Raw genomic sequence first — 72,089 nt, 5'->3', positions numbered from 1 at the left:
TAGATACTGACATCCTATGCAATCTCTCCACCCCTTTCATGTATAATTGTGCCCATTTATTCACAGTGTATGTAGACTTTCCGGGTATGAAATGTGCTAACTTAGTGAGTCTATCTACTACTATCCAAATCACAGTAAATCCATTTGCTGTCTAGGGCAACCTACAATGAAGTCCATAGATACGTCCTCCCACTTCCATTCTACTATGCTTAAGGGTTGCAACAAGCCTGTTGGCTTCTATCTTGGAGCTTTCACTTACTGACACACCAAGCACTTACCGACAAATTCTACTATCTCTCTTTTCATGTGATTCCACCAATAGCAACGTTTCAAATCTTGGTAAATCTTGGTACTTCCAAGGTGTATCAAAAATGAAGAATTCTGAGCTTTTGAAAATAGTTCATTTTTAAGGTCACTATATGTACGTACGCATAAGTGTCCTTGACAAAGAAGACAATTATCAACGGACATTGAGAACTCTCCACACTGACCCGACTCAACCTTACAAAATTTCTCAACAAGGTAAGGCTCACCCTATTTAGCATCAATAATCTTTCGTCTTAAGTATGGTTACACCATCAACTGTGCCAAATATGCAGTTACATCTCCCGCAGCTAGTACAACTTAGCCCACTCAAGATCATTGCACATATGAGTTTATCTGGTAATCAAGGTTGCTGAGTAGGGCATCTGCCACTATATTCGCTTTTCCTGGGTGGTATAGAATCTCACAATCATAATCCTTCACCAACTCTAACCATCTATACTATCTCATGTTTAACTTCTTCTAGGTGAAGAAGTATTTCAAGCTCTTATAGTCTATGAAAATTTGTATCTTCTCTATGTACAAATAATGCCTCCAAATCTTTAAGACAAAAACCACTACTGTCGTCATGTGTATGATAGTTTCGCTCATGATTTTTCAATTGTCAAGAGGCATATGCAACTACTTTACCCTGCATCATCACGCACCACAAACCTTTCTTGGAGGCATCACTGTAAATAACAAAATTAACTTATGTATAAGATCTTGGCAACGGTCTTCACAAGCCATACTCCAATCAAAAGAAGCTCCCTTCCTAGTCAACTAAGTCAAATGAGTGGCTATGCAAGAAAAGTCCTTAACGAACCGATGGTAATATCCTGCTAACCCCAGAAAACTACGCACTTCCCTGACTGTCATAAGTCAAGGCTAACTTGTAACTACCTCAATCTTCACAGGATCTACTGATACCCCTTCCATTGACACCACAAAGGACACTTAAGTCTCCAAAACCTTTTATAGATTCCCCTCATGCTCTGCATCTGCCTCTGAGTAAATCAAGATATCGTCGATAATACCTATCACAAAGGTGTCAAGAAATTCATTGAACACCCTGTTCATTAGGTCCATAAACACTTCCAGGGCATTTTAAAGGCTAAAGGACATTACAATGAACTCATAATGTTTATATCTGGAATAGAATGCAGTCTTAGGAATATCACTGTCTTTTATTCTCAACTGGTGATATCTTGAATGAAGATCAAACTTAGAGGAAAACTGTAGCCCACTGTAACTGATGGAGCAAGTTGTCGATCTTGGGAAGAGAATACTTGTTCTTGATGGTTACTTTGTTCAACTCTCTATAGTCAATGTATAGGCGTAGTGACTCATCGTTCTTCTTCACAAATAATATTGGTGCACCCTAAGGTGATACACCTGGTCGTATGAAACCCTTATCAAGCAATTCTTGCAACTGAATCTTGAGCTCCTTCAACTCCGTCGGAGCCATTCTATATGGAGCCTTTAAGAGGAGTTGTGCCCATCTCCAACTTGATTGTAAAATCTATCTCCCGATACGACAACTGAAGGAACTATCAAGTTTCGTAGCGGAAGCAGGAATCGACCCAATTTTATTTTCACAGAATAAAAATTTTGTAGAACAAACAATTATGCATTAATGAGAAAAATTACAGGATGCTTTACAATAGAGAAATAAGAGTGTTTGCCCTTGAAGCCAAAGATCTTCACAAAACCCTCAAACCAATCACGAACCATTCGTAGAAACAAGAACGCCCAATGATGACACCACCACAAGTGTGTCCTCAATATTCTCTTTTGGGATGAGAATTCACAAGAGGTGTGGGCTCTATGTATTTTGGGAAGAGGGAATAATATTTTAGATAAGAGAAAAATTCATTTTACAAGGAGAGTTTACAGAATCCACATACAGAGGCATTCTCTGTGAAAAAACGATGAAGATAAAAAAAAATTTAAAAAAAAATCTTTAAAAAATTGTCTCAATCCAGTCTGATTGAGAGAATTAAAGGAGAGGAATTGTAACTCCCTCCCTTTAATTTTGAAATTTAAATTTAAAATAAAATAAAATAAATTTAAAGAGTGATTATATATATATATATATATATATCACTAAAATATTATGTGTATATATAACTATATGTTATATCAAATATAACACATAACCTATAGTTTTTATATTGTATTTAATATAATATAAACTATAGTTTTTAATTCTCTCAATCATTTGTGGTATTTACTATAAATCACATTTATATTAAATTTAATTATATGAATCCAATCCATATAATTAATATTTGAATCATATTCAAATATTTATTTCCTCTCGTAAACTTTATATTATAATGGATCGCAATATATTAATTATATCACATATAAAGCTAATTTAATTATAACACATATAATTAATTACCTAAATTAATTTGCAATTCAAAATTAATCGAAAATTGATTCTCATTAATCCCTGTTGAGCTACAGCGGAGATCTTATGGACCTACAAATTGAAGTTCCAATGATACTTGAATAATTAATTAAACTTCTTTAATTAAATTATTTAACATCTATTAATTGTTGGTCACTCTACTAAAGACCGACAATTGTACTCTTCGCACTACAAATATATTTCTATGTCCATTGGATATAACTTATCAACAGCGCAATGACCCTTCACAAATTTCCTACAAGTACAGCTGGGCCAAAATTACCGTTTTACCCCTATAGTTACATCTAACTTCTTAAGTATCACTAATCCCTCGATTGAACAATAAGTCATAGTCCAACTATGACCTAATCCCTCTGAGGCTAAAAGAAGGTGTTGCGCCACATTGTTCAAGCTCCGAAATCAGACTTTAAGAGAGCAACTTATCTACTTACCCAGACGTTAGGGAATGAGTGAATTTCGTCTTTTGTAGCTCTGTTCCCAACTCTCCAATCAGGCGAATCCCCAAAATGGTAGGCTTATTGAGTCGGCGATCTAACCACTCTAACCCATATAAATTAAAGGACCGGCTTCATAGGCAAGAGTTTACAACTCACTCAGGATTCAAACCATAGCACCTATGGTCATTCTGGTGAAATGTAAGTCTCTATTATGAACGATGGTAGATAATGAGACTAGTCATTTCGTGGTCCGATCTTATACAAACTCCTTTGTATAGAATACTCCCACTCGCATACCAGCATAAGGTACCCAACCTTATCCATTTACTATAGACCATTTAGGTTATCACATAAACATGATCCACTTGTATCTCTCTATATACATGTTTAAGCTACATAAGATAATTTTGGATGTTAATTTATTGGTTTTATAGGTTATTGTTACTAAATGTCGAATAAAATATCTCATATTTTATTAAATAAATAAAATATTTGTACATTACAATCATAAACTACAAGACCCACAGGATTTAAGGCATCAAACCCAACAAACCCCATGAGATCCTTTGGAAAAGAATCTGGATAATCTCTTACCACTAGCTCTGAAGTCAATGGCACCTCAGCTTCTCTGGTGTCAACCACACTGGTCAAGATACTTCAAGTACCTTGATTGAGCAATTTGCTGACTTTCATAGCTAAAATTATTTTGGACAAGACCATGGTCCCAACTCCTTTAAACTTAAAGTTAGCTCCCGTAAGAGGGTTAAAAATCACCTCCTTACGGGAATAGTCTATATTAGCATGGTTAGCACCCAACCAATCCATGCCCAATATCACATCGAAATCACACATATCCAAGACTATTAGAGTCACCTCTAACATACGATTCGCTAATTTAATCTGATATGCTTTTATTCTTTATTTCGCTAACATAATTTCTTCAAACGGAGTAGCTCTAACTCCATTATGACATGCTTAACAAATACTGATGATATGAATAAATGAGATGATCATAATCAAGACACATAAATACATAGTGTCCCAAGATTGGGAGCGTTCTTGTCACAAAAGTGACTAACTTCTCAACTGTCGGGTCGTTGAGTAAACAAACCTTGTTGTTAATAGTGTCTGCTCGAAGCCTTCTATCTATGACCAGCAAACTGGCTTCCATAACCAAGTGTGTTTTTATTAGAGCATTTATCAATCATGTGCCCCTCCTGCTTGCAATGAAAATAGATCCCAGAGCAAGCCAAACATCATCCCTAGTGACGTCTTCCATAAGAGTCATACACTAGCGGGCTTCTTTCTACCATTCCGGACTCGGTGGCCTGCTACTTATAGTGACGAAATGGTTTGTCTAAGTTCTGGCTCTTCTGATGGGAATTAGGCTTGAAAGTTTTCTGATATGGCTTCCTCTTCTGACTCGATGAAGGTTCTATGCCAAATGCCCTTAAGTTTTCGTTCCTCGACTGAGCGAAGTGTTTCAGCGTGAATTATCAGTTTAAAGGCTCGCATAATACCTCATATACCATCCTTAAAACCCTAAACGAACCTTTCTGCTCTTATAGCTTCTATAGCAACCAATTCTAGAGCAAAATGGGACAGTGTGTGAAACCCATGGTCATACTCCTCCACAGACATGTACCCCTACCTCAGATCCAAGAAATCTTTTTGCTTATTGTACCTCAAGTTGGCAAAGTACTTGTTGGGGTTGATGCCCTCAATCTCGTAGTGTCCTATAGTTTGTAAATATTTTGTACAAACTCATTGTTTATTTAATAAAATATATGATATTTTATTCCATATTTGTTGCATTAATCAAAAACCAATAAACTAACATCCAGCGTTATCTTGTAGCTTAAACATGTATGTAGAGACATACGGGTGGATCATGTTTAAGTGATAACCTAAATGGTCTGTAGTAGATGGATAAGGTTGGATATTTTATCCTGGTGACATTACCAGTATGGCCCGCTTTGTAGGTGTTACAATTGTTGTAAAGTACTACAAATGATCTGATCTTGATCATTCATGTGTAGACATGTGAGCGGGGATATTCTCTACAAAGAAGTTTGTATAAGATCGGACCACGAAATGTTTAGTCTCATTATATAACACCGTTCATAATGGAGACTTACATTTCACCAGGATGACCATATTGGGGTTGATGCCCTAAATCTCATAAGGTCTAGTAGTTTGTAAACACTTGTATGAACAAATATCTTGTGATCTATAATATATGATATTTTATTCACTTTTGTCTATGAAATATTTGATATTTTAGTTGCATTAACACAAACCAATAAACCAAAATCCATGCTTATCATTGAAACTTAAACATGTATGTGGAGACATACACGTGGATCATGTTTTAAGTGATAACCTAAATGGTCTGTAGTATATGGATAAGGTTGGATATCTTATCCTGGTGACATTGCGAGTATGGCTCGCTTTGTAGGTGTTACATATGTTGTAAACTACTATGAATGATCTGATCTTGATCATTCATGTATTAGACACGCATGCGGGGATATTCTATACAAAGGAGTTTGTATAAAACCGGACCACGAAATGCTTAGTCTCATTATATAACACCGTTCATAATTTAGACTTTTATTTCACTAGGATGACCATAGGTAACATGACCTTAATCCTAAGTGAGTTGTGAACTCCTACCTATGAGGGCAGTCCTTTGATTTTCATGGGTAAGAGTGGCAAGATCGCCGACTCAACAAGTCTATCATTTTGGGGATTCTGCTTGGGGAGCTGGAAACTCAGCTACACAAGATAGAATTCACTCCTTCCCCGAAGCAGGGGTAAGTAGATAAATTGCTCCTTTAAGGGCTGATTCCAAGTCTTGAACAATATGGCACCACGTCTTCTCTTGGCCTGAGAGGGGTTTAATCATAGTGGGACTATGATCTATTCTTCATTAGAGGAATTAGTGGTACTTAAGGAGTTAGATGTAATTACAGGGGCAAAACAGTAAATTGGCCCAATTGTACTTACGAGTGATTTGTGAAGGGTCATCGTAATATTGATTGGTTATATCCAATGGACACATAAATATATCTATACTGCGAAGAGTGCAGCTATCAGTCTTTAGTGGAGTATCCGGTAGTTAACGGATGGTGAATAATGTGACTAAAGAGTTTAGTCAACTATTCATGTACCGTTAGAGCTTCAAGCTACAAGTCCATAAGGTCCCTTTGGTAGCTCAACGGATTCAAGTTGAGAATCAGTTTTTGGGTTAATTTGAAATGTTCAAATTAATAAAAGGGGATTTGATAATATATGATATAATTGATATAATGTATTTGATGCATTATTGTTTGATAGAAGGAACTAATATTTGAATATGATTCAAATATAATTTCTATAAATTAGATTCATAGTCATTAAATTTAATATAGATGTGATTTATATTAAATTCTATAAAATAAAGAAAAAGACCTTTGGTTTATAAATTGTATATGATTCAATATTAAAACTATAGGTTATATAAATATAATATGATCAGTTAGTTATCATATTTATCTATATTTATTAATTATTTGATAATTAAAAATCTTTTTCACAATAACCACCCTTAGTAGCTAGTTGCACGATTTTATGGCATTTTTGGAATAAAATGAAATTTGATTTCAAAATCTCACACGTCTCATATTATTAACATTCGAGTTACTACACAATCGCATCGAGAGACTATACGATAGCTTTCTTATTTACACAATCGTGTATCCCGTCTATGTAATATCAAGGGCACTCTTGTAGCTGGGTACCCCACTTGTCATCAAGTATAGATCTCATTAAGAACTGAGTTCAACCTTTCTTACGCTTCAGGATATCATGCTCAGACTTTAAGTAATAGGAATGGAACTTTGTGTTTGGTTTAGAATGATTCTCTATATATCACTCGTGATCAGTTATTACCCGTTGAATCTGTTTCTTGGGACCTCCAGTCTACAGGTTGGGTTTTTCTCACTGTGATTCATTTTTCTATAGGTATGAGTCCCATCCTTTCTGAGGTTCTGAAAACCTTTTCTCTAGTCAGTCCTTTCGTCAAAGGATCTGCCAAATTTTCATCAGTCCATATGTGATCCACTCTAACTACACCAGTAGTGAGAAACTCTCTAATGATATTGTGCTTACGACGTATTTGACGTCTCTTTCCGTTGTAGTAACGGTTCTGAACTTTTGCGATTGCTGCAGTACTATCGCAATGGATCAATATGGTTGGTACTGGCTTTTCCTATAAGGGAATCTCTGATAACAGACTTCTAAGCCAACCTGCTTCTTCACTAGTTGTCGCTAGTGCTATCATTTCTGACTCCATCGTAGATTGGGCTAAAATATTCTGTTCCTTGGATTTCTAAGAGACAGCTCCGCTAGCTATATTAAAGATATCGCCACTTGTAGCCTTAGAATCATCCAAAAGAGAGTTCCAATCAGAATCACTGAACCCTTCCAGGACAGCAAGAAACTTTTGATAATGTAATCCTAAGTTTTGGGTTTTCTTTAAGTATCTCATGACCCTTCGTATAGCATTCCAATGCTCTTTACTAGGTCTGCTTGTAAACCTACAAAGTAGTCCTATAGCATAAGCTATGTCAGGTCTAGTGCAGTCGGCAGCGTATCTAAGACTGCCTATGGTGCTCGCATACTCAGATTGATTAACACTATCACCAGTGTTCTTAAACAACTTAACACTAGGGTCATAAGAAGTACAGGTTGGTTTACACTCAAGTAATTATATTTCTTTAGAATCTTTTCTATATGATGAGATTGATCTAAAGAAATTCCCTTTTCAGACCTATTTACTTTTATGCCTAAGATTACACTAGCTTCTCCTAAGTCTTTCATGTTGAAGTTCGCACTCAATATTGATTTTACATCATTTATGACGTGCAAGTTCGACCCAAAGATCAATAAATCATCTACATATAGACACAAGATAGTGCAGAGGTTATTATCAAACTTATGGTAAATGCATTTGTCATTTTCATTGATCTTGAAACCTTTAGATAGGATAAGGTAGTCAAATTTTTCATGTCATTGCTGAGGAGCTTGTTTTAGTCCATAAAGAGATTTGTCTAATTTACACACCTTATTTTCTTGACCATGGACAGCAAAACCCTCAGGTTGTTCCAATCTCTTCTTCAAGTTCACCATTTAGGAAAGTGGTTTTTACATCCATCTGATGTACTACGAGGTTATAAAGGGCAGGGAGAGAGAACAGGACACGAATAGAGGTAATTCTAGTGACAGGGGAGAAGGTGTCAAAGAAATCTACGTTTTCTCTCTATCTAAAGCCCTTCGCTACTAACCTGGCTTTAAATTTGTCGGCAGTCCCATCAGGTCTAAGTTTCCTCCTTAAGATCCATTTGCACCCTATTGCCTTACATTCTGGGGGTAGATCTACTAAGTGCCAAGTCCTATTTGACTCAAGTGAGTTTATCTCATCATTTATGGCTTATTCCCATAGGTTCGCATCTACTGAGGACCGGGCAGCTCTTAGATCTTTAGGGTCTTCTTCACATTGTAGGTCAGTAAGTCATTTTTGAAATCTTTGGTGGTTCTAGCTCTTTTGCTTCTTCTAGGTTCTGGGTCAATTTCCTCTCTAGGGTTAGGATTTCAAACTAGGGTTTTACCACTTGAACCAAAGCCCCTACTATTCCTTGATTTAAAAGGAAACCTATCTTCAAAGAACTCGGAATCATTTGACTCAATGATCACTTGGTTTACTAGATCATAGAACCTGCAGGCTTTACTATTTAAGGTATAACTTATAAAGACACATTCGTAAGCTCTACTAGCCAACTTTCTCCTTTTTGGGTCAGGAATCCATACAAAGGCTAGACAACCCCATGTTCTAAGTAGGACAAGTTTGGTTTCTTATTCTTGAGAATTTCGTAAGGTGAAGTTTTATTTTTATATTTCAAGATTCTATTTAGGACATAACACACAGTAAGGATGATTTCACCCCACCAATAAGACGCGACTCCTAAACTAAGTAAAATAGCAACTACTAGCTCAGCTAAAGTTCTATTTTTCCTTTCGGCTTTTCCGTTAATTTCAGGAGAATAAAGTGCGGTCTTTTCGTGTATTATTCCATGTGAGTTAAAGAATTCATTAAAACTGTCCAAGTCGTACTCGGTTCCCCTATCACTACGAAGTCTTTTAACTTTTCTATTAAACTGATTCTCTATTTTAGAAACAAAAAGTTTGAAGGCATCAAAAGCATCACTTTTTTTTCAACAGGTATACAAAAGTAAAATCAGAGCAGTCGTCAATAAAAGTAATAAAATATCTTTTACTGTTCCTAGTCAATATGCCATCAAATTCACAGACATCAGAATGAACCAAATCTAGAGGCTCAAAATTCCTAAGTACAGATTTATGTGGAGTTTTAGTAATTTTAGCCTGACTACAATACTCGCATTTATCAAAATCATTCGTGGATAACTTAGGTAACATTTCTAGCCTAATCATGTTACTAATTAAATTCTTATTCACATGACAGAGTCTAGCATGCCAAATATTCATTAAACACTGCATATACACAGAAGATTTCATTTTATAAAGGTCTAGATTTAATTTGAACATACCCTCAGTTGCATACCCTTTCCCTACAAATACATTATTTTTTGTAAGGGTATATAGGTCTGCCCCTAGAGTTTGAGTAAACCCGGCTTTGTTGAGCAAATAGCCCGAAACCAAATTCTTTCGTATTACCGAAGTGTGCAGAATGTTATTCAACGTGAAGGTCTTCCCAAAGGTAAACTTCAGTCTCGCCGGTTCCAGCAACTTTCGTGGAGTGATCATCTCCCAACAGAATATTCTTATCCTTAGTTTCAGTATAAGTTTTAAATAGACTAAGGTCATGACAGACATGGCGCGTCGCGCCAGTGTCTATCCACCACCCTTTACAACCACCGATCACATCTACTTCTGTGATCATGGTGACTAACGGTTCTTCTGTCAGGTTTGCCTGACCAATAGGATGACGCCTATTCCTACAATTTCTAGCCATGTGCCCAGGTTTATTACAATTAAAGCAAAGGAACTATACCGTTTCTCCTGAATAGGGCTTCTGTTTTTTTTTTTTTTTTTTTTTTGTTGGTTCTGATTGCTGGAGCCACGGTTTTCACCTTTCCACTTTGTCCCCTTAGGTTTTTGGTCAGGTTTTACCATAGAGGCGAGATTTCTAGGCACTGCGTTCACCTCTTCCCTCTGGTCCTGCTTTCGGGCTTCTTCCTCGATCTTTAGCCGGGTTATAAGACTCTCCAAGGAGAACTCCTTGGTATTATGCCTCAAAGTGTTCTTAAAGTCCTTCCACAAGAGGGGCAGTTTATCAATAATAACAACAACTTGGAATTGTTCGTCTAGAGGCATACCTTCAGTAATTATCTCGTGGGCTATCTTCTGGAGTTCATGGGATTGGGCCTCCACGGATTTTTCATCCGTCATCTGAAACTTAAGATAACGGCTAACCGCATTTCTTCGACCCAGCCTCCTCGGTTTCATACTTCTTTTGCAGGGCATCCCAGACCTCCTTCGTTGTCTTCATTATACTGTACTAGTCATACAGATCATTAATCAAACCATTTAAAATGAAATTCTTACATAGAACGTCTTTCTCCTCCCAATTAGCAGCTTCTTTTATATGTTGTTCAGTTGGTTCTTCTAAAGGGATGATCGGCTTAGCACTGGTAAAAGCTTCGGCAACTTTCTTGATGGTGAGGAAGAACAACATCTTTTGCTTCCACCACTTGAAGTTCGCTCCTTCGAATCGGAATGGACGGTTGAGGTCAAATATCTCATTGTTGCTACAGAGGGCCATTGATGATATCGAAACGTCTTTGAATTATTGGAAACGGCAGGGTCCTCTGAACGACGAACTGTAAACCGTCAAGGCACGACGGTCAAGTGAAGAGCAAAACCGGGAAAACAGAAACTCGTTATAGGCTGAGTTGCGAAGCTCGCTCTCTTTAAGACATTTCGTGGCTCTGTCCAAGTGTGCAAGGAGGTCTGAATATTGCCATTGCGTCCCCAGGATAAAACAACCAAACGAAAACCGATCGAAAATGTACCGTTACCGATTGAAACGACACCCTTTCTAAACTCACTGCTCGGAAAGCTAAGATGGAGGAGGAGAGGAAATTGAAGTGGAAATTTAGAAATATGAATTTTGTGTTTCACGAACTGCTGAAGGCCTCGCCTTTTATAGGCCTTCAGCATCGAAACATACTGTTTTAAAATTAATCAACGAGCCGTTTTAAAAATTAATCAACGGATCGTTTAAAAATTAATCAACGGACCGTTTTAAAAATAATCAATGGGTTGTTTTAAATATAATCAATAGACCGTTTTAAATATAATCAATGGACCGTTTTAAATATAAATTTGCACCCAACAAGTTATCTACCTACCAAAAATATTTGGGGCAAATTAACTAGGCTTGATCACGATTTGGATCAGCAAAAAGGCCAACTTCATCATTTGGGCTTTCATTCAAGAATTTCAAGTGTGCAGGCCCAACATAGTGGTATCAGAGCAAAATAGTTACAAGATTACAGTTTTTGAAGATTCAAGATTCAAGTTTTCACTCCAAGATATCAATAGCAAGATTCGAAATAAAGAAGTTCGATGGTAAAGGAGATTTTGGCCTACAGAAGGCCAAAATGAAAGCAGATCTCGGCCAACAAAAGGCTCACAGACTCTCCTTGATCCATCTACACTCCCAGCCTTAGTGACAGCTCAAGAAAAAGAAGATTGAGAGCTGGCAGCTTATGGTACGTTAGTCCTAAACCTTAGTGATAATGTTTTAAGGCAAGTTTTAGATCAAGAAACAGCCTATAGGATATGGACTAAATTGGAAGAATTATATGCTAAAAAAGATCTTCCTAGTAAAATGTACCTTAGGTAGAAATTCTTTACATTTGAAATGGATTCATCAAAATCCTTAACTGATAATCTAGATGAATTCAAGAAAATTGTTGCTGAATTCAAAACCTTAGGAGAGAAACTTGAGGATGAAAATGAGGCCTATGTGCTTCTTAATTCTCTGTCTGGACCCTATAGAGAGATTAAAAATACTCTAAAATATAGAAGGGATAATATAAGTATTGATACAATAATATCAGCCTTAAGAACTAGAGAGCTAGAGTTACAAACTGATAAAAAGAATCATCCTAGTGGTGAAGGATTATTTGCTAAAGGATATTTTAAACCAAATCACTCAAATGACAGAAAACCACATAATTCAGAAGAAAACAAGCCTAAACAGAAATTAAAATTTAAATACTGCAAAAAGAAAGGACATTTAATCAAAGATTATTTTATTCTTAAAAGGAAGAACCAAGAGAAAGAAAAGGACTCTAAAGGTAAACAGCCCAAAGCTTCTGTGGTAGAAGGTTCTTATCTCTACTCAAATGCTCTAGCTTCAAACTTAGATAAATCCAACCATGTAAATCCCCTGAGACAAAATGATTGGGTCCTAGATTCTGGATGCACCTATCACATGACCTCTATGAGACCATGGTTCAACACCTTTAAATAAATTGAAGGAGAAATGGTTTATATGGGAAACAACCAAGGCTGTAAAATAGAAGACGTTGGCTCTATTTCTATGAAACTTAAGGATGGAACTATTAAACTTCTTAGAAATGTGAGATATGTTCCACTTCTTAAGAGAAACCTAATTTCCTTAGGAATGCTTGATGCAATTGGGTGTGAATACAGGGGTAAAGGAGGAATCCTTGAGGTGCTAAAAGATTCTAAGGTAATACTAGTTGGGGAAAAGGTAAATGACTTATTTGAGGTTAAAGGAGTTGAAATGGTGACAGGGGCATATGTCGCCACCATAAATGAGATCACAGAGGCTGATGTTTAGCACAAGAGATTGTCTCACGTTAGTGCTAAAGGCCTAAAAGTCCTATCTAAGCAAGGGATTCTACCTAAAGGTCTCTCAGAAAATCTAACTTTTTGTGAACATTATGTTTTAGGAAAGGCCACAAGGCAAAGTTTCACTAAAGCACAATACACCACAAAGGTTATCCTAGATTATATTCACTCAGACCTATGGGGTCCAGCTCCTATACATAGCCTAAGTGGCTCAAGGTATTTACTCACTTTCACTAATGACTTCTCTAGAAAAAGCTGGGTTTACTTCCTTAAAACTAAAGACCAAGTGTTTGATAGATTTAAGGAATGGAAACTCCTGATAGAGAAGCAAACTTCTAAAGAAATTAAATACCTAAGAACTGATAATGGACTGAAATTCTATAGTGAAGAGTTTAATAAGTTCTGTAAAGAAACATGCATAACTAGGCATAGGACTGTTAGATTTACTCCTCAACAGAATGGAGTTGCTGAAAGACTTAATAGAACAATCATGGAAAGGGTTAAATGTCTTCTTTCAAATGCAATTCTTAGTGAAAGGTGTTGAGCTGAGGCAGCAAGCTACACTGTTTTCACCTTAAATAGGTGTCCTCATTCCTCCCTAAACTTCCTAACTCCTGAAGAAAAATAGACAAAACATCCTCCTGACCTAGAAAATCTAAAGGTATTTGGATGTGTTGGCTATATTCACCAAAGTCAATGGAAACTAAAATCTAGGGCAGTGAAGTGCACGTTTGTTGGGTTCTCATAAGGCGTTAAAGGCTTTAAGATGTGGAATCCTATTGAGAAAAGATTTGTTGTAAGTAGGGATGTCACTTTTAGAGAAAAAGAGATGTTTATGTAAAAGGAAAAGACAACCTGTGAAGTTTCTAAAAGCCCTAACACTGCTAGGATTGAGGTGGAGACACCTAAAGATTCACCCACTAGACATAAACCTCCTAATGAAACTGAAGGAGAAGAGGAAAACTCAAGTGAGCCTACTGAGCATACTAAAACTCAACCTGACTTGAGTCAGTACTCATTAGCTAGGGATAGACAAAGAAGAGTGATAGTTCCTCCAGCTAGGTATACTGAAACTAATTACATGAACCTAGTTCTAAATGCCACAATAGCTCCTAATGACCAAGAACCTACTACTTTTGAAGAGGCCGTGAACTGCCCTAATGCTAAGTCTTAGATTGAAGCTATGTGTGAAGAAATGGAATCACTCACTGTCAATAATACTTGGACCCTAGCCCCTCTTCCTAAAGGATGCAAGCCTATAGCTTCCAAGTGGATATATAAACTAAAGGAGGGTTCTACTAAAGAAGAAAAACCTAGGTATAAGGCTAGGTTAGTGGCTAAGGGGTTTACCCAAAAGGAAGGCATAGACTACTCTGAAATTTTTTTCACCAATAGTAAAGCAAACCTCTATTAGACTTCTACTATCTCTAGTTGCTCATTACAACCTTGAATTAGATCAACTAGATGTTAAAACAGCTTTCCTTCATAGAAATCTATAAGAGGTTATCTATATGGTTCAACCTAAAGGGTTTGAAGAAACAGGAAAGAAAGACATTTACTGTCTCTTAAACAAATCTATATATGGTCTTAAACAATCCCTTAGATGCTGGTATAGAAGATTCAATGATTACATAGAGAGTATTGGATTTCAAAGAAGTACCTATGTACATTTGTTCTTATGTTAATTCAACAACCTATAAGGACAAAGTCTATCTACTACTCTATGTGGATGATATGTTGCTAGCTAGGAAATCTAAGGAGGATTTAAAACATGTCAAAGATCTTCTAAAGATAGAGTTTGACATGAAGGACTTGGGTTAGTCTAAAAAGATTCTTAGGATTGAAACAAGTAGAGACAAGGCTTTCTCTATCCTCACCATTAGTCAATTAAACTACTGTGAAAAGGATATTAAAAGATTCAATATGTCTAATGCTAAACCTGTCGTTATACCTATTGCTAGTCATTTTAAACTTTCTTCAGATAATCCACCCAAGGAAACAGATATAGAACATTTGACTCAACTTCAATTAATTCCTTACAAGCAAGTAGTAGGCAGTCTAATGTATCTAATGATATCTACTAGACCATACTTATCCTATTATACTAGTCTTGTCAGTAGACACATGTTTAACCTTGGAAAAAGGCACTGGGAAGCAAGAAAATAAATATTAAGATACTTAATATGGTCTAAACAATCTAAATTAACATATCAAAGTACAAAAGAAACAAAATTAGAGCTATATGAATATGTTGATTCAGATTTTGCAAGTGACCAAGATAAAAGAAGATCATTAACATGTTATCTATTCTTATATGGTCCAAATTTATTATGTTGGAAAGCAAATCTTCAGTAAATCACATCCCTATCGACTACTGAAGCAGAATACATGGCATTATCAGAAGCAATAAAAGAAGCATTGTGGTTAAAGGAGTTGATGAAGGACTTTGGTATCAATCAAACAGTAGTTAAGATCTACTATGATAACCAAAGTACCATTCATCTTTCAAAAAACCCTCAATATCACTCAAGGACCAAACACATAGATATTAAATATCACTTCATAAGGGACAGAATAGAAAAAGGTGAAGTCGAAGTTCTCAAAGATCATACCAGTGAGAATGTCGTTGATATGCTTACCAAACCAGTTTCAAAGCTCAAGCTCTCCAACTATCTTGGTCAGATCAGCTTCCAGCTTCTTGAAAAAGGGTGAAGACAAGTTAGATCTGGAAGGAGAAAAACTTGTATGTTGAGCTTAAGGTGGAGATTTGAAGTATTAAATAAGCTCAAGCATACAAAACAAATCTTCAACAACTTTTACATTTTTCTTTACAATTTGTTATGTAACTACTTGTATCAACTAAAATGTATAAATATGCATCATTTACAATTTGTAGTACAATCTTTAGAAGCTTACAAGAAATCTACAAGATTTGTAAAGAAAAAGTGTGACTTAGCTCTTGAAATAAAGATTCTTCTCCTTCCCATAGATGTAGGCATTGTATTGCCGAACCACGTATATCTCCGTGTAGATCTTCTTCTCTTCTTTCTCTTTATCATATTGCGTGTTCTTCTTCTTCTTCATTCACACAGCAAAACTCACGCAAATAATTAGAAAGAAAAGGGTTAGAAAGAGTTTTCTGCAAACAGATGAAAGAACGAGGGAGAGAAAGAAAAATAATTTGTTTGTAAATTCATTTTTCATCAGAGCAGAAGGCATCACTTCCATCAGACAGAAGTAAGTGAATCTATCCACGTGTTGCACATCAGCTGGAAGATCGTGGAGCAACCAAGACCAAGTTATCTACCTACCAAAAATATTTGGGGCAAATTAACTAGGCTTAATCACAATTTGGATCAGCAAAAAGGCCAGCTTTATCATTTGGGCTTTCATTCAAGAATTTCAAGTGTGCAAACCCAACACATATTTTTCCACGAAAAAAAGTTCTATGGCAAAAAATCTTCTTCTCGTGCTATTCCTTCTCTTTCAAAAGTTGGTTCCCACAAATCCGTCTATGCAAAAAAATAATAGAAAAGACTTTTTAGTGGCGTCTTCTTAATATTTGTGGGAGATCGGTACGTGAAAAAAGAGTTGGTGAAACTCTTGAAGACTTGGAGAAGCTTAATGTTGAGGTATATACTTTAACATTATTTTATTCGATGAAGCTGACAAGTATATATTTATTCAATGCTTAGCCAATTGATTTTATACATTATGAATGTTGTATTTCTCTGTTCTATATGTTCTGTTTTCAAAAACAAAATCGAAGTAGCAGACGATCACTCGCTTCCACTGGGGATTCGATCCTTTCACGAACATGATAGAATCTATCTATCTTCAATTGCTCTCTCCTCTTGTGTTGTCGGCTCCTCCTCTGTTTTCTCCCCCTCTTCAAATTATTGAGGGAGTATATATTTGGTTAGTCCCTCCTATCGAATCCTTCAAGTTGAATTCTAATGCGATAATTTTGAATGGCGAGGGGGTATTGAGGCAATTGTTCTTGTTTCAAATGGAGAAGTTTTGCTTACTTTGGGGAACCATTTTCCTTTGTTGGGATTCGTTGAGCTCGTTGATGCTACTGTCATGAATGAGGGAATTCCTTGAACTCTTAAGGCTGAGATTTCTTCCATCTAAATCGAAATAGATTCTCTAATCCTTTAGAATCTTTTGGTTGAGAAAGATAAATATGCGAAAGAGATTAAAGTATTCTTTACTTAGTGGCTCATGTTTTAACTTCCCATGTTCATAGAGTGAGATCCTTAAACATCTTGATTTACGATCACCCTCCATGGGTGGATTCTACTCTTCTTATTGACTAGTTTTTCCCTTAATTTTTTTTCTTGTTTTCCTTTGTTGTACTCAAAAAAATAAATAATATAAGTACTTTGATTGAAAGAAAAGTCAAAATCAAACTTCTATACAAAGTAAACAATATCGTACCATTGTGAATTGGAGAGATTGATTATATGATTACTTGAACAAATCATATTGAATATTTGACCAAACATTTCGTAGCTTACTAGAAAAACCAATCCTTGTTTACTATACACATTGTGCTAAACCAAATCCAATTCTTTCTTAAATATATAGGTCTGTCATCCCTAACGAATGCTTCTTCGCCCATGAACTAAAGATCTGAAAAAGAATGTTGCACCGAACAAATCTGTTTAACAGAAACTACTTTTACTAAATTCCAGAGCTTGTGATTCATAACCTTTTTTCTTACTTCTGTGGATGTTAGTTGAATAAAACTATGGGAGTCGAAGGAAATTTCGTGCCTTCAGAATTCTACTATTAGAGGATGATTTTACAAAACGTTTCAATGACAGAGATTAGGAAGAGAAATTGATTGAAAACCTCAAGAGTGGGTGAAAATGAAAACAGCACCATAAAGTTTCACAAACAGAAAACGATCTTTTCTGACAAACTATTATGGAAGGTCTGCAGCACATACAAACATATAAATTTAAATTCTTCTTCATCCTGTTTCTCAAACACTAGGCAAAGATGAAGAAGAATTCACAAAACGATCGCTGCACTGGCTGCTGCCCCCTCCTCCTCCTTCATGAGTCTTGTTTTCCGTTCTTGGGCTGCTCCCTGTGCTGCTGTTTGAGAAACAACCGAATGCCGTCTTTTGCAGTACCCCGGTAGGCGACGAGCCTAGTGACGGACTGTTGTCCCACCCTTCAGTCATCAGGTTGAGTATCGACGAGCTTTTCAATTCCCCACCATTGTTGTTTGTGCTATGAAGAACCTCTCCGAGTGGACCACCCATCGAGCTCTCCCATGAGATGGGAATCCAATTTGCCTGCCTGTTGTTTGGTTCATCAATTACATTCCCCACTCCCAATCCCATTTGAATTGGGTCCAGCTCCTGCGATGATTTCAATGGCGAAAGGGTGAGTTTCTCGTTGGACGGGGATGAAGTCGAGGATCTGAAATCCGACGTAGCCATTGGAATTGATATGGATAACTGAGTCCTGTCGGATTGCGGATCAATATTTGAGTTAGACCACGAAACGGAAGAGCTATCAGATTGGTTCTTCGGCCAATTGTTGAAGAATTGGCGAAATGAATGTTGGGTTTCAGCTGCTTCTTGAGTACTAGTAATGCCCTCTGAAGGATTGAAACCCCTGTAGTTCATCAAAGAAGAGGTCTTTTGTGAGGAGCCAAGGAGAAAATTGGAAGAAACAAGCCCAAACTCTGCTCCTCTTGGAGATTCTTCAAAAGGGTTTTGCTGTTTCTGGATTGTAAATGGAAGCTGTTTGGACTGCTTTATGTCAATTGAAGGAGACAGCACAGAAAGACCAGATGTTGAATCATTCAACCCAATGCCACCATTCTCTTTGTTCGTTATTAACATTCTGCAAACCAAAATCAATGGTTTTGCTCAAAATTTCACCTTTTTCAATTCTAGATATCTCAAGGGACAACTAGACAGAAAATATCAAACCCATAAAAGACATAACAAGAGACGAGGCACATTTCACCTTTTTCAATTCTAGATATCTCAAGGGACAACTAGATAGTGAAAGCTAATGACCGCCATGTTTGGATTGACTTTCTAAGGGATTGAAGAAAGTGTTTTTAAAATGCTTAGAAAGTGAATCCATACCCAACTAAATTTTGGATCAATGATTGAAGATGGAAATAAAGATAGGGGTCAGATTTGTTTGGTAATGGGAATCATGAACAGTACTGATACTCAACGATTTGTGATACATGATTTAAAACGGAGAGGAACATGTAAAAAAAAGGGTTTACCTGTTGATTTGAGCGGCGGCGGAGGGAGGCGGATGAGATCCGGGGCGGTGGAGGTTCTTGAAGTGTTGGTTAGTAAAGGAGAGGCTGTTGGGGGAGCTGTTGCAGGGCACTGCCGCCGTAGAAGCTGAAGAAGAAATCAGCTTAGTAGCGGTGGCGGCAGTGGTAATATTGGAAGCTCCGGAAACGGAGTGGGAGTGGCCGGCTTGGCCTTCCACAGGCTTTCTTGAACGATGGCGGCCTCTGTTCATATGCCGTTCACAGTATTTCTGATCGGCAACTGCGTCTCTTGAACACCGCCATTTCTTCCCGTCGGTCCGACGGCACCGTCCAGGTTCAGGATCACTGCTATTCGAAAACCCCATGTTGAAAGATCCCCATCCCACTACAAACAAACAAAATCCTCCGACCCATAAGCCAAAAAGATCAAGAAATTAAAATAAAATAAAACAAAAACCCATCTTTTGACAAGATCTATGGCAACAAAGAGGGGGAAGTTACCGGTGCCAGGTCGGAGAAATCCGCCGGAAAATGTCGAAAAGCCGGCAGATTCAAGGGCCTTTCTGATGGGAATAAGCAAATTAGAAGGAACAGGAACATTAGCAGTAATGTATTTGTAGATCAAAGCCTGATGTTCGAGTTCCATCCATTGGGTTTGAGTAAATGGAGCTCTAACACCAATAAAAGCACCGCAGTGCATGCTTCTGCCGTTCAAACCTCCATAATTGCAGCCTGAATAACACAAAATCAAGAAAACCCAAATATTTAAAAAAACGAAAACGGAACACAAATTAGTGTAGAAAATGGCTCTGAAATTGGTGTCACCAAAAAAACAAAAAACCTCAAAATTCCAAACATGTCTACCACAGTTAGGGGAGCGACAATATTCGTTAAACACTGAGTTGATGTGTTCAGAAGAAAAATGAAAAAGAAAAACAAGGACCTTTCTGTTGTTTGTTATAGCATCCCACTCCATTTTTACAACAAATTCCTTTTTCCTTAAGACTCTACTGTACTAGATAAATAAATAAAACGTCCATCAAACAGGAAGACGAATTATTCAGAATGAAGAAGTGGGGAGGAAAAAAAAAAAAAAAGAAACACAAAAGAAAAGAAAAGAAAAGAAAGAAACTTTTTTTCACTTTTTAGGACAAGACTGAAGCTAAGGGGCGCTGAGAATGAAAAGACCCACAAAAACTGAGTTAAAAAAAACAAATGAGGGAGTTGAGAGTTGAGTTAGAATTAGAAAATACCTGCATTTCTAGGGGCGGAGGAATGGTAGAAATTAGGGGAAACACCGGAAAGAGAAGAAGTCTTATCTAAAGGAAAAGACTCTGTTTTGGGAGATGAAAAACAGAGCATTTGGTGATGGCTTTGATTAGAATCAGAAAGAAAGAAAGGGGAATTAGATCTGAGCAGAGATGCAGCTTGTCGCAATCCTTTAGAGGTAGAAGAAGAAGACGAAAAGTGATCAGAAGTTTTAAGGAGTTTAGAGGTTCTCAAATCTTCATCATCAGTTTCACTGGCAGATCGCTCCTGTTTATGTATAAATCCAGAAGCAGATTCGTACCATTTCTGCTTAGTTTCAGCATCTGAAGAAGCAGCAAGAGAAGAGAAACCCGATGTGTCTGATGAACCCACCACCACCCCATCTAAACCCACAACTCCAAAATCCATACAAAATAAACAAAACCCAAAACCAAGCACTCAAATAAACATTAACAAATCTGCAGCTAAACCTCTGAACACACCAAACGGGACATTGATTCTATTCTTTGGCTACAAAATAAAGACAGCCACCTCCTCTGCTTCAAAGGAAGCCACATTTCAAGATACTTAAAGCTTTTAAGAAACTCAACCCCCCCTCCCCCCCTGGTTTTATTTTAATTTTCAATTCCAAGGGATGATTTTCTTCTTTCTATTTTATTTCTTTAGAAAAATAAACTAAAATAATTGGAGAGAGAGTACGACAAACATCATGAGCAAGACTTCCTAAGTTTCTCAAACTACAATAAAGTCAGCCAAACAAAATGATAAAAGCGTTATTTTTGGGCCTAACCAAATATTAGTCTTTTCTTTTCTTTCCTTTTAGCTAATTTTGAAGAGAATAATAATAAATCTCCTTAATTAATTTTACATCCAAATCTACTCCTTAGTTTTGTTTGTTTGGTTGTTCAAATCAAGATTAATCATTAATTAATTATGATTTCATATGATTAAAATACCGTTTAAGCTAGTATAGTTATGTGGTGAAGGAAAAAGAAAAACTTTTTGTAATCTGTTCACTGTAGTTGAATGGTTGAGGTCCTTTTAGGTAATTTTCTATTTCCTAAAAAATATGTTTGTTTCTGTTTGAGAAAAGTTATGGAAAAAAGAAAAAGAAGATGATAATGAACGGGGTTTAATTATTTGGATTCAATTCATTTTTTAGCTAAGAATGTATGATTCTAAGAAGGGCAAGATAGAGAGGGATACACTTAGCTTCAATTTCTTATATTTCTTATATTGGGAATTAAAGATTAAATGGAAATATTCGTTTGATTGACAAAAAGGGCAATAAGATGGAATTAATTTGTGGCACAAACGGAAATAAAAAGGGAAGGGAGAAGGAAGGGGACAAGGGTTAGAAAAGTAATTTGGAGAAGAACAGAACAAAGTCTATCGTTATCCTTAAAAGAAAAAAATATATATATATATATACATACACATATATATGTGGTAAATAATAAATTGGAATTTGAATTTTTTTAAAAAAATCTTAGATTTTAGGTCTATTTTTACTTACCTTTCAAAGTTTTACATTTTTATTTTGAATTTTAAGCTTGGTTTTAATATGGTTTTAAGTGTGTGATTTTTTTTAAATATAAAAAAATAATTAAAATATTTATAAATAATAGTAAAATATCTCAGTATATCTAAAATAGATCACGATAGACAGCGCTATAATACTATGATAGATACATATAGTAGTAGTCTATCGTTGTTTATCACAGTAGACTGTGATATTTTGCTAATAATTATAAATATTTTCAGCAATTTTATCGTTTAAAATAATTTTTCTTAGATGTTTCAATATTTACATTTTTAATCGTGATTTCTTTCTTATTAAAACTTACTTTTTTACTCGTTGATATTAATTTTTCGTCGCTATTAAAACTAACTAAAAAATTCTCATTTCTTTATTATTTTTAATTAATTAATTTAAAAACTCATTAAATTCTAAAATGAACATGAGGAAAATATGTTAAAAATCTTGATCATAATAGCCAGATGAAAATAAATTCACTCTCAATGATATAATTTTTTTCATTTTGAAATTTAAAAACAAGAAGAAAATCAAATTTAAAATTTAGAAACAAAAGTTTAATGTTTTAGAATTAAGGTCGGGTTGAGTAACTATTTTATTTTTGTTTTTGTTTTTTTTAAATTAAGTTTATGTATACTATTTTTTTTAATTTCTTTCTTTATTATCTAAGTTTCATCCGTAATAACTAAAAAAGTAATTTTTAAAAAGTTGTTTGTATTTTTAAAATTCAATTAATTTAAAAATGATGTGAATCGTTGTAAGAAATATGAATAAAATAAGTTTAATTTTAAAAAATGAGAATTAAAAACCAAATTAGTAAAGGATACCTAAAATATTAAAATTTAATATGTGACATTATTAGTTAATTTTTTTAAAAGAAGAAGAAGAAGAAAAGTTATATAAGGCGATGGACGAAGATGGTTAAAAAGGGTTGTCGTTGATGTTGCCTTACAAAGCCCGCTAGTCTAGCAAATAGCAAACTGTATTTTATTTATTTTATTTTTTAAATAACTTTTTTTTGGAGGGGGGACAGAATTTTTACATTTTCTCTCTCTTCTTTAAAACTTCAAATGGCCTTACCCTTGTGGTGGGCTGCATCAAACCACCACGTGACCCCTCCCCGGTCCACACCCCCTTCATTTTTATTTTCCATTTTTACCCTCACATCTACTCTCAACTCTTCTTCCATTTAATTTCTATTTTCTCAATATCTCCACCTCTTCACATTTCAGCCGATTCAAACTAAACTTTAATTATATATTTCCTCTAATACTTTTGATAACCTTAGAATTTAGCCTAAACTATGCCATAATACATAAATCTTTAAGAAAAAAAACCTCTAAACATACCTTTGTTGTTGTTGTTATATGAGCACAAACTATTATTTGAACTTTCAAAGAATATTACATTAAAAATGCTCCTATTATTAGTATAGTGATCAATTTAGTGAAGTTTTCTTGATTTAAAAAAGAACCAATTTTTTTTTAAAAAAAAATTATATATATATTTTCATATAGACACTCTCAGTTTTCTCTCATCTGTCCCATTCTTAAACCAATTTTGCCACAATAAAATATAATCTAAAACTTGAAGTTAAGGCATAAAATCTTAAAAATAAATAGTAAGAGCATCTTTTAACTTTTTTTCCCCTTAAATTAAGGGTATCAAGACACTTTTAAAACTTTAGAGATATTTTGCAACAAAGTATTAACGATTTATGTTCATATATTAACAATAAGAGTTTTAATCTTTTTTTTAAGTTCCAACGTATTTTTGAAACTTTTGGAAGTTCGTGACTATGATTGAAACAAAACATTAACAGTTTTCATCCAAAACACTAACAGTTTTCATCCAAAACTAATAATAAAAGCATTTTTAAAGTTCAAAGATATTACTGAAAATTTTAAAAGTTCAAAGACGTTTTTAACATAAAGTACAATGTTCAAGATATTTGGTATATTTTAACCTAAAATTTACTTAATAAATAGCCTCTATGAATTTTAACAAACTAGTTAAATTATTTACGAGATTTTATCGAAACGATTTGTTTTTTGTTTTAAGAATAATTTATATGGGAGGAAAGGCATTTGAGGATCTTTTATCCTCCACCATTTCACACATATCTATTTGGAATTTGGACTCTTGCTCGTGGGGATTTTCTTTTTCTTTTTCTTTTTTAGGAAGAAAAAAAGAAAAAAGAAAATGAAATTATGTCCTTTTTGAGTAATGTGTTTGTTAATGTGATATTGTGCTTTTCTTTTACTCTGTGTTCCCCCCTTTGCATGTGGGAGAATATTTGGGTAAGTCCGTGTGGGTGTGGCCTTCCACTTCAAATTACTTCAACATTGGGATTTCTTTTCCTTTGCCTTTGCTTTGGTCGGTTTCTTCTATTTTCTTTTAGTTTCCACTTTCCTTACCTAAATTCCAATCACATGCTCTTTCTTCTTTTACATATTCATAATGTTTTTTCAACATTTATTTTCAATATTACTTCCAAATTTGATTTTTGTAATTTAAAATCAATTTTAATCATAAAAATTATAGTGGTTGATTTTAAGTGAATAAAGATCTAACACGTGTACTGTTTTTGTAAACCAGTGGGGTATATGAGAGTTCGATAACCTCCAAATGAACAATATATTTTAATTACAAATATCCACTCTAGTTTCTATAATTTAAATAAAATCATTTTTTTAACTAGGTTGATTTTTAAAATCTTGTTGTTGGTTGCCCTCTTTTTTTTTTCATTGAGATTTAAAAAAATAAAATAAAATAAAAATAAAAATAAAGATTTTTCTTGCATTGTTTAGTTTAGAGTAGAAATTTTCTCAACACTAATTACTGTACATTACATTGGGTTTTTTTTTTTTTTTTTTTTTTAAGTACGGTTGACAACAATTTTAAGCCTATACTTTTATGACCAATTATTAGATAACTAAATTGACTTAGAATGAGTAGGTTTTTAAGTGTTTAAAAAGCATTCTTTCACACTTAAAAATTATTTTTTAATAACTTCGAGAGAAAAAAAAAATAAGTGGATAAATTATGTATACTCATCCCTTGTACAATGTACAAAGGATATAAAATGAAAGCATGGATTTAATATATGGCATGGTGATACTTCAATTATTAAACAAGGCTAGCTAATAATTTATATATATATATATATATGTTAAAATGAAAGTCCAAACTTGCATATAGAACAAAGATTATTCGTCCTTATTTGAAATCCCCCCCACCCCCAATGGCCAATGGTTTTAGGACATGACCCTACAAATAACAAATATGAAACTTTGATCCTTCATGTCACCCTAATGCCCAACTTTTTTCATAGTCGACCTACACTCTTCTTCTTCATTGTGCCCTATATATCCTTCTCGGGAGACAACCTCATTCTCTTTATAGGTCAAATTTACATTCCCTTTGGTTTCTTATTGACAAACATTTAATCATCGTTCTGTAATATAAGTTTGTGATCAAAATACTAGGTTACTTTTCACATCATATCAATGTTTCTATTACAGAACTTATGGTAAAATAACCTAGTATTTTGAGGTAAAATGTGTATTTCTATCCACAACGGTTATAAAATCAACAAAATAAAGAAAGTGAGAGAAAACGTAAATAGTAAAGATCAATACAGAAATTGACATGGTTCACTCGTTAACAATGTGGTAGCTACGTCCACAGATAGAATAATGCATTAAAGAGAAAAATATTAGGAAATATATATTGCAAAGGTGCTTATGGGATTAGAAAGTTTATACATCGTGTACTCCTCTAAACTCTAGGGCTGGTGAGACTTTGTGGTTGGTCATTCGCAGTGTCAGATAACACATTCAAGATATTCTACCAACAACATTCAAGAAAAAAATCTTTTTTTTATTAGTGGTCTTCCAACTTTATAGAGACTTGTCTTTTTTAACATAAAACAGTCATCTGGCATTACGAGAAAAGTAATGAAAACATCTCAAAGGCGTTTTAAATTGAGGAGATGTCATCTTCACCCTTGGGGATTGTGGTAAAGAGTAAGTAGTAGATGTATGTCTCAAAGTCCCAAACAAGGTAATAAAAAGTGAAGTTGTTTACCCTAGTTCCCATGTGATGGGGAGAGAGCTTGTTAATGTTAACAGTTATATTATCCCCCAATCTTCCCTTTTAGTATAGAGAGTAGTCCAAATAACACTCCATTGAGTCATTGACCATGACTGTGGCACGTGCCAAAAAGACAATACAAATAAATTCAATTAGAAGTGGGCAGCTCTAACCTTTAAGGTAAGATTTTTGTCATAAATTTCATATTCTGAATAAGAAACAAAGGGCCCAAAACATTTGGTACACTGATTTTATTTCTCATCATTTTAAACCCAAAATGCGAAAGAGAAAAAATAGTATAGTAATAGTAATAGTAGTAATAATAATAATAATAATAATAATAGCAAAAGATATGGTTGCCACTCAATTTGCAGACAAACCCCTCCTTCGCATTAACTTTGTAATTACCATTCTTCTGACCCTTTTTAATTGCCATCACCCGCTTGGCTGCATGCTTATTACTTTCCTTTATTCAATTATTATCTACCCTATATTTTATATATATTTCATCTACGGTCCCTGCCTTAAATTCCTTTGCAAAATGCAAACATGTTGCACTTTTTCAGCTCAATTTTGAAATAACCCTCCAAGTAAAAATAAAAATAAAAATAATCTTCTGCTGACGTGGAATTGAATAGTTCCAGGGCTTACATCTAATTTAGGAAAATATAAGAATTTAATGTCTGATGATGCATTATATAATTTATTATCAAGTGTCGTTATTAATTTGTTTGTATATAAAAAAAGGAATAAAAAGGTTGGAAGTGGGGGGGGATTATTGTTATATTATTATTAATGTTTTAATGACGGTATTGGAAATGGAAGTACATTCTACATAGAGTCAGATTGTTAAATAAAATTCTGGCAATGTCTCCCATTGTTGAGGAAAACATTCGGAGATTGGAGTACGAAATTATGACCAACACACTAAAAGGAAAAATCTCTACCTTCTTTTGTAATGTTTGTAAGATGTGCGTTGAGGTTACATAAAATGTCTTTTTGTTTAGTTTTGTTTATATAATATATAATTTAATTTTAATTTTTGCCTCTGGGGATGCAGCTTTTAAGCATATTGGTCGCATTGGTTGTGTAATTTTATTTGTCGTAAAACCTAATGCCAAATTGACATCTCCTTTTTTCTCGCGGTTTCCTTTCCCCCACCACACCTAACAAAAACACACATTGTTCAATATTATTCCCAATATCTTTTTCACACACCCTAAAATTTGTACTTATTACCTTACTTACTCTTGGATTATTCAAAAACCCCTTTCAGTTAATGGATTAAAATATCCTAATAAATGTGGGATAGTGTCACGGAGATTAAATCTTCAATCCTTGCTTAGGATTCACATACGTTATTTATATATCGTACACTGCGTATTGATAAATTCATTTAATTAGGATAGATTTTGCATGTACTACTAATAAGTTTGGGGTAAATATATGGTTTAGTTCTGAATATATTATGACTGTTTTTATAACAAGTCCTTACCCTAATAAATAACTAGTTCTAGTAGGATCAAAATTATTTTTTTTAAATAAAACAATGATTAAGTTGCACCTAATTCCATAATTCTCCTTTTTCTTTATACAAAAATGAATAGTTACTTGGGCTACAACATGAGTTTTTTTTTTTTTTTTTTTTTTTTTTTTTGAAAAAAAAAACTACTATAAATATATAGGTCATGATAATTTTGGACCAAGGAAAATATCAATATAAAAAATAAGATTAAGACAAAGATAGTCAAACTGTCTTCAAAATTTGAAACATGTAAAGACAAAATGGAGATGTTTAGTTGACATTCAAAGAGAATCCATAAAAGGAAGTAACTAGTTCATTCGATGCACTGTCTACTCTAACCTTTCCCTTCTTTAGTAGAAGCTTGTTGCATTGAGTACTATAAATTTAGCTAAAAATTGGAGTTTCCGTAGTAGTAAATGTTATTTTTATTTGTTTTACAAGTTACAGATATATTTTTTTAATCCGTAAATAGGGAAGGAAAATGGTTGGTTGTGTATAGAAGGAGGAAAAAAAAGGTGATAGTATAGAAAAGTGTGTAAGTGGAATGGGGAGATTTTAGTCATAGAGGAGGTGGGAAAGCGATTGTATAGCATGGGGGAGCATGCTATTGTATTTGCTATTATAAATATTATTCTATTTCTATCCTTCTAGTTTCTACTCTCTACAACGCCGCCTTCCTTCCCTCTGTCTGACCGTACGCTCCTATAGCGCGTGTATCACACTCTCTGCGAGCTGTTGCTTAGCTGGAGAAGACAGTGAAAGACCCCTCCAAAGAATATTTTTTTCATCCTCTTATTATTATTATTATTATATTAAATAATAACAATTTATTAAATTAAGAAAGAAAAAAAAAAAAAAGAAGCAGTAAAAGTAAAGCAAGTAACCCACGTCAAACCCATCTCATCATTTCAATATATCGGAATCCTCACTCTCTCTCTCTCCAACTGTGACATTGACGTGTCAACAGCGGGTGTGGACTTTGATAGTGCCACGTGGGGGCCACGCTCACCCCCTCCCTCCCTTCCGTTTTGCGAAATTACCATAAACTCCTCGTGAGATGGGAATAGAGGAGGCTAGCTTCCCTTTTACCGACAGCCATCGTCTGGGCCCTACGCTGGATCCTTTGTCCACATTTGCGTCACCTTCCCCCCCCAATATCGAAACGGCCCCATGCCCTATTATCATTCTATCTCTTCTAAGTTTATTTCTTCTACTTATTTGAAATGTTTTTACTTACTACGTTTCAATCTGTTATTTGATGATTCGGGCGAGAACTAAATTTTATTAGCGAGTTGAATTCATTTTTTTTTATTTATTTATTTTATGATTTTAATCTAAGAGTTTTTTAAAATACGACTCTCTAATCTTAAAAGTATCCCTGGCCTATATTTTTTCTTAAAGAATTTCTTCTACGGATAAATTATCTTCTTTTTATTTATACATGTAGTTAATACACTGTCAGTAATCCATGCAAATCTTTATATTGATTCTTTTTTGTCTTGTGTTTGTTGTTTATCTTTGATGGTCGATTCTTAATACACTTTTATATTTGTGTTTATTTTATTAATAAAGAAATATTTGATATATGGCATTTCTTATTATAATCTGTTAATATAGTCTTATTTAAGTTTAATAATTTGTGTGTGATATAAATTATTTTAATATGAATAGAAAATATGAAAAATGATAGTATGATGTAATAAATAAGATAGAAAGAGAGATTTGAAATAATAATGGTTTAGTTATTTAGTAGAGAGTAAAGTTATATAATTGGGATGAGGATGGATATGAGTTGTGGGTTAAGGGTTATCCTCTTGGTGGCGATGGAAATGGGAGAAGGGTAAAGTTTGTCGGATGAATGAATGTATGTATACACACCAATGTCACCTCAATGCACTTAGCATCTCATCTCTTCTCAGTAATTTCCCACTCTCCCACCCCTTTTTTTTTTCTTTTTTTCCTTTTCCCCCCCTCTTTTTCGAACCTCGAGGACTCTTTTGTCTTTTTCCCAAATTCCTTTTTTTAATAAATAAATAAACCCTTGAGTTTTACTTTTACCAATTGCCAAACCCATATCTTCCAAATTTCAATTTTTTCTCCCAACTATTTCCTTCCCATTTGAAAAAAAAAAAATGGTAACATAATGGAAAGACATTAATACAAATTTATTATTACTTTTTTAAATTTTGGTAAATATACTGTTATTCTAAATAAAAACAAAATTAAAGGGGTCAAATTGTCATCTTCTAGAAGTACATCTATCAAAATCAACCTTCTATGATTAAGTCGAAAGTATAAGAATTAAGATAGTTATTTTAAAATATGGTTATTAAATTAGTATCTAAACCAAATATTTATCTATTCTAATCTTTGCAGTTTTTAAAAGAATTAAGAGAGAAATGTCCTTTTTGTCTTTAGGTTTAGGTCTAATTTTTAATTTAATTCTTAGATTTCAAAATATTATAATTTTACCTTTGACATTTGAGTTTTGTATCAATTTGATCCTTATATTTCAAGGTTTACACTTTTAAATTCGATTATTCACTAAATATTCATTTTCCGTCTTTAACATTAATTTATGTCAATAAATTAAAAATCACTAAAAGAATTATAATTAATTGAGTTTCATATTTTTTTTTATCACTTTTAAAATTAAATTCGAAATTTCACTTCATAATTATTTTTAATTAATTAATAGAAATTGACATCAATGATTAAAAGTGGGTATTTAATAACAAACTGAGGTTAGAAATGCAAAATCTTGAAACCTATGGACAAAATTGAAATAAAACTCAAATCTCAAGTATAAAATTATAACATTTTGAAACTTATGGACTAAATTGAAATAAAATGCAGAACTCAAGGACCAAATGTGTAACATTTGAAAACCTAGAGACTAAATAGAAACTACGCCCAAAACTTAGGGCCCAAAAAAATATTTTTCCCAAAAATTAAGTACATAGAAATACAAATATCTGGACTAAGTTTGATATGAAATTTATGCAATTGCAGATGATATAACTGGCAAATACATTCCTCCTCAGGTCAACACATCTAATTGTCCAGTGAGAATTACACTTACTTGTTTTTAGCATAAATGGCTATGTGGTTTGTTATGACTTTTTATTGCGCTTCTATTCAATATGACAACAGAAATTAACGTATTTTCCATTTATTCAAAAGTAACATAGATATATACAAATAAAAAATGTGTAGAATTAAATTTTAATTTTTGAAATCTTCAAATTTTTGTCCAAATAATTTTAAAGCATCTAATTTGGTTCTTAGATTGTAGTTAATGTTATCCATTTTAGCCCTCCAATAATTAAAATATCAGTTTAAATTCATTTGTAAATTTTCAATCACAATTCCAATTCAAAATTGTGAAATGTTGTTATACCAAAACATATATGTACTTTTTAAAAGTACATAGGTAAGAATGAAAAGCCATAAAACATAGAGAGTAAAAAATAGACGATAAAAAAAAAATGGTATATGAAGTAAATAAATTTGGGAAGGTATTTAATTGAGAAGTAGAGGAAAGACAATTTAGAGTTGAAAAAAAGGAAGGGAGTAAAAAAAAAAAAAAAGGTAAGGGAAGAGGGAGAAGCAATAAAGAGAAGCACGTGAAAGGGTGTGGAATTCACAGGTAGTTGATGGGTGAGAAAATAAGAATGTTTATGTTAAAATACAAATATCCAAATATAGTGCCAATTTTTGGTTTGCCGCCAACCTAGAAGCTGTATATCCCCACATTCACTTAAACCCACTGAAACAATTTAATGCACACATACACAATACAAATATTTAACAACCATGGGGACCAAAACCCAAATCCTATCTTCCAAATTTTATTCCATCAATATTGTGTAAAATTTATTATTGAAGTCAATCAAACACCTAATTTTTCATAAACCAATCAATTTAGACCCTTCATTTATTCCGATTACTTTTAAAAATCATCCATACACCAATTCTTAGATGCGTGTAAATTTCTTCAAATTTCGATTTTGCAAATTGGACGATGAGAATAAGTGCACGTATGATTTTCAAAGGAAATTTTGTCTAAAATTCTAAGTAATCGATTCATTTATGTAACTTTAAAGGTTTAATTGATGTAATTATAAGTTTCACATGAGGTTGGAACATAATAGAGGATATAAATTGATACACTTACAAAAGTCTAATGTCTAAATTTATAAAATTATTAGTTCACAGTTTAAATTAATACAATACCTAAAGTTTAGTGTTATAAATTGATACTTTTCTTATTCTTTTTATTGTTATTGTTATTTGATAACACGTGGGAGTGTATGACTACTTCAATTTGACATAAACATCGATAATAATGTCGATTGAACTAACTAGTACTTTTTGAATTATAGTGAAGGCACGTTGATGTGTGACCTAGAATGAATAGAGGAGCCGTAATGTTATAAATTTTTTCCTTCTAACTAGTGAGAATCGAACAAATATATCATAGGCGGAGGTGGAAAATCGATCTCCTTAATTATTTATCCTTTTGCCAAATTATTGTTTGCATGTATCCTTAAACGTTACACATGATAGTGATGCATGGTTGTTTATAGTCAGCACTTTCATTTCGTTTGATGGTTTTTTCTTTTCTTTTCTTTTCTTTTTTTTTAATGGTTGAAATGTCTTGAAATCTATTATATGTAGAGTATTATTCAAGTTTTTACGTTTTGAATTTCATTTTGAACTTATTCTATTTAGAGTTGAAGAGAATTATCATATAAAAACCTTTTAATTCTTACATGTATTTACTTTTAGTATTTTGTACTATATTCCTCCAGATAATAAAACAAATTTTCTGAATGCAATTAATGCATTATTAATAAATTACGTAAATTTATGTGTGATTTTTTTTATTCTTTATTTGTGGATTGATTTTGTCATGATTTTAACTATTGTATCAAATAGTTTTTCTAAATAAATTAATTAAAATAAATATATTTATTTATTTAATAAAACATTAATATATATATATATATATATATATATATATATATGATGAGGTAGTTATCATATATATAGTATATATATTATATCAAATATAACATATAATCTATACTTTCTATATTGTATCAAATACAATATAACCTATAGTTTCAATTCTCTCCTACCAACGACTTTTAATATAAATCTCATTTATACTAAATTTAATTATATGAATCAAATTCATATAATTAATATGTGAATCATATTCAAATATTTATTTTCTCTCAAGTATACTTTTTATTATAATGTATTAAATACATTACAGCAATTATATCATATATAATTAATATTAAATTGATTATATCATATATAATTAATTCCCTCACCTAATTTGAACAATTCAAAATAATCCAAAAACTTATTCTCATTTATTCATGTTGAGCGACCGAGGGGACCTCATGGACATGTAGCTTGAAGCTCCAACGGTACGTGAATAATTTATTAAAGTCCTTTAATTAAATTATTCACCATTAGTTAACTATCGGGCACTCCACTAAAGATCGACAGCTGCACTCTTAGCACTATAGATATATTTCTATATTCATTGAATATAACCAATCAACAGTGCGATGATCCTTCATAAATTACTCGTAAGTATAGTTTGACTAAAATTACCGTTTTTGCCCCTAGAGTTACATCTAACTCCTTAAATACCACTGATCACAATAAATCATAGTTCAACTATGACCAAATCCCTCTCGGGCCAGGAGAGGGTGTGACGCCACATTGTTCAAGCCCTCGGAATCAGCCCTGAAGGAGCAATTTATCTACTTACTCCGATGTTGGGGAAGAAGTGAGTTCCTTCATGTGCAGTCGTGTTCACAGCTCCTCAATTAGACGAATCCTCAAAATAGTAGGCTTATTGAGTCAGGGATCTGATCATTCTCACCCATACAAATCAAAAGGTTGCCTTCATAGGCAGGAATTTACAACTCACTCAAGATTAAGGTCATGTTACCTATGGTCATCCTAGTGAAATGTAAGCCTTTATTATGAACAACTATATAATGAGACTAAACATTTCGTGGTCGGTCTTATATAAAATCCTTTGTATATAATATCCTCACTCATATGTCTCCACATAAATGATCGGGATCGGATCATTTGTAGCACTTTACAATAATTGTAACATCTACACAGCAGGTCATACTCGTAAATGTCATCAGGATAAGGTATCCAGCCTTATCCATCTACTACATATCATTTAGGTTATCACTTAAACATGATTCATCCGTATATCTCTATACACATGTTTAAGCTACAAGATAACCTTGGATCTTAGTTTATTGGTTTGTAGTTAATGCAACTAGAATTGACATAAAACATAATATATTTTATTAAATAAATAAGATGTTTGTACAATACAATTACAAACTATAGTACCTTACAAGATTTAAGGCATCAACCCCAACAATTAAGGAACTTTTTTTTCCGGTGAACTATGAGTGGTTCTCTTTTTTTGTAAGATTTTGAAAACACACGGCGGAAGAAAACAAGATCATAAAACATTCTAATTCATTAATTTTGACTTATTTAGCATGTTCATGAGATATTAAGAAGGTTTCATACATACCTTTGAAGATCTTCTTCAAACTTGAAATTCAGCTACAATCTCCTTTTCTTTGGATCGTGAACCACCACTATGACTTCCCTACTATCCTCTAAGAGCCTTAGATTGAGTTGTGGAACTCAAAATAAGTTGAAATTTTGGAAATTATGGAGAAAGGTCACTGGTTTTTCACTATTGAGGAACACATTCTTCAACCTTCAACTTTCATCCGAGATTTAGAGATTTGCATGATCTTTCCTCAGCCTTGAAGCTCTCATTTTATTCAGATGCAACATGCAATCTTATTGCATTTGAACAAGCCAGCTCCTTTAGATTTTGAGTGGAATTTGAGTTGAAGTATGACTAAGTTGGCTGTTTGAAAATAGTTGGAAAATCCCACATTTGGATTTTTTCCTATTTTCAAAATTCCTTTTAATTTTGAAATTGATTTTTTTAAAAAAAAATATTTTTCAATTTTAATTCTTTAATTAATACTAAAATTTTATTAATTTTACAAAAATTAATTTTTCTAATAAAATTAATAATTAATAATTAAATAAATAATTTAATTAATTCTATTAATTTAATATCAAATATTGAATTAATTTATCACCAATTCCACCACCATGAATCCCTATTCATGAATTTAATATTTAAATCATATTTAAATATTAATTGATTCTTCGATATCGTTTAATTCCAAAAATAAACGTGTAATTATATCACATATAATTACTAATTCCCTTAATTTGAATTTGAACGTTTCAAATTAACTTATCACGCTATTCTAAGGATATTCCATTTGTGAGCTCGTAGGGAGACCTAATGGACCGATCACGAGCTCCAACGGTTCACAATTATTTGGATAAACTCTTTAATCCAAATTAATTGACATTCGTTAACTATCGAGACATACCACTATAGCTCGACAATTGCATTCTTCTCATTATAGATATTTTTTTTCCACTATAACCATAATTAGTAAGTCGACCCTTCACGGATTGTTCATATTTACAACTAGGTCAAAATTACCGTTTTACCCCTATAAATACATCTTACTCCTTAAACTCCCACTGATCCTCCAATGAACAATTGGTTTATAGTCCAACTTTTAAACCATGACCCTTTTGATCATAAGAGGGTGGGGTCTCATTATTCAAGACCAGGAATCAACGCTTAAGAGAACAACCTATCTGCTAACCCTAAGTCGAGTAGGAATAAATTTTATCTTGCAAAACTATGTCTCCAGCTATCTATCTAGTCTTGTCCCCAAAATGAGAGGCTTATTGAGCAGTGCTGTTGAACTACTCTCACCTATGCAGATCAAAGGATAATCTTGAATAAACAGGAGTTCATAGTTAGCTCAAGATTAAGGTCGAGTTACCCTAGGTTATTGAATTTGAAATAGTCAGATTTAACAGTAAATGGTCGTTATAAAATTAAAAAAAAAAGTGACTATTCCTAGGTCCGTTCTTATGCAAACTCATTGTATAGGATGTCCTCACTCACATGTCTCCACATAAATGATTTTGGGATCACATCATCTGTCTCAATATATAAAATAGGTCGCATCCAATAGTGTCACAAGGATGAGATACCAAACTCATCCATATACTTATAAACCATTTTGGCTATACACTAAAACTTGATCCTCTTTTATACCGCCACATAAAGTTAAAATATTCATATTATAGCCGTAGATTTGTTTATTGGATTTTTATAATAGAATGTAATATCAATAACAATTTATTGAAAAATACTTAATAATACTTTTATTGATAAATAGAATATGTTAACAATATTTATGAGTGGCGAGTTTAGGACATTCCCAATATTTCTCTGTCTTTGTGAATTGATATGCCTTTATGTATATATAAGTATGTATATATATGCATGGTTTTGAAAGCTGTGGCATGATCAAACATTTTTTTTTTTTTTTTTTTTTGTCTTTATTGATTTCATGTTGTTTTGACTATTTTCCTGATATTATGTGGATGTATGTTTATTGTGAATTGAATTGGAAACTCTAGCATATCTCGTGGACGTCTAGCTAAGATTGTCAGTATAATCTGGCTGGGATTGTTAGCCTACCTAATTATGTCTAGCGGGATATTGTTGACATGTGCACATTCGGCGAGTTGTATTGGGTACTGGGATTGTTTCCTTTGGAATTGTATTTGACCGAATTATTGTATTTCTAGAGAACATATGATCATGCCAATATTATCTCAGTTGCTGACTGAGGTCATGATACTGTGTTTGGTTATCTGTGAAATTGTATTCCCATAAATGATTTTCAAACAACAAATCTATTTTTATACTAAACGTACCACTCACTGAGCTTTTCAACTCATGTTTTCTAACTGTTTTATCCCCCCTCCCCCAAGTAGCCAAGAGTGGAGTTCCAGGATGCTGTTAAGGCCAAGGTCTGTCACACTATAGCCACATTTTTTTGGTGAAGGTCTGCTCTTTTATGAGTTATGTAGCCTAGGAGTAGAGTTATCTAAACTAAATCTAAAGTTGTGCAAATATTATAATGGTTTGATATATAATAAATTAACTAGAGAACTGTTGTCATTTTATACTTGGCTAAAGAGTTGTTTGTAATTTAGATCGAAGACAGACAATAGTTATCACAAAAGAGTTTAAGATGTGATTGGTAAGTGCGATAGCAAGTATTACAAAAGAGTAATATCTGTTATCTTCACACCCTCTTCAGGTGAAAGAGGTAAGTTCGAAAGGGGTGGAACATTTTGAGTTTCTTTTAAAAAGAAAAAGAGGAGGTTAAAAAAAATATAAAAATAACATTGAGTAGAAAAGTGTTGGGGGGGAATATATTAGATTAAAATATAGGTAATGAGTAGTAGTAGTAGTAAGGAGCCTCGTGGGGGAAAATTAGAAAGAAACAAATTAGGTATTGTTTGGAAGCTTGGGCAAGAAATTAAGAATGGTTAGTCACGTGACAAGTGGGTGTTCTCTTTTAACTTTTAAGTCGCTTTTTGGAATTAAAATTATGGTACTTAATTAAATAAGTGTTTTTAGGTTTAAGATCTGGGCATTTTGTTGCTGACTCAAAAGATGACTTTATTGCCTTTTTTATTTAATTTTCTCATTAGCGAAATAATAATAATAATAATAAAAGAAAAAGCTTTGGTTGGATGTGTGTGAAGAGCCAAAGCAAAGCAAAGCAGTAAACTGTTTGACTGAGATTCCAAGAGTAGACATGCATTGGGAATTACATTAATTATAATTATTAATAACTTCCCCTTGGGCTTATGATGTCTTTTTCTATTAACAGAACTTCCAAATTAATTTATTATAATCCTCTTGTCACATGGCCGCACAGATTTCATTTTCCTAAAATCAATACATAATCACACAACGGACGCCATTTGACACTTTATTAAAACGAACAAACACTAAATGCATATTTTAGTATCTAACTATCCAATCTAAATATAGGTTAAATTTTACTTTTAATTATTCAAAATCAATTTTGATAATATGAAAGTTGCATTTAAATGTGTAAAATTAATTTTACATGATAAAAAGTATGTTTAGACTTCTGAGTGGTTTTGAACATGAGAATGATGATTTATGACCTATTTGGTAGATAATCTAAAAACATAAACTTGAAAACGAAAGTTAAATAAAAACAGAGTTTCGTGCTTTATGTATTTGGTAGTAGAATTCAGAATTTAGATTCTAATTTAAATAATTGTAAACTAGTTGTAGTTATCCATTGAATATTAGTTGACAATAATTTATTATTAATTTATTTATGAACATATTTTATATTAAAAAATGTGTATAATTATTGTTTTGTAATATAATTTATAGGAAAAGTTCAAATTTTAGTCCCTTTGGCTTGAGGTAAGTTAAAATTTAAGTCTTACGATTTATAACTAGAATTTACCCCTATAGTTTGATGAAAGTTTTATAATAAGTATTCTTATGGTAGGGATTATTTAAGAAAACTAAACAAACCATGTGGACTAAAGTTATATCAAATAATAGTAACTAAATTCTAAATTTTAAAATACTATGGACTAACTTGATCTAAACCATGGGGACCAAACTTGGAATTTAACCTAATTTAATTTATAATACTTGATACATATTTTAATTTTTAAAAATTGAAATCGAGTTTATAACATGATATATATTATATTTCTAAATGTTTTCAACTTTATTTAATATAATGCTGCATTTTAAATTTTAAAATTCAAATTTTGAATATAAAAAAAATACATAAAAATGTTGTTTTAAGATTTTTACCCTGTTTGGATCACATAATATGAAAACAATTTCTGAAAATATAATTCAGTTTGTTTGCCAAGCATATATTCACTGAATTCAACTAATCTAAAAATATAAAACAGAATTTGGATTGTGAACCAAACAAATCCTTAACAATTTCGAAATCACTCCCGAACATGTAGTTTGTGTTTCCATTATAACTTTTATGGTATTTCACTAAGTATCATGTCATGTAAATGTATTGTCAATTAATAAGATTAAAACGTAAGATACAAACTTAGCATAAATCAATTGGCATATGAGTGTGTTAGAAACTATGAGGTATGTGATTTAAATCTCATCATCCACTTGTAGTTTAAAAAAAAAAAAAGAATTTAAGATAAGTGTTACTATTTCAAAATCCTTAATTAGCAACGGTTAACACTATTTTAAAACCCCTTATTTGCTACAATATTCACTACTTGATGTTGTATTTACTATTTTACATTCATTTTTTTTATTGTTTGTTATAGTATTTACTATTTTATTCTCGAATTAAAATAGTTCACACCTCAAACACATATTATTATAATCTAAACTAAAATAATTTATACCAAACACCAACTATTATAACCAAATTATAATAATATATGATTATAATAACCAACTCTCTATCCTAAACGTCCTCTAGGAGTGTATTTGAAACGATAACTATCCTAAAATGATAATAACCACTAATTGTTACCGTAAATATTATTTTGTGTTTCCCAATTAGTACAGTCAATATTATTTTAAACTATAATGACTTAAAACTATAATAATCAATTATTTGTCTCAAATGTCCCTCAAATTTTTCTCATTTTGAAAACTAAAAGAATTTTTTTTTCTAAAATTGATTAAGAATTTAAATGTAATTTTCTTATAAAATATGAAAACAATTGTTAAAAGAAATATCGAAAGAAAATAAGTAGTGTAAAGTTGAAGAATCAGATAGTTACGGATTTAATCATTGTTTGAATAAATAAAAGTAAATATAGGTTAAAAATTAAATTTAAATAGTATGAAACAAATTGAAAAAGAAAATGATGAGGGTAAAAATAGGTATAAAAAAGAGAAAGAAAGAGGACAATATATTGGGTTGTAGAGAATCGAGGATGGTTGTGTAATCCCAAAGGCATGTCTTCTGTAATTCTCTTACTCTGCCGTCAAAAAGTAAAAAAAAAAAAAAAAATATATATATATATATATATATATAAAAAGAAAAGAGTTAAATAATTAAAAAATAATAATTAAAAAAAAAAGTAAAAGAAAGAATCGGAAGAAGGGAGGTGGGTCTTTGGAGCTAAGGGCAGGCCGTTGGATTTGTAGGAGAGGGTGTCCCTTCGCAGAAACCAAGAAGGGCCATAGCTTAGCTTAGCTACCACTTACCACTACCCTCCAAAGTCCAACATATTAATTTTTAGGGTTGTCTTCCTTTCGCTTCTCAATGCGTTTTGCCCCTCTAATCTCTTTGGAATTTGCCCTCTCCATAAATATGCAAATCCAAAAATACTTATTACCTACCCATTTCACTCTCACCTCTCAATTAGAGATATCCCAAAAAACCCCATAGGGTCGTGATTTCGCGGAGACCCATCTCGAATGGGTGCGAAATCGTCGAATACACACATATTAGGATAGTGAGTAGAAAATTTCTTTTTTTCGTTTATATTTCGAGATCAGGGACGGAGAACCTATTTCCCGACCCCGACCTCGACCCCATCCGTGTCTCCATCTCGCCCGGTTCCGCCCTAACTTTTGTATATATATATATTGTAAACTTTGTTAGGATAATTTTGGAGGTTTTAATTATTTAAATTTAAAACTTTATTACTTTAATTTTGTAGATGTTGTAATATTTAAGATATGATGTTCTAATTGTTGAATTTTAATTTATAAAAATTATGAGAATTTAACATTTTAATTATATCTTTTTAAATTGAATGTGTATTGTTATTTTTATTACCAAAATTGATAGTATTTTATTTAAATGAAACTTGTACTGGATATGTTTAAGGAGTTGTTAAAAATATATATTGAAATTAAAAATATATATATTGGAAAAAATGATGGCGGGGGGAATTTTCTTTGCGGCGAACCCGATCCCCGTGAAATCCTCACGAGGAATCCCGTGAGAAAATTCGGGGGTCGGGGAATAGAATAGTGGGGTGGAGGTTTCCCCTTCCCTGTCCCGTCCCGTATACATCTCTATTCTCAATTTTCATTTCTTAAACTCTAAATCTTCAATAATTGTATCCATTTATAGTCACTCTTTTAAATTTTATTTAACCAATTCATCATCGTGCGAATCTTATAATTTAAATTAATTAAATTCTTACATTTTTATAAGTCAATCAATTTAGATATTTTATTACGATTGAAAATCATCCGTACATTGATTCTAAAATGTGTGTAGACTTCTTCAAATACCAATTTTACAAATGAAAGGATATTAGAGTAAATACATGGATAATTTTCAAAGAATTTTTTGTATAAGAGTCTAAATTGATTCATTTATGAAAGTTTAGGAGTTTAATTGATATGATTATAATTTCATACGAAATTTTTCAAAGAACATAATAGAGGATGTAAATTGATATCATTATTAATTTAGAGTCTAAATTGATATAACTATTGAAATTTAAGGGTATAAATTGATATTTCTTTCTTTTTCTTTACCAAAGTGTGTGGTGCCTACATATACATTATTATCTATGGCATTAATATAAAGAAGAATAAATTAGTAATCTAAACATAAAAATTCTGCTCCTTATTCCATTAAGGAAGAGTGTGTTTCACGCTTTTGCTTTTAGTGATTTTACATTCTCGTTCTCGAGAACATATATTTTTATTTCTAAATTTTGGATTTAGTCTTCATTTGATTCACATATATCAATTTATTATAATTTTAACCTTTAAATTTTAAATTAGAGTTCCTTTAAATTTTAAATTAGAGTTCAATGTAGTTCACCAAATAGTTTAATTGATACTAGATCTAAAATTTATGTACGAAAAATATTTTCTTAAAAGAATTACAATGTTTAGTCCCTCTAAATTGAACCAACACTAATCGTACGAAGACCAATAATATTTAAATGTACAAACGAAATTGAATCAATTTTTTTTCCTTTTCAAAATGAAGTGAATCAAAGTAGTATAGATTTAAACGAATCCAATAAATATATCTTAAAATGAGAAGAGTGTGGATACAAACTTCCACCTCGTATTATATATATATATATACTGTACATACATCATATATACTTGGTGTAAAAAAACGTAGAGTCCAAACATTCCTAATTAATAATTACGCGTAACAACCATTTTATGTGGTAAACTCTTCTACAACGTTACATTAACCTTTTTTTCCTTTTTCTTTAACCAAGGCATGTGAAAGCTAAATTAACTATAGTCTTTTTTGTACTTGGAATACTTTACAAAATGTTTTTTAGTAACACAAATTTGGATCATATAAGTACAAACGCGAACATGACTCAAATGATGTCTATAACATGATTAATGATTAAGAAATACGGGATTCAAATTTTCAAACCTTCAATTATATATATATATATATATATATATATATAAAAAAAAAGTGGAGGACAAAAGTTTGAATCTTAAACTTTAAGGGAATAACTCTAGAAACTATCTGATAACTATTAGACGGGGAAATGTAGAGTTAGCTATGTAAATGTATGGTGTATGTCTCATTTGATAACTATTTGATCCTTTTATTTTTTGTTTTGAAATTTGTGTTTAGTTTCTCACAATTTGCTATGATGGTTTTCATATTATTTCAAGTAAATATTTTAATTCTTAGTCAAATTTTAAATTCCACAAACAACATTTTAAAAACTATTTTTTCAAAATATTTTTTCAGAACTTTGAAAATATTTAGAAAACAAAAAGTCAAGGTTCTATTGGATAACTATTTGGTCTTTTAGAAATTATTATTGTTTTCTTACAACTTTTTTTATCACGGCTTTCATATTTTCTAACTAAACACTTGAGTTATAAGCTATTTTTATTTTTAAAAAATAAATCTTTTAAAACTTGAATTGATTTTTAAAAATACTCTTAAAAAGTATATGGAAGAACAAATAAATTACATAGGTGGAAATAATATTTGTTTATAAGCTTAATTAAAAAAAAATTGGAGGTCTCGTTAAATAACCATTTGATTTTTAGTTTGTAGTCTTTTAAAACTAAACTTATTTCATCTTTATTTTTTATGGGTTGCATATTTTTTAAATAAAGAGTTGAATTATTAGACAAATACTAAAAATATAACAAGTTCTTAAAAACTATATTTTTAGGTTCCGTTTGAAAATTTATTGTATAAACACCTCTTCTACCTCTATACTTTTTGTATGTTTTACCAATGTTCTTAAAAAACTAAGGTAAGTTTTGAAAACTAAAAAATTATTTTTTAAAAGTTTGTTTTTATTTTTGAAATTTGGCTAAGAATTAAACTCTTCTACTTAATGCAAATTATTATAAGAAATTGAGAGGAAGTAAAGTTTAACTTTTGAAAAACAAAAAACAAAATCATTGCCAAACAGACCTTAGTTTTTAAAATTTAACTTGGTTTAAAAATGTTAATAAAAAATAGACAACAAAGTAAGAAATTTAGAGACAAGTGTTTATAAACATAATTTTCAAAAACTAAAAATAAAAAACCAAAATTTACCAAACGAGACGTTAATAAATATCAAATATGACTTAAATGATTATTTATGGGTTTGTTGATCTACAAAGTTTTCAAGTTACCCATTATCTAGTTCACATTGCTTGTTGACCCATTGGTTATTAACTATTCTCTCCACCTCCAATTGAAGATCTATAGTAGTACACATTTTGAATTATTGAACCCACTTTTTACAGAGTTTTTATCTTTTCTCCCATTTCTAATTTTATTTATTTATTTATTTTTTTTTTAAAAAGAGAACATATACAACACTGCCTTAACTTATTAAATTATAATAGGCTACAACCATACCATACTTAAAAAAATATATGAAATTAAATTTTCGTTGAAATGTCGGATATTTTCATCAATATTTTTCATAATTTTCTAACTTTGATATTGACAAAATAAAAAATACGAAGAAGAAAAATAAAACAATAGAATGTAGACAATATATTTATTTATTAATTTTTTAAAAATAAGTGGACATATAATATTTTATTGATATTTTCATAGATATTGACATTTCGGTCAAAATATTGATTCCACACTACAAAAGCTCCGGTTGCAAATGAAATAATTTGGCAGATGCTTTTGAAATTAAGAAAGGACTACAATTAAATCAAACTGTTTAAACACATTTTCTTTTTCGTACAACATTTTTGTACGAATAATTTGTGGCATCTACAGCTAATCTCCATCTCCTCTCTGTCTCTCTTTCTACCACAAAAAACTTTTTGGTTTAAGTACACTTTCATTGATTAGGGCTGCATTGGTATTCATTAAACATTTAAAAATACTCTAATTAATTCCTTAATCTATTCTTTCATTTATTAATCAGAGTATAATTAAGATGATGGAATTGTTCAATTCAATTTTGGTAACAAACAATTAAAGCATGGCCTCGACTTTCGATAATCCACAGTCCCATAAACGGAGCTCTTTTAACGAAGAAACCTATATTTATTTTTTTCCTTATCTATTTGTTTTGTTACGCAATTTATGTTTTTCTTGATAATTGCAAGTTTGACGGAAATAAGCTTAATTAAATCCTTAAATAAAACACCCAAATATTCCTTCGTGGATAATGAAAATTTAAACCAACGACTAAATTACTTTTCTGTCCTGCTTCAATAGTGCGCCCTCAACCACTTTCAAGGTCAATCTTGATATTTGCCTTCCTGTGATTTTTGTTGGGACGAATTCATTCCTCACCTCAGTACTTTTATCTTAAATACGTTTCCATTCATTGGAAAAATTTTGGGTGAGGTAGACTTAGCACCCATTTATTATGCCGCCCTTAAGACAACCAATTAAACGCAGTTAATTTTTTTTTAAAAATAATTATTAAAAAATATATTTTTTTTGTTTGCTGTTGTTGTGTAGATGTGCACGTTTAAATTGCATGTGAGTATTGTTTCCATCAATTTTGACCTTAAATTTGTTACTTCTACCAATTTTTATCTTAAGCTTTTAATTTCATGAAATTTGACCCTAAAATTACATAATGTTGCAATTTTAAGTTCCCATTATATTTTAGCTAATTAACTTACTATTTTTTTTTTTAAATTTTACGGGGATTCAATAATTCCAATGAAATAAAATTTTGAATAAAAATAAAGTGGGACAAATACCCCAATTAAATACCAAATAACATTCCCAAAATTCATAAATTTCAAAGCTATGATGTACTTTTATCTAAAGATATTGTCAATTTCATATTGTATAATGCTCTATAATTCATTAAATGTATAAAGAAACGATATTTAGAGCGATAATTTATTATATGATTAAAACTGCAATATTTTATAAAATTTAAAATTAAAATTGTAACATTTGTTTGAATTTAAGGTTAAAATTGTAACACTTGTTTGAATTTAGGGTTAAAATTGTCAAAATTAAAAGTTTATGGTTCAAATTAATACAACAGGACAAGTTTATAGATAAAATTGATTTTTTCTCATTCCTAAATTAACGAAGTTTTAATTTCATTATTGGAAAATAATTATTTGATTTTGGGAAAGGACCAATTTCATTTTTGTTAAGTATTGATTTTCAATATGGACTCAAAAACCAAATATAAATGTCAAAGTACATTTAAAAAATAATAATTTAGCAACTTCCAAAATTCATTTGAATTATATTAACTTTTATAGTTTAAACCTCATACCAGTCAAAATTAGTTTAACGCACCATAATAATTAATATATACTCTCATTTTTGTCAAATGTTGAATCTCTCACATCTATAATTATGGACTTAGTAACAAAAAGGAAAACATAACAATTATGATGATGAGAAAATAATCTCTAAGATACAAAACTTTAATTTTATTTTATTCTCACAATACGAGAGTTTCTAAAAATATCATATCGTAAACAAATTTAAACAAGAAAACGTGACCACATCAGCCCTAAAGAATTTAATACGAAACACCGTTTTGAAAAAGAAGGAAAAAAAAAAAAAAAAAAGAAAGAATTTTCATGGAAGTAGGAGAGATTGGATTTGGGAAGGTCACATGGTAAGGGGAGGAATAATAAAAATTAGATAGGATAATGATACGGTGAGTATTAATTTATTAAATTTAATTGTAAATAAATAATTGATAGTATTAAAATAAAAGACTCGATAATCGAATATTCGCACGCATTGAGTTAAATGATATAATTGGAGTTCCCATAAAAGCCCTTGAGCTGCAACCCAACCCAGCCACCATGTGGGACATTATTGGGATTTGGACTTCCCCCTTGGCTCTTGGCTCGCGAACCATTCTCAAATCCAATTTTCTTCAATTACAACATTTTTCTTTTTCTTCTTTTTTTGCAATTATTAATTGTTTTATTGAGAAATGAATCTATTGAATTGCCAACCTTTTATTTATTATCTACTCTAAAAAAAAAAACAAAAAGAATAGTAGGTTTTAATATTAAATGCATTGGGTTGCTGCTGGAAAAAATAAATTTGACTGATATAATAGGTGTTGAATTTATAAGATCTTCCAAGATTTCATTTACTAACACGGACATAATTCAACCTTCATCAAAATTTTAAAAGTTGAATCCTCTAATTCTAGAGCTTCGAAACAAAAATATTTTGAAGAAAATACTCATTTGATATCTAGGTTTTGAGTTTAGTTTTTATTTGATCTATAGCTTTCAAAATGTAATATTTTAAAATTTAAAGATTAAATTTAGATTAAACTTGAAACTTAGAAATAAGAGTATAACATTTTAATTTTTATGGACCAAATGAAAACTAGACTCAAAATTCATGGATAAAATAATATAGAAACAAATTATATTAGGAAGTTAGAAGAATTGAAGCTCCTCTTATTATTAAGGTTACTTTCAAAATGTGTGTCGAACATCCAATCTTTTGGTTGTGACTATATATATTAACTAGTCATCAACTATTTTTAAGATTTTTTTTTTAAAAAAAAACTCCACCTATTAGTAATAGAGCTGTTCAAATAATCTGACAACTCAAATAGGCCGGACTTCTCAACCCAAAATGTGAAAGTTAGGGAGTTAGTTTTGTTCTTGGATTGGGTTGAGTTGATTTTTTTTTTCTTTTTTTTTTTTATTGGGTTGGGTTGAGTTGTGGATTGGCTAAAAAGAAAATTTGGGTTGATCTAATCCAACCCGAGTTAAATATATATATATATATATATTTCTCTTTGTTTAATATTTGATTACTTTGTATTGGTTAATTTGTGAATTTTTAATATATATATTTTTAAAATTGTTATGATATTTGTTTTTGTTTAAATTTTACAATAAATATCATAGATATTTGGTATTTAACATTTTAATTTGATGAGATATTAGTTATTAATCATGTGTTGTATATAAATTTACATATTTTTCATTAAAAAAAAGTTATAACTTGACAACCCAACCCAACTCAACATGAATTTTAGGAGTTGAGTTGGAAACTTTATTTGGGTCATTTCGGTTGCTAATTAAACTAATTCGAATTTTTGGATTGGTCCAAAAAATACCTCCAACCTAACTCAACCAAACCCAACCCATGTGTACAACTCTAATTAATAAGATGGTAATTATTTTTCTTACAACAAACGTGTATGGTTTTGATTGGTTTAGGCAACAATAGTATTGAAAATTGCAGTGGATATTTTCTCTCTCTATGATAATGAATCATAAAGGATTCAACTACAATACAAGATAAATAACTCCATCTAACATGTTAAGAAATTTAAATCTCCCGAACTGTGAACTAATAATTGTATAAAAAGTATCTCAATTTGCACCTTTAATCACTCTCCATTTGGGACACCTCGTGTGAACTTATTATAATATTAAGTAAATTGATCAATTTTCATGAATAAATCAATTTAGACTCTTAATCAAATTTTCTCTTAAGAATAGTTCATACATTTAGTCTAATCGTCTATTTTTTTTTTTAAATGACACTTGAAGAAGTCTATACATGCTTAATAATCAATTCTTAGATGATTTTTTTAAAGATAATCATAATAAAATGTCTAAATAAATTAGCTTGTAATTTTTTTTTAGTTTAATTGACTCACATAATAAGTTTCGTATGATATTGATCGGCGAAGTCTAGATGAGGGTATAGATAGATATACTTACGAAAGTTAAGAGTTTAAATCAATACAACGTTCAAAGTTTAGGATATAAACTAATATTTATCCTAAAATTTATTAATAAAAGGTTGGCAAAATCTTTCTTCCAGCAAAGAATTTGAATGGCTAATTTCCCAAACGTGAAAAAGAAACATATATGGTGTGAACATAACTTAAAATTATGTGGTCTTGATTTTGTTCACGTCAGAAGATAATGTAATATTCCAAATTCACAACTTGCTACTTAAGTTTGATGAGGATCATTAAGTCTTTTTAAAAATAAATAAGGAGCATTAAGTCAATAGTATAGAGGACTTTGTATCATTAATTTGTTGCCTAGGATCTCATGACATTTTACATGACTTCGTGTTTTTTTTTCTCCTTCACATGAAATGTTATTCAATGGTCGAAAACAAAACTTTGCAATATATAAATTTTATTGACCAAGGGAGAAACAATTTTATCGATGACGAGGGAAAACACATGCATATATTTGAAGGTATTAATTTTGTGTATAAAGGGGTTAAAGTTCAATAATAAAAGAGATAGTTTGAGAATATCAATCACCTTAGAAAGCTCCCCACCATTCAAGTTGTCAATCTTAATTAGTATTAGAGGATTGTTGCCAGAGCTTGAAGTGAAACACAAAATAATGTGATTTGGGAAGCACCTTGTTGTTGTTCATGCTGGCAACCTTCGTAAAGGCCGCCATTGATTTTGGAAGAGGGGAGTGGGCTCAATTTCAAATTTAGCCCATCTTGTTACTTCTTAATGGGCCCGGCCTGCGAGTACAAAAGTCCCCATTGTATTTTCTAAATTCAATTATCGAGAACACAGTGTATTTTCTTCTAGTTTTCACTTTTGAAGAAAAACAACTTTTTCCAAATTCAATTATGGAGAAATAGTGTATTTTTAGTTTTCACTTTAAGTGCCTTATATATATATATATATATATATATATATATAATTTATTTATTTACGTGATCATATTTTATATTTGATTTATTTAACCTAATTTTGTTTTATTTGATTCCGCTATTTTAGTTAATTAAATTTTGTTTCAAATACTCCATTTTTGTAGGGATTTGTTTTAAATATTTCATTTCATTATTTTGATTTTGTTAATCTAGAAATATAACATTAACAATCTAAACAATTATTATAAACATTAAAATAGATGCCCATTAGATGCTTAGTGTCTATTGACTATATGTTATGTGCCAATTTGTCCATATAATCCACCACTTATTGCCAAATTAGATGCTTTTGAAAGATATATATTGGGCAAATTCCTAAAAAATTGTAGAAAGCGGAGAAATCCATAATTTGTTATTTTAGTTACTTTTGTTATTTATTTTATTTTATATATTTACATATATCATGTTTAATTTATTTTAATATTTATTTATTCTATATATTTGTATTATATTTATTTATTTTAATATTATACTTTATTGATATCCATCTTTCTATTGTGCTCCTCAAATTCTCAAAATGTTATCAACACGAAGCCCTGTCATTTTTTTCTGTTAAAGGTAAGTCCTAAAGGTATGCCAATTTTTTCCTCTTCATTATAATTAATAAATTTAATGTTATTTTACATATTTAATATCTATTAAATTTCTAACATAAATACAATATTTTATAATACTGTTGTTATGACAAACCTCACAAAATTAAAATTTGTCACCCATGATATTAACGACAACAATTATTTGTCATGAGTACTGGATGCTATGAATCTTGGAGAGACTATTAAAGAAGAAAATACAACATTCAGTCAGATAAAGCAAAAGTTATGATTTTTTTCTGTCATCATCTCCACGGGAATTGAAAAGGGAGTATCTTATAATAAAAGATCCCTGTATCTTGAAAAAATTTGAGAGATATAATCATAAAAAAAAAATTATTCTTCCTAAAGTTCGTTATGAGTGGATGAACTTGAGATTATAGGATTTCAAATCAATAAGTGATTACAACACTTGAAGCTACAGGATTTCAAATCAATAAATGATCACAACTCCACGTTATTTAAAATCAATTCAAAATTGTTATTATGTGGAGAGAAAATTACTGATGTTGATATGTTAAAAGAAAGACATTTTCTACATTTTATGTCTTGAATATGCTCATGCAGCAACAATATCGAGAGAAAAATTTTAAAATATTAATTTCATGTCTTCTTGTGGCGGAACAAAATAACGAATTATTGATGAAAAATCATGAATCTCGACCAACCAGAACGACACCATTCCCTGAAGTGAATGCTGTGAATTTTAATAATAATCGTAGTCGAGGTCATGACCGTAGTTGTTCTAATCATTGAAATTTCAAAAGAACTACACAAAGTAATGATCACAAAGGAAAAACCCTACAAGATAAGAGTTCAAAAGATGTTGAAAATAAATGCTTTCGATGTGGAATGACTAGGCATTGGTCATGTATCTGTCATACATGAAAACACTTAGTTGATCTCTATCAAGCAAGAAAAAAGAGAAAAATGTGGAAGCAAATTTTGTATACCAGGATAGTGACATATTTAACCCATCCCATATGACAAATTTGGATGTGGCAGACTTATTTAAAGTTCTTGAAGAGAAAATCGACAAAATTGATGGAACATCAAGTGTTTCATTTGACTTTGAAAATATCTAGATTTTAATTTTTTTTTCTTCTCTTAATAAACATTAACTTTTGTATATTTCAAATGTTGCTTTTCTTATTGTAATTATTTTTTTAATGAAGAAACCTGGATCATTTTCATATGTTGGGTAACTAAAAAATGAGTAAAGAAAATCTATGTCTGGCAGACAGTGTAACTACACATACAATACTTACAAGTAGAAAATAACTTTCCAAACTGAAAATGCTGGAAGCAAAAGTCAATATGGTATCAGGTTCCGCAAATCTGATTGAAGGCCTTGGAAAAGCAAATATTATTTAGCCAAGAGGGACAAAATTTACGATTGACAATGCTATTCGCTAGTCAATCAAAGAGAAATCTACTTAGTTTTAAAAATATACGTTGCAATGGTTATCATACTAAGACTAATAGTAAGAATAATGTGGAATATTTATATATCATATCTACTGTCCTAAATGAAAAACGTATACTGGAAGGGTTGCCTATTTCATCTTCTGAATTATATTATACTCATATACGAGTAATTGAAACATATGCAAAAATGAACCCGAAGTTCATGAATCCAGACATATTTATAATTTGGCACGATCGATTGGGTCATTCAGGATCTATAATGATGAGGAGAATTATTGAGAATTCAAATGGACATCCATTGAAGAGCCAGAAGATTCTTCAATCTAATGAATTATCATGTGATACTTGCTTTAAAGGAAAATTGATAATTAGACCATCACCAAGTGGACCATTTTTATAAACAATTCATGATAATATATGTGAACTTATTAATCCACCAAGTGGACCATTTAAATATTTTATGGTATTAATAGACGCATCCAACAGATGGTCACATGTGTGTTTATTATCAAGTCGAAATCTTGCATTTGCAAGATTACTTGCTCAAATAATTAAATTAAGAGCACAATTTCCTGATTATACAATAAGACTACTCGGCGTGATAATGATGGTGAATTTACATCCCAAACTTTTGATAATTATTGTATGTCAATTGGGATAAGTGTTGAAAATTATGTAGCTCACGTTCATACACAAAATGGTTTAGCAGAATTATTCATAAAAAGTTTGCGGTTAATTGCTAGACCATTGACTATGAGAGCTAAGCTTCCAACATTTGTATGGGGACATGCTATTTTGCATACAACGTCACTTGTTCGCATTAAGCGTACTAAGATGAGTCCTCAAAGGAGATTAGGAATATATATTGGATATGATTCCCCATCAATTATCAAATATCTTGAATCTCTGACGGGTGATGTATTTACTGCACGATTTGCTGATTGTCATTTTAATGAGACAAATATTCCAACATTAGGGGTGAAATTAAAAAGTTGGAAAAATAAATTACATGAAATGCATCGATATTGTCTCATTTAGATCCCCATATAGATCAATGTGAATTTGAAATTTATAAGATAATTCATTTGTAAAATATAGCAAATTAGCTACTAGATGCATTTATAGATGCAAAAGAAGTAACTAAATCACTTATACCAGTTACAAATGTTCCATTGAAAATTGATATCCAACACAACAAGTTGTCACTAATGAGTCTAGAATAAGCGTGGTAGATTAGTGGGTTCCAAAGATAATAATCCTCGAAAAAGAAAAATAATTAGCAGTCAAGAAGACTTGGATGAGGATTTAAATACCCATAAAGAAATCCTTGACATGACAAGTGAGGAAGGTGAAATACCTAAAGATCATAATGAAATTTCAATAAACTATGTCACGACATGAAAAAGATGGAACCGAACTCATGTGGTTATCAACAACATTTTTGCGTATAATGTTGCTCTTGATATTATATTTAAAAAATGAGGATTTTGAACCAAATCTGTTGAAGGGATTGACTTCAGTGGAAAGAAGCAATCCAGGCAAAATTAAACTCATCTTCAAAATGCCAGGTTTTTGGACCAGTAGTCCGAACACCTGAAGGTGTCAAACTTGTGAGATACAAATGGGTATTTTTTTTTTAAAAAAAAGAAATGATAATAATATGGTCACAAGATATAAAGCAAGACTAGTTGCACAAGGTTTTTCACAAAGACCTTGTATTGGTTATGAGGAGACGTATTCTCTAGTGGTGAATGTAATTACATTAAGATATTTAATTGGCTTGACTGTGTATGAAAGTATGGACATGCATCTTGTGGATGTAGTCATATCATATTTATATGGATATTTTGATAATGATATTTATATGAGAATCCCAGAAGGATTTAAGGTACTTAAAATATATAAACTAAATTATGGGAATTGTATTCAATAAAGTTACAAAGATCGCTATATGGATTGAAACAATCAGGACAATTGTGGTACAATCGCGGATATTTGTTGAAAGAAGAATATCAAAACAATCCAATATGTCTATGTGTTTTTATAAAAATCACAGTTAGGATTTGCTATTATAACTATAATGTTGACGACTTAAATATAATTGGAACTCCTGAAAAACTTTCAAAAGCAATAGAATATTTTAAGAAAGAATTTAAGATTGAAAGATCTCGAAAAAACAAAATTTTGCCTTTGACTTGCCAATTGAGCATTTAGCAGATTCATTTGTTGATCAGTTAACTTATATAGGAAAAGTTTTGAAAATATTTTATATGAACAAAGCACATCCATTGAACATTCTAAATGGAAGTTCGTTCATTAGATGTATGATGTGAGGAAAGATATATTTTGACCTCGAGATGATAATGAAGAATTTCTTGGTCCTTAAGTACCATATCTTAGTACAATTGGTACACTTATGTATCTTGCTAATAATACAAGACTAGATATTGCATTTTCAGTAAATTTATTAACAAGATATAGTTCAACTAAAAGACATTAGAATGGAATTAAGCATATACTCTGTTATCTCCGAGGAACGATTGATATGGATTTTTTTTATTCAAATAAATCGAATTTTGATCTTGTTGGTTATGCAAATTCTGGATATTTATTTGATTCACACAAAGCTAGATCTCAAACAGGTTATTGAAGGGTAACGGATGAAGGTCCCTGTGCGGAAGCGGGAATCGTTCTCAATTCTAATTTTTTTACAGAACTTTAAAATACAGAAACAAAACAGTTATGCATTATCAAACATAAATTACAACATGCTTTTTGAGAATAAAAATGGAAGAAAACGACATACCTTTGAAGTCAATTTTCTTCACATATTCCCTCTTGATCACGATCTCTTTGGTTTCCAATTCAAAATTCTCAATTAGACACCACCACTTGAGAACCCTCTAGGCTCTAGTATTTTCTTTAGGGATTAAGAATTAGAGCAAGAGTTGTGGGTTCTGCTTGAATTCTTGGAACAGGGAAAAGAGGAATGTGAAAGATTTTTTCAGAGAACATTTCTTTATTATCCACAAGAATGAGATGGAGAGTGTTCCAAAAAACCTTACATACCACTGCATGTAATGTTCAGAGAAATTAAGGGGAGATGAGTTGTAACTCCCTCCCTTTAATTAAATTAAATTAAAATATAATTTAACTACCTTGTTATATATATATACTATACGTTATATCAAATATAGTTTTATATTATATAAAATACAATATAACCTATAGTTTTATTTTCTCTCAACAATGCATGACATTTAATATAAATCATATTTATATTAAATTCAATTATATGAATCTCATCTATACAATTAAAATTCGAATCATTTTCAAATATTTAATTTCTCTCAACTATTTATGATATTTAATATAAATCATATTTATATTAAATTTAATTATATAAATCTCATTAATATAATTAGTATTTGAATCATATTCAAACTCCTCTCATATTTCCTTATATTATAATGTATCAAATACATTATATTCTCATATATAATCAATTTAATTAATTATATCATATATAATTAATTCCCTCAATCAATTTGAACAATTCAAATTAATCTAAAAAATTAATTCTCAATTAAATCCCCGTTGAACTAAGATGGAATCTCATAGACCTATAGATTAAAGCTCCAAGGGTACTTGAATAATTAATTAAACTCTTTAATTAAATTACCAACATCCATTAACTGCTGGTCATTCCACTAAAGATCCTGCACTCTTTGTACTACAAATATATTTCTGTGTCCATTGGATATAACCAATCAATAGTGCGATAACCCATAAGTACAGTTGGGCCAAATTACCATTTTTCCCATGTAGTTACATCTAAGTATCACTGATTTTTCTAATGAACAATAAGTCATATTCCAACTTTGACCAAGACTCTCTTGGCCAAGAGAGGGTGTGGCTGTTAGGAATGTCCTAAACTCGCAGTTCGTAAATATTGTTAACATATTCTATTTATCAATAAAAGTATTATTGAGTATTTTATTCAATATGCATATTGTTGATATTGCATTCTTTTTTTTTTTTTTTTTTTTTTGAAAATCTAATAAAAAAAAAATCAATGGCTATAATATGAATACTTTAATTTTATGGTGATATAAAAGAGGATCAAGTTTTAGTATATAGCCAAAATGGTCTAAGTATATGGATGAGATTGGGTACCTTATCCTGGTGACACTATTGGATTCGACCCATTTTGTATACCGATACAAATGATGTGATCTAGAAATTATTCATGTGGAGACATGTGACTGGGGGCATCCTGTGTAATGAGTTTGCATAAGACCGGACCTCGAAATAGTCACTTTTCTTTATAACAACCATTAATTGTTAAAACTGACTATTTCAAATTGAATGACCTAGGGTAACTCGATCTTAATCCTAAGTTGACTATGAACTCCTGTTTATTCGAGATTATCCTTTGATCTGCATAGGTGCGAGTAGTTCAACAATACTGCTCAATAAGCCTCCCATTTTGGGATAAGATCGGATAGATAGCTGGGGACATAGCTTTGCAATATGGAATTCACTCCTACCTAACTTAGGGTTAGTATATAGGTTGTTCTCTTAAGCGTTGATGCCTAGTTTTGAACATTGGAGCCTCACCCTCTCATGATTGGGAGGGTTATGATTTATAATTTAGAATATAAATCAATTGTTCAATGGAGGACCAGTGGGAGCTTAAAGAGCAAGATGTATTTACCCAGGTAAAACGGTAATCTTTGACTCAGTTGTAAATACGAACGACCTGTGAAAGATCGACTAACCGATTATGGTTAAAATGGACAGAAATATATCTACATCGAGGAGAGTGAAACTACGAGCTATAGTAGAATGTCTTGCTAGTTAATGAATAGTGATTAATTCGGTTTAAAGAGTTTAACCAATTAATTGCCAATCGTTGGAGCTCATGATTTGTAGATTCATAAGGTTCCTTTACTAAATTGGATTAGTAAATTGAATAAATTTGATAAGATTTGAGATTAGGGTTTTTTGAAATGTTCAAATTCGATTAGAGTTTCTATTAATTGTATTTGATGCAATTGAAACGTTTAATTTTATCGAAATTAAACAAAATTAAAGAGTTCAAAATATTTAAATATTGATTTAAATATTAGATGAGGTGTAATATTATATTTAATATTTGATATTAAATTTAATTAATTAAATGAGTTTAATTAATTATCCAATTTTAAATTCAAATTTTGAAATTATTCAAAATTAGAACTTTGATTAATTAAATTTGAATTTATTGAAATTCAAATTTACAAAATTAAAATTAAAATTGATTTTTTGAAAATCATATTTTAATTGAATTCAATTAATCAAAATATATAAAATTAAAATTGTTTTAAATTTGAAAGTGGGAAAATACAATATTGGATTTTTCCATTCAAATTTCCACCTCATGCCACTTCAATTTCAAGGCATGTTAAGTTAATTTCATGAAATTCATGTATATATTGAAGTTTTGAACTTCAATTCATTGGTCATGCAAACTTATCAGCTCCAGAAATTCTGCAAAAACTCTTCCATTCAAACCCTCTTCAATCTAATAAAAACCAGCTCGATTAAGTGTTTCCACTACACAATCCTTACTAGAGAATAGTATAGAAGATCTTTGTAGTGGTCTACTTGAAGATTGAAGCATCGATTTGTGAAACTCGGCTAGATTTAAAGAGGGTTCATCAAAGGTATTGTGTTCAACAAACCCTCTTGTGAAATTGTTTTTCAGTGTTTTAAACTCGAATTAAGTGTAATTAGGGTGCTTATTGATTATTATTTTTCTCGTTGCATGTTAGTTTACTCTATTAGTGGCTACATTGTTCAAGATCCGGAATCAGCCTTAGGAAGGAGTGAATTCCATTTTGTTATATAATGAGACTAATCCAACCTTATCCATCTACTATATACTGTTTAGATGATTATTTAAACAAGATCTATTTGTATGTTTTTTCATTTGTTTAAATTACATAAAATAACCTAGAATCTTTAATTTATTGTATTGAGTGTATGCTCATAAAATAACAATTATTTTATTAATAACAATTTGTTTATATGATGTTTACAAACTACGAGTACTATATCATGGCAATTGGTGAAACGGACCATAACAGTCATTTCCATGTTGTATGGCTAAGATCAATCAATGACCTAGCATATTCGTGGAACATGTGGTTTGTCTCTAATAAAAACCTCCTAACAATATACATATTTTACCAATGACATCACTATATAACAAATTTGTTTAAAAGATAACCTGACAGACTTATTTTAATATTTTTTAAGAGTATTAAATTATATAATATATGTACTCTTCTTGTAAGGTTCTAATGCATATTTTATATATATAATGAGCATTTAAAAAGAAGTATTATAAATATTATAGAAAATAGATGAACATTAGATGCTCATTGACTATGTGTCATATACCCATTTTTCCAAAGTGTTTTCGATGTGTCTTGTACATACTCATTATTAGTATACATGTAAGCCACCTCTTACTTGTCAAATTGTCCATAAATAGTGGCAAATTCCAAAAAGCCCGGAGAAAGTGGAGTAATATTATTAACAAAAATATGTTAAAATTTTAAAATTTACAAATGTCTAGCGTTAGTTTTGATTTATATATAATTTAATTATATGATTTTTTAATAACGATAGAAACATAATTTGTAGGATATGTATTATTAATTGGTCAACTTTTTTAAAATTTACCCTATCATGGAAACCTTGTTATTAATTATCCTTATCATATGCTTGAATTTTATAAATTTCTTAAAATATGAAATGAAAAATAAAATTATAAAAATCTTTGATATACCAAAGATTTCATATGTTATAATTAAATATAATTAATTAATTATAATTTCTCACTTTCAATTCATTTAATCTTCATAGATTTATTAAAATCACATTAATTTATATCATATTACATTCTTAATGAACTTTATGCTACATTTTATTGTTTTCGTAAATTAAAAAAATAGGTACTTATGAGTTAATAATTTGATTTCATACTATACTTAAAATTTGATTTGTATAATAAAAGAAAAATCTTTAAAATCTTCGTGAATGAAGTAATAAAATAGTTTGAAGATTGAAGAGACGTGGAGAACCATGGATTGAAATGACAAAAAAGAAAGATTGAGTGTTGGTGAAAAATGGTGATAAAAAAAACTCATTTGTATGGTAATAGAAGTTAAGAATTACAAAACTTTATGAATTCTATAGCTATTAAAATTTCATTTTTGTATTAAATTAAAGAAAACGATCTTTAAAGTAGGAGAAACTTTTTACATTCCATTTTTTTTTCAAGAAAAACTTTTTACGTTCGAAACCTACCTTTGAACATCTACTACACTTATTATGGATAATTAATAATTAATTAATTATCTACTATATTGATAATTAATAGTTAATCATTTATATGTATTTATAAATTCATCTGTAATTGCATATTTTGTAAATGAGTAAATTAAGGAAATGATAAAAGTGTCTAAAAAAGGTCTCCAATATCCCCAACTTTTAATAGAATAATAGATAATAAATTATAGATTATTATAGATATGATTTTTTATTTCCTTTGTTAATTACAAATATATAGGATGCACTATAACTTCGATAGGTGGTTGGTTTTTTTTTTTTTTTTTTTTTTTTTTTTTTTTTTCCTTTTTTACATTTTTATTAGTTTTTTTTAAAAATAATTCTTTTTATAGTATATGTTTGTTAATTAAATTTTCCTATCCAACCTCTTCTAAAAAATCAACCTTAACTTTTAAACATACCAAGTTGCATCTATTCTTACCATCAACTTCATTTTAATATTATTAAAGTGCAATTTAGATGTTGATAATTTTTCATTTGAATTATCTTTGAAAAATGAAACTGTACACGCAAATTTGATTGAATTTCATAATAACATTTGCTAAATTTTTATTGAAAATAAATTTTCATAAATTATTATTTTATATATTAATCTAAGTTAATTTTGTGCAAAACTTAGATTTATTGCAATCATGGAATACCAAAAGAAAAAAAACACACATTTCTTCCTTTTTCAAATTTGTCTAATGATCTTTGTGAACAATGTTCCTTGCAAACTAGTTATTATTTGGACAGTTTTAAAATATAAAAAAATAAACTAAAATATTTATAAATAATAACAAAATACACTATCTATCGTAATCTATCACAAATAAATTTTAATATTTTTCTCTTAATTATAAATATTTTAAATAATTTTTCTAATTATTCTTGGAATAATAGGTTCTATTTTTATTATTTTTTTTTTCAAATTTCATGTATTCTTTGTAAATAAGGCTCCTTAATATGTGTATCAAATCCTTTGATATTTTTTTTAGACAAATAATCGTAAATACCGTTCCAAAGCTTGATGACAATTTGAAGGTACCCTCAGATTTTTCTTTGTTCAATTCGTTTGAAGTGTTGCAAAAAGATTACAGCTCCACAGCCATGCCTTCTGAATTCCTACTTTCATGGTGTTCTACTTTAAATGCTTTTTCTCTAATAAACCAAGTTTTTGAATACAACAATGGATCCTCAATGCATGTCAAAAGCTAGTTATCAAAATTTTGCCCTCAAGATATTACATTACGAAAAAAATTCCTCAAAATCTTTACCCTTAAATTTGAACCATTTTTTCATGAGAACACAAATCCTTTTTGGCACACCCATTTAGTTTCATTTTTTCTGCTTTTAAAAAACCCCCTTAGAAATGTAAGCTCATGAAACAGAATCAGTGACTCAGAAATTTAGTGGTGTGCGTAACCCCAACCTCAGGAGCATTTATACTACCAAGTTAGGGCTTTAAACACCTCCATTATTTCTTTATAGGAGTTCCAAATATACACAATGCAGTTACAAGAACAAGCACTGTGAAATAGCCAATTTCGACTCCATCAAAATCAACAATAATCCCCCAAAACAACATCTTCTAATATTTCTTCACACATCCATAACACATTGCTTAGAGATGAACACTGTTTGAACATATCTAAAATATCAAATGATAATTCAGAGTAACAATCACTTTATCAATACAGTTATACTACTCGAAACACAATCAACCTAATTTAACCTAACACGAACTGAATGAAGAGAGTAAAAAATCTCACGAATCAGATATTATCAGAGGCAGAGTTTATAAAATGAAGAAGAAAAGTAGATTAAGAAAGGCACGGTGCTCATATTCTATGGGTGTAAGGTGTCTGTCATGCCATGGCTATAGCATTCAGAACGAGGAATTTTTATAATCATCGCAACCAGGCCTTGTCATACGTATAGAATAACAGATCGAACAAGTTCATCGAAAGATTTGTCATGCTTTCACAAACTCGAAAAAATTAAATAAAGACAGCAACGATGAAAGAAAGCAAATAGATCTCAGAGATATTGTTTCTAAATAGTAAGAAGCAGCAGCAAGGAACAAATTAAGCATCTAATTCGATCAAAAAACAAAAGAATCATGATAAAGATGATTGGCAAGTCGAGTAGGAAGAGAGCTTGAGGCAGGGGGAAGGGCACCGCGAATTGCGATTCACAGGATCAATATCAATGGCGCAATTTATATAGAAAAACCCTACCTCTTGGGTGTACAATATCTTCAAAGATTTTGTTACGAAACCCTAGCCGCAACGAAGGCGAAGATAGCTCTTCGATGGAACCCTGAAATGGTTGGGCTGCATTTACGATACTGGGCCGGGCTCAATTTTCTCCGCTCGATGAAATTTCAACATTCAACTTCCGATAATTTGCAAATTTGATACCTACGATTTCAATAAAGTTAAAAAATTTAATTCTAAATTTCTTCAGATTCTTTTAAGCTGTACATGTGCATTTAAAACTAAAATTGAAAACACCTTAATCACCATCGTCAAGAATTTAGTTTTACTCGTGGTTAACGTCAATCTTTAACGAAAATATCGATATCTCAATTTTACAAAAATATTGATAAAATGTTGATGTTGATGGATATTTTTGAAGAAATTATAAAAACAAAAAAATGCAAAATGCAAAATAAATGAATAAACATTTTACATTAACATTGTTTGTTATTTATATTATATTTATGTAATATTGACTTGTTGGTGGATATTTAATACCATGATGTCATGCTATCTTCGATGAAAGATTTTTTTTTAACAGCAAGTAGAGTGAAGATTTGAACTTCTACCATTTTAATCGGAAACTTAATTGAGTTATGCTCAGTTGATATCTTGATTATTATTTGAATTTCATATTTCATGTATCTACGATAGAACACGTTGAGGATGGGTCTTTGATTTTGTAAAGGCAAATGATGCTCGTACTAGGAAAATATATCAATTAACACCATTGAAATCAATACAACTATTCTTAGAGAGATTATCATACAGGCAATCCTTTCATACTCTCAAGGAGGCAAATAATCGTTACCATCCAACTACACAAAGCTCAGGAGCCATCTCTATTGTCTTTTGAAGGTGACTTTGTGGTCAAAATCCACACCAATAATGAATCAACCAATTTTCTATGATCATAATTACAGAAGATATTATACAACATGCATGAGTACAATAATTAAAAGCAATAGCCGAAATTTTCAGCCCCCAAGAGATTTGGGAACAGGAAAAACAACCCGATGATTTTGGGTCTTCAGTTCCTCAGTTTTGGACATTATCTCACTGTTGAATGACATGAATGACCTGTGTCGAGAGGCAAATGCTGCACTGAATCGCTTAATCCCTTCTCCTAGATCTCTTCGTCTCTGGACTTCAGTGTTCAGTTCCTTTAATGCATTTTCTTTCTGCTCCTTCTCCATCTCTAGCTTCTGAACAGATTCAGACACCATTTTACGCAAAGCGTCTCTTTCATCTTTCATGAGCTTGAATTCTCTTTCTAAGTTGTCATATTGTAGCTTGGATGACTCCAAACGTTGGTTGTTGGATACTAGCTCTTTCTCGAGGCCATGACATATTTTCTTGACATCATCCAGTTCAGTACTCAAACTTTCCTTCCAAATGTCATCTTCAGCACATTCCTTTGATGTTTCTGATAGCACAAGGGATTCCATTATGCTATTTATGCTCGCACGAAGTAGGTCATTTTGTTCTTGAATAAGTGAATCATTCACTGCTAGATAACTCTGCCAATTCATGGCTGCAGTTAAATGAGCCTCCAGAGTAGTAAAGAGACACGTTCCAATATCAGCGGAGCTTGACAACAATTTTACAGTTGAGGGATTCTCATCGTCTTTGGCACTCTAGTAGTAGGAGAATAAAATAGAAATTAGTGTTATCTAACTGGTGCTCTTAAAAACTGCTAAGTGATATAAAGATGTGTTAAATATAAGAATCAAATTCTACCTTCAGGGAAGATAGGATTTCCATGTAAACATCTTTGCACATCGCCAAAGAATTGGACATTTTTTGTGGAAGTTCTCTGATTACTCGCTGTTTTTGTTGAAGCTCTGACATCTCTGCCATCAGTTTCTTGTTAACAAGAACTTGCTCTTCATGCTTTTCCTGTATTTATAAAAAATTGCGCCTGAAGGTTAATGAACGAAAGAACATGAGGACCGATCAAAATGCAATTAGGCCAGGTTTAACTAGAATGTGAGCTCCTTTAATTGGTGGCATGAGTCATTCTAGTGAAATATCTCACAAAAACATTTTCCAAGAAAATTCTCAATGTTGAAGAACCCAAAAAAAATGGAGAGACCTAACAATTTTATACATAGATTACTCCTTTCATTATCAACTGGGTTTGTGATGGAATCCTATATTTATCTAATGCATTAGTCTTCCAAGGGTTTTTAAACATTTGCACAATTACATTTTATGTGCTAGCCTTAATAAATTTTATATTTCAGTAAAATAAGTGGTTATTCTGCATCTTAAACTTAAACGTGAGGCTTTATCTAAACAATCTCTGACTTGTTTGAAGAAAGAAAGAAAGAAAGAAAGAAAGAAAAGTTAAAATCAACCTGAAGATTATTTTTCTCCATGATGGCATGCTCCAGTCGTCTCTCAAGATTTTGAATCTCTTGTTCATGGTTCTCATTGGAGAGACCCTGACCCTGTAAATTATTGCATCAGATTTACAATCATTGAAGACTAGACAAGTGAGAAACATGTAATATACCGATAAACAGGAGTAATACCTAGTCATAATTTTTTATGTAAGGAAGACAAACTAGAGAAAAAAAAAGTGAAGGAACTTTAATAATATGCCTCAACAAAGTGACATATAGAAGACTCTCATTGCATGGAAAAGCACTTACAGGAGTTATTTCATTGAATGGAAACGATTGCACTTTTCTTGCAGGAGTCGTTTGAAGTGAATCAAGGTCCACAACGTAACCTTTATTCAATTTCAACCAAGTATCCTCATCTGCTACATTGCTGAAAGCATCTGGAAGAGGGCTAAACTCAGGAGGCATAGAATAATCAGATCGCTTGGCAACAAAAGCATTAGGAGGTGCCTTGAAACAAGGCGTTACGAATCCATCTTCATGGCTTTTATTACAACTACCACTAAAATCTTCCTTGAGAGTGTTTTTCACGGAATCTTGTTCCTGCAAAAAAAAACAATACAACAGATTGTCGCAACAAAGTTTGGAATTGGAGTTCAGCTTCAAAACAAAAATATGAGAGAGGAATTACGCTGTAGAGCATGCATGACAATCCCCTGAATCAACCTTAAACAACAATAATGGCATTCTACGATCACACTTATCTATGTCAAAATGTACAGTAGATAATGTTAGTTTCATACCCGACTTTGATTGGAGTTTTGTACGGACTCTGAAAGATTGACAAGATTATTGAGACTTTCTATTTTCATCTGTTGCTCCCTGATACGTTGATCGCGTTCTTTGTGTGAGTTCCTCTCCTCTTGAAGTTCCATTTGCAACTTTTCACGTTCAAGTTCGAACTGGATTATTTGAAATCAACATTTTAGTATTGCATAAGGCAAATCCTCGATCGTATAAATTGTTATTACATGCTCAAAACACTGGAGATCCACATGTACTGAAAAGAATAATAATAATAAAGAAAGAAAGAAAGAAAGAAAGAAAGAAAGAAAAATAAAAGAAAACCTGCCTTCAACAAATCGTTTCTTAATTTCAAAACCTCCTGCTCAAGTACTTCTGCATGTGATCCCTACACAAGAATTAAATGTCAACTACTTGAAATCTTTTGATCAAGTGAGACAAATATCAGCAAACCTGAAGTTTTTTACGCAATTCCTCTATCTCTTGATTCTGACGCTTCAATAACGCTGCATCTGTCAAAATCTAGGACAATTGCAAGGAGAATTAGTTGCAACATTAAATGGATAGGGAAAGAATATATTATATAGAAAAACGATTGCATTTGATAAAAAAACTAGTGACGTAAAAATTTGATAGAGATAAAACTAAACAAATAATATCAAAAGAGTCAACCAAACCCAATAATATATTTTATCATAAGGACAACGTTAGTTCTATCCAAACCAACGTTCCAACTTCAGAGTGGTCAGCCACCATGAAATACAAAAAAAGAAAAAAAAAATGCACTAAAGTTTCTGCTTCTTGATGATGATAACAAGGAAAAATAGTGTAGAGCAAGATACAAAGAAAAGAAGAGTCAGAGACAGACAATGTTGTAAAGAACAACCTCATTCACTTGAACACAATTGGTGATGCGCTTTGCTCTGCTAGCAAACTGGAGAGTTCCTTTTGTTTCTTCTATATGTACCTAAACGCACATATCAAATTCAAAGGAAAGGAGGATAATATTAAGCAGATTTGAATCTTAATTGACTGTGAAATGGTCTGTTTCATATATGTACGTGTATGTTTGAAATTCTGAACACCGTTATGCACTAAATAAGAAAAATCCATAGAATACCTCTTCTGGAGCTATGGTGCATATTATTGAAGTCTTAGCATTACCACCTAGAGCCGGCTGGAGTATGCGTGTCAATTTACTGTCTCGATAGGGAATGTGTCCCCTGTCCCAGAAGAGTAAAACATTAATCATCGTGCTTTCATGAAAGAAAAAGAGTTTTCCAGGAGAAGAAACTACCTCTGCCTAACCCCCTCGCTTAGCTTATTAATAACATTCCCAAGAATCATTAAACTCTTATTGATATGCTTGCCTTCTTTCAAGCGTGCTCCTTCGGCTCCAGTTTTAGCGATACGCTCAGACCCAGCTAGGTCTACCAAATTCTATTTCCCATAACACAAGCCCAAAAAAAGGTGTGAAGCAAAATCAAATGCTCCGAAAACATGAATTGTTATCTTTGACAAGATTATAAGTTTATTGCGACATGGTAGTTTTATGCAGGGTACGAACCAATACAGAAACACGTATCGAATCGGCACTCAAATTATCACCGATGTCCTTCCCCTTGCTTTCAATTACCTGCATAAGTTGAACTCACATAAATAAGGGCATTGGTAAAAGGAGCTCTCTGTACAAGGACCTAACATAAACCTACCATTCTGAATATTGTGTGTGACCTACTGCTCCTTGCATTCATATTTGTTTCACCGAAATGTTTATTCACTGTAGGAAAAAATATATGCCTTAGTATTTTAATTTCAAGGAACAAAATTTAACAAAAATCTAGTTTTTATTTTCTTCCCGACCTTCACCCTGCTTGATGAGCTTTAAAACCTGATCAGCATTACTAACAATTTCCTCCTTGAGACCTGCAACAAATATCCCACGCTAAAGATAGAGCCCTGTCAGTTCTATTTTCAAATATCTCAAAAAAGAAATAATAATAAAAAAAAGAGAGTGTATAGCATAGCAACCTCTAGGCTCTCATGAATTGGCAATTTATTGTTCTCAACAGCAAAAAGATCATTAATCTCTTCGTTATAAATTTCCATGTAGGAAACTCTAATCAGAAATTCTCGATCTGATGTCTGATAACACAACAAAAAGGTGGAGTTAAAAGCTCTATCTAGCAACTTCAAGGATTTCATATTGACTTCGAGACATAAACAAGAATTTACCGTGTGAATTTTTTCAAACACGTCTTTCACTGCTCTATGAATAACCCCGTCGTCACTTTCAGAACCATTCATGGTAAAAGTTTTACCACTACTTGTCTGTCCATAAGCGAAAGCGGTTCCTGCAGTGTCTCAACTATGAGCATGCAATCAAATATTATCCCATAGTTTTGGGATAAATTATAATGAGTACTATTTGATATACTTCGAATGGTTCAGATATCAACCTTTTTCCTAAAGAGACCATCATTTTCAATCACGTTTTAGTATATGAAATAGTGAAGGAAGAAGAGAAAAGCATACCATTAAAACCTTCAACTGCAGCATGAATGATATCCCTAACAACAAGTTCGTAAACACGGCCGTTTGTACAACTTTCGTCCAACACATGATCTAGAATCCGAAACAGAAATGATCACAGATTAATAGAGATCAAGTAAAATATATATAAAAGAAGAGCTAATTATGATTAGAAATTTGTGCAACTTGATGAAAATATGAAGTATAGTAGAAGAGGATTGGATTGTGAAGGTACCAAAAGCATATGAATTGCCGGAGATTGGCGTGCCGTGAGGTCTATGAAGCGAAATCCGATTGTCGTCGATCTTCCAATACGTTCCATGGACTGAATCTTCCGATACAGAAGGCCTCAATCGAACAGCAACACATATCTTCTCCATATCGAGCTCTCTCTGCCACTGAACTTTCTCCTTCACTGATCTAGGGCTGCTCTCGGCGGGATTTGTGTTTCAAACGGCTTTCTAATTTCAAAAATGTTTTGTTTACTGAAACACCCTCCGCGCCGGTGATAATATTACGTTCTATACCCCCGTATTTCTTTCTTTCGGTCGGAGGGGCGTCTCTTTGGATTATTTAAAGGGAAATAAAAAGTAGTAAGGAAGGACAACGGTAATTTCAAAATGTTACCCAAAAAAAAAAAAAAAAAAAAAAGCAAAACACGAGAAATGGAGGTGTTGAAAGCAGGGTCATAATGGACATTGAACATTCTGTTAGATAATAAATAAATAAACAACTAATGAAAAATAATAAATAGAAAAAGATATCTAAAATTTATAATTGAAGTTAAGTTTTAAGATAGATTTGACAGTATATTAAAGTTTAGGGAAAAGTAGTGAGTTTTTAAGCACAGGTGTGCTTGATTCCAATATTTCAAATTAGTTATTTTAGTCGTGTGTTTTTAAGAATAGATTTAGAAGTTGTCTCAACTAATAAATATATTAGATTTGAATATAAAAATTAATGAAAAATATGATGTGGACTTAGAAAAAATATATATTTTCTAATATTTTCCACTTATTTCTCCTCTCTCTTCTTTCTTTTTCTCTCCTCTCTCATCTCCTCTCTTCTCCATCTCCATGTCTTTGTCTTTCCATTTTTCGATTGAAGATAATAAAATTTGCTCATTACTCTCTCTTTTTTTCCTCACAAGAAAATAAATTGAATGTAGCATATATGGATCAAAGATTTTTAGGACAAAAAATGATTTTTTGTTGTAAGAAAAAATAGAGACCAAAACAAAGTAAAAAAAAAAAACAAACGACAAAAGTTAAAGAAAAGCTTCAAGTCAGAGCTTTCATGGCTTCTAAAAAGCAAATCAGCAAAAAAAAAAATGCAATTTTACTAAAGAAAGCACACAAATATCAAATGGCTCTTTTTTTTTTTTAATTATTTTTTTAATTCTCTTCTCTTCTCTTTGTGGAGTTTTGTCTCTATGAACTTAGATGTTGGGAAAAGAGAGAGTTGTTGGTGATGGCGACAAAAAAAATTTTGGCGAGGAGGAAATTTGTTGAGATATCTGGGTGGAGGAGACGACCAGTCAGCATAGATAGGGAGATGAAGAATTTGAAGACTTTATTTTTTTCTTTTCTTTTTTAGTTTTGAATTTCTCTCAACTTGTTTGTTCCTAATTCATGTGAAAAGAAAGAAGAGAGAGAATTGAGTAAAGTTCTTCATATTCTCCAATTGGAAAAATAACAAACAAAAAGACATGTAAATGTAGGCAAGAGGAGAGAGGAGAGAAGAAGAAAGAGGAGAGAGAAGAGAGACAAGCTACGAAGCACAGGTCATGTGAGGCAAAGAATCCGTATCAGACACGTATCGGATACCTTCCAGATACTTTTCAGATACGTATCTGACACGTGATTTGACGAATCTATTTCTACGCATATTTTTTTTTTAAAGAAAAAAGACAAACAACTCATCAAATCTTTCCCGATCTAAAACTAGGCAACCTATTTAAAAAACCCACTACTCGAGTCCAAAACTAAAAGGAAAAATAAATAAATAACGGACTAAACCCTAGATTATAATCATCTAATCTCCATCTTCACATTTGAGTCTCCACAAAGTCCACCAAATTTAAACTATTTGGATTTCTTCAATAATTTAACGAAGAAGTTCTTCGTTTATTTTCATACTTCTCGATCCCTCTAATATTCTTCTTCTTCTTTTTAGCAATATGAGTCACTTTTTTTATTGCTTTTTATTAACTATTGTACTTCAACATCTTAGATGTTGCTTTTTTTGTATTGTATTTCAATATTTATATTCTATTTTGTACTATTGTTATTAACTTGTATGTTGAATTTATCTATATTTTAGATTTTGTTTTTTTAACAAAATGTATCTTCAACGTATCAATATCTTCGTTTTTTAGAAATATATATATTAAAAAATATATAAGAAATGATGTATCCTTAGACGTATCGTATCTTAGTTTTTTAGAAATTGACGAATCGTCGTATTCGATCATATCTGTATCGTGTAGTCGTATCTGTATCGTGTAGTCGTATCTGTATTTGTGCTTCATAGAAGACAAGTGTGAAAAATTAAAAATTGTGTTTTTTTAAGCTATCTTGACACATCATATTTTTAATTAATTTTATATTTAAATTTAATATATTTATTAGTTGAGGGATCTTTTAAACCAATTCTTAAAAATTCAGGAACTAAAATAGCTAATTTGAGACATTAAGGACTAAGTGCAATAATTCTTAAAAACTTATGGACCAAAAAGGTATTTTTTTCTCTAAAGTTTAATTGTTGTCACGCCTCCTCCGAATATTTTTTTGAAATTGTGTCACTCAAACATAAGGTATATTCTTAAAAATGTTTCAAATAACTTGATTTTTTATTTATGAGTTTTTACATTATTTCTTTATTTCTATCTAATCTAAATACCATGAGCATAACTAGTCATTATTTTATTTATTATCAATTTGGAAGTTTTCAATTTTTTTATTATATAATTTATTTTGGATTTGGCAGGTTTGACAAGCAAGATAATAAGGATTTTTTTTAAAATAATTTTTAGTCGAGAAATTTCAAACACAATATTTCCTTTTTAGATTTTATTTTTCAATAAGAAAGATAAAGGAAAATTCTTATAAATAAAAAAATCTCAAAACTATTTACACTTTATAGCAAAAAGTTCCAAAAGTAAATATTTTTAAATATTTTTTTATATTTAAAAAGATCTCATAAGATAATTTCAAAACATCAAATTTTTTTGTTAACATGTTTTTATTTTATTTTTTAAAAATAAATAAAAATAAATAAAAAATTTGATTTACATGGATTTTTTTCATTTTTTTAGAAAAATTAAACATAAATTTTATTTTTCAAATTTATTATTTTTACACATCATTTCCTTTTTTTTTTTAAAAAAAATGCAATATTAAAAATATAAAATCCTTTTTTTTTTTTTAAAGAAAATTTAGTAAGGAAGAAAAGATTATACAAAGTAGTAATCACGATTTGCTAAATAGATGAGCCAAGAGGGTAAAGACCCACACCACACAATTGGTGAATTTAAGGAGAAGGCTTGGGAAGCTAATAAGTGAGCAATAAAATTACATGATCTTGGAGCAAAATGGAGTGAGAAGGAAGAAAATTAGCAAGGAGATCTCTGATACACCGAACCATGTCCAACAAGGTTATGTTTCTTCTTTCTGATACACCATTCTACTGAGGTGTACCTGGAGCTGAGAATTGGGATGTACTCCCATGTTCTATTATATAATTCTAGAATTGGAGGTCCATATGCTCTCCACCACGATCAGATCATAGTGTTTTTATCTTCTTACCTAATAAGTTTTCAAATTCAACCTTATACTTCTTGAACTTGTCAAAGGCTTTGGACTTACGTTGTATTAGGTAGAAATATTCATACCTTGAATAATTATCTATGAAAGAGATGAAATATTCATACCCACCTCGAGCCCTAACACTCTTTGGACCACAGAGGTCAGAATGTACAAGCTCCAAGGCTTCCTTGACTCTGTAACCTTTTCCAGTGAAAGGTCGTTTGGTCATCTTGCCTTCGAGGCATGATTCACACACCGGCAAGGAGTTTTCTTCTAAACTCTTTAGAAGTCCACATTTCACCAACTGCTCAATCCTATTGAGGTTAATGTGACCTAACCTTATGGGCATTTTCCTTAGAAGAAACCTTTGGTCTCTTAACTGTTGTTGCCATACTGAACCTTTCAGTATTTAACAAGGCTTTTATGACTAACGACCTTAGTACATATAAGTTACTTTCCATTGAACCAAAACCATCTCCATCCTATTCTTGAAAATAAATACTTTACTCTAAAAAAAGGAGAAGGTATAACCTTGTTCAATGAGACAAGAAATCGAGATTAAGTTCCTCTTGATATGAGGAACTACAAAACATTATCCAGTAATAGATAACGTTTCTTGTCCAAAAATAACTTCAGCCTACCTACAGCAACAACTGAAACAACCTCACCAGCATTGACTCGAAGAGTTAACTCTCCCTGTGGCAACGTTTGCTAGGAACTGAATCCTTGGTAAGAGAAACTAACGTAATTAGTAGCACCCGAATCAAGGATCCAGATAGAATCATCATTCTCTACCAAACACGTCTCCAAGACCAATAAATCATATTTACTATCTTTAGACATCCTCATCTTTTGGAGAGTAGTGGGATCAGTATCAGAACCTAAATAAGCTCCAAGTTCAATGCCAGAGAACAATGCTTGTCGATAAACTTTAACAGAGTCAGCAACACTTGCTTTCTCTTCCTAGAGTTTAACTTGGGAACTGACACTACTGGTGTCTTTGTCATCCATCCCCCTGTACTCGAAAAGTAAGAACTGACGTTCAAACAAATCTTGCAACGAGTCCATGATCTCACATGCAAAGTCCATGTTCTCAAACTTTTTGGCCAAAACATCAGGTATGCTACCAATATGTGAAGTCGGGCCAATGAATTAGCCTTAATCCACAACTCAAATGCATTACGAACACTTCGAAGTGCATCAAGGTTCGGGACTTGAGGACATTTATCAGCCATGACAAATTTGAGGTCGTTTACCACGAAATACATTTTACAAGACTCTTTTCACTGTATGAAATTGATCAAACTAGAGGCATTTAATGGAAAATCAAACATGTTGCTAAAAACAAAAATACATTGACCTACGTTAGGTTTTAAGAAAATACTCGTTGAAAAATATACAACATTCAATACGGTTTAGCAAAACTAACATGAACCCCGTGTAACATCTAGTTTCGCAATGACGCTCCAAAGGTTTAGAACAAAAGCCGCCGAAGGGTGGTCAATTTATCCCTCCTCTGAACTGAGACATTCTCAACCAGCCATTAATACCATAACAACTAGCCATCATTGATTTGGTCAAGAAATCGTTAACTTGCTTAACAATTTCCTATAAGTGTGATCTGCCATTTTAGGCCACAGAGTTCCGCCTCAAGCAGCCAATCCAAAGGGGAAAAATCCGATTGGGGCAAAAAATAAAGTGACCCTATCCATTTTTGAAGTTCACCTTGATATTGACCAATTGCACAAAACCCATCCGAAAGGGGACGCTTCCAGGACGCCACAAGGGAGTGCAAGAATAATCTCACGGTGTGAACCAATGAAGGAGACCGTAGGACGTGTTGACACACACCCTTCACCCACTTACTATATACACTCTCTCCGTCCACCTTGATTTTGACTCATGCAAACACCATTCGAATGGGGATGCTCCCAGGGCACCATGAGGTCAAACATGAATCTCACGTGAACATTCAGGGAGAAACGTGAGTAGAATCATCGACACATCTCATATATTTCTTCCTCTCACTGAGTATTTTATAACCTAGG

At 31.5% G+C, this 72,089-nt stretch overlaps 2 protein-coding genes, 1 long non-coding RNA gene and 1 other non-coding gene across 4 annotated transcripts; all 4 read right to left on the bottom strand.

Moving 5' to 3' along the window:
• Positions 1 to 17,843: 17,843 nt before the first annotated feature.
• LOC120076829 (growth-regulating factor 1-like) lies at positions 17,844 to 21,198 on the bottom strand. Its single transcript, XM_039030763.2, has 4 exons — positions 20,598 to 21,198; positions 19,846 to 20,076; positions 19,348 to 19,729; positions 17,844 to 18,947 (listed from the first exon to the last, which is right to left on the bottom strand). The coding sequence occupies exons 1-4, from the start codon at positions 21,019 to 21,021 to the stop codon at positions 18,074 to 18,076; spliced, it is 1,911 nt and encodes a 636-aa protein (XP_038886691.1). The 5' UTR covers positions 21,022 to 21,198; the 3' UTR covers positions 17,844 to 18,073.
• Positions 21,199 to 59,687: 38,489 nt separating this feature from the next.
• Positions 59,688 to 60,661, bottom strand: LOC150036479 (uncharacterized). The gene is made up of 2 exons (XR_016528981.1): positions 60,531 to 60,661; positions 59,688 to 59,927 (listed from the first exon to the last, which is right to left on the bottom strand). It is a non-coding gene; the product is annotated as an uncharacterized LOC150036479 (long non-coding RNA).
• Positions 60,127 to 60,213, bottom strand: LOC120076932 (small nucleolar RNA snoR8a). The gene has a single exon (XR_005481679.1). It is a non-coding gene; the product is annotated as a small nucleolar RNA snoR8a (small nucleolar RNA).
• A 592-nt stretch (positions 60,662 to 61,253) lies between the features above and the next one.
• Positions 61,254 to 66,766, bottom strand: ZCF125 (P-loop containing nucleoside triphosphate hydrolases superfamily protein). The gene is made up of 17 exons (XM_039028621.2): positions 66,471 to 66,766; positions 66,239 to 66,328; positions 65,939 to 66,057; positions 65,735 to 65,848; positions 65,567 to 65,648; positions 65,416 to 65,483; positions 65,271 to 65,339; positions 65,001 to 65,143; positions 64,824 to 64,926; positions 64,590 to 64,670; positions 64,157 to 64,225; positions 64,032 to 64,091; positions 63,703 to 63,861; positions 63,209 to 63,502; positions 62,912 to 63,004; positions 62,292 to 62,450; positions 61,254 to 62,188 (listed from the first exon to the last, which is right to left on the bottom strand). Exons 1-17 carry the CDS (start codon positions 66,613 to 66,615, stop codon positions 61,529 to 61,531), a joined length of 2,508 nt encoding a protein of 835 aa, XP_038884549.1. The 5' UTR covers positions 66,616 to 66,766; the 3' UTR covers positions 61,254 to 61,528.
• Between the last annotated feature and the right edge of the window lie 5,323 nt (positions 66,767 to 72,089).

This window comes from Benincasa hispida, chromosome 4 (assembly GCF_027475165.1).
Source record: "Benincasa hispida cultivar pf3 chromosome 4, pf3_genome.v1.1, whole genome shotgun sequence".
Lineage (NCBI taxonomy): Eukaryota > Viridiplantae > Streptophyta > Magnoliopsida > Cucurbitales > Cucurbitaceae > Benincasa > Benincasa hispida.
This window is presented reverse-complemented; position numbering and strand designations above follow the sequence as displayed.

What these genes read in the sequence shown, in the direction of transcription:
- LOC120076829 (XM_039030763.2), bottom strand. Translation starts at nt 21,021, where the DNA reads ATGGATTTTGGAGTTGTGGGTTTAGATGGGGTGGTGGTGGGTTCATCA. An exon ending in CTCCGCCCCTAGAAATGCAG is followed by an intron (nt 20,077 to 20,597) that starts GTATTTTCTAAT and finishes TGTGTTATTCAG; the next exon opens with GCTGCAATTATGGAGGTTTG. An exon ending in ATTTCTCCGACCTGGCACCG is followed by an intron (nt 19,730 to 19,845) that starts GTAACTTCCCCC and finishes GTTTGTTTGTAG; the next exon opens with TGGGATGGGGATCTTTCAAC.
- ZCF125 (XM_039028621.2), bottom strand. Translation starts at nt 66,615, where the DNA reads ATGGAGAAGATATGTGTTGCTGTTCGATTGAGGCCTTCTGTATCGGAA. An exon ending in CGGCAATTCATATGCTTTTG is followed by an intron (nt 66,329 to 66,470) that starts GTACCTTCACAA and finishes TTCGGATTCTAG; the next exon opens with ATCATGTGTTGGACGAAAGT. An exon ending in ATTGTGTTCAAGTGAATGAG is followed by an intron (nt 64,226 to 64,589) that starts GTTGTTCTTTAC and finishes CAATTGTCCTAG; the next exon opens with ATTTTGACAGATGCAGCGTT.